A 72,089-nucleotide genomic window follows, 5' to 3' on the forward strand; every position below is an offset into this window, starting at 1 on the left:
TGAGCGCAAGCTGCCATGAGCAATTGTGGAGCCTGTTTGTGGCGTAGTAAGAAAATAATAAGCAGTCCCATGTTCTTCCCTGGGTATGGTATTGAGGCGGACGTCCACTGCTGCAACCCATGAGGTGAGACAGTCCACATAGCTCTGGAATCTGTCGATGCCTGCGTGGATGAATTTAGTCTCAGTTGCAAGAGCAGATATGGACATCGCCATGCCCTCCAGCCATTGCTCCCAGCATAGATTTCCTGAAGTATCCGCTCCATGGTGGAGTCTTGCAAAGTTGCCATCATGGGATTAGGTAGTTCCAGACCTGAGCGGGTGACACCCTGTGTATCCGAGATGGGGCTGCCCTGGATTAGAGCTTCTGTAAAAAGAAGTTGTCTTGCGAGACTTCCTCTCACCTTGCCAGAAGGCATCTGCCTTTCAGCTGTGACAATCCTCGAGCGTGTAAGCGCTCCCCGCAGCTGGTGTCTTCAATGTAGGGTCCTGTAGGCATAGGTACATGTGAAACAGGCAAAAGAAAGAGCACAGATGCGGTGATAACTTCAGCCATTATATTTGGTTGGGTCTGGTATTGGTTCGATCGGGTGGAGAGAGATGGCAGGTGTGTCAAAAAGGGCTGAGGGAGTACACTGTGGGTGCAGGAAGTTCAAGGAAAGGCCTCCATCTGAAGGTTTCCAGCTAGCCCTACTCTGCCCCAGGAAGGCCTTTGTCGAGTAGGGCTGCTTAAGGGTGTCAGGTGACAACTTCAGGAGGGCCCTTGGCTGTGTTCTGTGTCTTTCTTGTGCTTTCTGTTCGATGGGGAGGCTGTCACCTTTGCCATGTGCGCATGTTGTTGGTGTTCAGTCCACCAGCAGTAGTGGCAGCCAGGAACATGAGCGCATTCTGTGTGGGGATCAGTTTTGGAAGATAATAGTGGTTCGCACAAGGGAGAAAGGAGACATAGGTAGCATGTCACTACAGGTAGGCCCCTGAAAACGTGAGCTAGCACTGTGGTGGTTGGTCCTTCCCAGATTCTTTCGTCTAGAGGGTCACTAATAAGCCCACTTGCACAAGGGCCGGTGTGTAGTGTACTTGTTCACGAACCCTTACCTGTGGGCAGACTCCGTGGCTCAAGGGAAGGTAGAACAATGTTGAGGCCGTAGCCCAGTCCACTATGTAAGTGAAGGAGGGGCACTCACCCGGCAGACCCTCCAGATGCGAATGGGCTCCCTATAGCAGAGGTCCTCATCAGCTTTCTGTCCCAACAGCCATCTCTGGATCCGTGGTGGCACCGTATAGGCCCACTGTGGTAAGTCGCGGAGAGCGTCCTTAAGGCAAATGTCCCCAACTCAGGTGAACCTCGCACGCTAACATCAGGCAGCTCCTGTTTGCACTGCTGCGATACCATGCAGCAGCTTGTCTGGCAGGGGCCACTGCTGGTGCAGGGTTCTGTTAGTCTTGGAGGCCTTGTTCCTAGGGAGGGAAAGCAGGGTCTCACCCAGTGTCTTGAAGGCCCCCACTTACGCCGGTTTTATGTAATGGGGAGGATGTCAACACCAGTCACCGTGCAGCCATTCAGGGCATGTAGGCCCTTCTCAACCCGCCAGTTTGTTCGCCCATAGGCCATGGTCATCTGTCATAGCTCAGGCCTTGTCTGTCTTTGCTGGGGTAAGATCCAGAACGGAGCACTGTGCATTACTGCGTCACTTGGGAGAATATAGGGCCCAGTCCGGAGTTGCTGGTTACAGCACAGCAGGAAGCCTGGGTCTTTGAGACATGTCACTCAGCTTGGCAGTCTAACCTCTTGGGTCCAGGCCTCTTCCGTCAGCCACTCGGCCCAGCTCGGCTGTTAGTGGGGAAGTTTTGGTGTAGGGGCCATACACGGCATGGGAGCAGCTGTGATGTTACCCCCGGTTCCTCTGCTACATGGAACCAGAATGCAGATTTGTATATGTTTCCTGTTGAGCTCCAGTCACCGTCTGGGGCTCCTCATGGCACGGAACTCCGAGATTAAGTGGCCATCTTTTTACGTGGCCAGACCACACCCTTGTAATGACATTTTAATAGATTATTTTTTATAAATGATCTTTTCTGACATATTTGTCCTTGTAATGTATGCCCAGAGCACTTAAAACACAATTTCTTGATGATGATAAGTGGAGACTTCATTTTAATACTTCTTTGAGGTATTGTGCAACAGGCATACAGCGGGTTAAATTTTACATGTAGAATCATATGTCATAAGTTAAAGCCTCAATATTGTGCTATGTACGTCATTGAGATTAATTCCAAATTTACTGAACGTTTTCGTGATGGTGAGAAGAACCGGGTGCCATAAGCTACAACTACAAGTCGAATGACAGTGGATGATGAGGAAGAAGAGGGTGACATCTTTACGCAAAGCAGCCCTGTCCCCACCTGTGCACAAGCAGATTCACCCATCTCTGTGATTTTCACAATGGTACAAGAGTCGGATTGAGATGAAGACACCACGACATACAGTGACTGCCCCACCGAAAAGCAAATTGAGTCCATCACCAACATCTACCCCTCGAAAGATGCCTGTGTCACTGGCCACAAAGAAGAAGAAAATCTAGGCTACTAGTACGAGCATGTATAGGCATGAGGGGCCCTATGAGCGGATTGACCCAACCTCCTCTCTTTTTATTTTATATGAGGAGTGGGATTCTTAGAATTTGTGGTAGCCATCTGCCCGAAATGGAAGGTACCAAGTCAGACCTACATTGCTAGGGTTTCTGTGGATCACAGACATCACATCAACACTCGACCCACAAAATTATCGGCATACAAATATCGATAACATAAAAATCGATATACTATACTTATTTAAAAAAATATACAGATATCGATACAAAAATATCGTCAAACATTAACATTGAAATCACTAATATAGATTAAAAAATAGTTGTAACTAATATCATAAACATTAAATGAACATAAAAAATGACAGAAATATAAATAACAAAAATATAGACCACACAATTATCTCCCCAAAAAAATATTGATACCTTTAAAATATTTCAAACATAATACATAACACAAAAATATAAACAATATCACAAACACACACAACAAATAAAATAAATAGTATAAAACTTAAATAAATGACAATTAAAACAATATCTTTAGCATAAGTCCACCAAATTAATGAATCTTTACAAACAGAATATATAAAATAAATCATTATTTTTATACATTCAATTTAATATAAATGATAAATTATATATTATTATACTTTCAAATAAAGAAAGTTTAACTGAACACTAATTAGCATTTCCCATATAAGGAAGCAACTGCTAAAAAAATTTAAAACATCAGTAACAACCAATGAATAACACCTACAACTGAAATAAACCCAATAGGATTTCAAAACAATTAAACAAACACTATATAAACTAAAGCAAATTTACCATTATTTCATTCCATAACAACAAAACCAAGAATAAGGGGAATCTCTGCGGATTGCTTCTACAACATTGGTCTTCCGCACTGAAAACTCTAATTTTAACTTCAGAATGCAAGTAAAATATCAATATAAAGTTACAACTGTATAAAATATTCATAAAGCACTTTTTACAATAATTAAATATTTTATGTCATATATTTTTTTAATTATATCTCCTCTACATAAACTCCAAAAGACAATCAACTAACTACAAAACACCCAAAAGCCACTTTGCAAAAAACTAATTATTAATCACAATTAAACTAAAATAACATCTAAAAATCCCAACCCAAAGCTCCCACTAACCACACGAACCCCAAAAATACAGAAAATGCTGATAACCGAATGTATTAAAATTAATCTTTGTGTTGAGCAGAAATAAAAGGAAACACTAAAGCCAAGCACCAACAGAAACATCTCATCATCAAAAATGGGTCAACATATTCAAGCATGTAAGTATAATTTTGCATATGGAAATCTGCATTACAATTAAAACAATTACAATACATTTAATATTTTTATATACATTTCTCAGAGCATTTTAAACATCAGAATGATTGAAGGTGCGACATTAAATACTTTTGAGAAAGGAAAACGTTTAATATGCTATATAAGGTATGTCTACACCCAAGAAAAACAGACTGGCAACAAAATACATTGAAAATGCAGCAAATATTATACCAATGCATGTTATCAGAGGGCGACAACAAAATAAACAACTGTATTAAATGTTAAGGAACATAACTACCCCCTAACATAGCTGAAAAAGAAATGAGAGACGCTTTAGAAACCTGCTACTGAAATACTAAAAGACATACTCCCCTGAGTTCCAGAGTATGTAACTTGCCAACTACCCTCTGTCTCAACGTTAAAAAGGCTAATAGCTAAAGCAAGAAATCAACTATGACCACCCCACCTATCTCCAAAACTTTTAGTAAAATTCAAATACCACCTGAACTCACTGTAACTCATAATGAAGAGCAATTTTTTCTTTATGAAAAACATGTTCTCCTCAAGCCTTGTATTCTCAGGCGAAAATCACATGATATTTCACACCAGAGAAACCTTCCAAACTTTTTCAAAACTTGCTAGGCTAAGTTTGTGACTGATCTGCATTTCTTACTGTGTTTAAAAAAAATTAGGTTAAGGTACATTATGAAGCCCTTATTTCTCACGCTGGATGCAAAACATAATATATAGATGTCTCATAACTTGAGGTCAAACAGAGAATTTCTTTTTGATTTTCTGATTTGGGAGTTTTGCCCAAAATCACAAACCTTGTGAAAATCATACTAAAATCTGCCATCTGCACCACTGTCCAACATTTTTAGGAGAAATTTAGGTAGATGCAAAAAATATGTCAGTTGCTTTTGTGGGACCAAAGCCTACATGTAGATATTGCCTTCAAGGAGAAAACTTTTACCTGCTTCACGGCCACATAATAGCAAACACACTAACGAAAAGATGAGGTGGCCATGTGCATTAGCCAATTACCTGTAAGCTTATGATAAATACTCGACTTCTTATATGCTCAGCCTAGTGACCTGTCACAGTCTCAAGCCAGTCGCAAGTTTGACAAGCACTATCCTGAAGTTGAAGAGTTAACCATTTCAGAAAGTATAGGGGCTAAAAGTTTATATAGGGCTGAGGGCTTTTCAGTAAGGCTCAGACCTTAACAGAGGTCACAAGTCTACAGTAGCAAAGGAAGATAGGTTTCCTTACAGTAAATAAAAATTATATTATTTTCTTTATACAGCGCCCCCTTCTGAGGTAAGCGCCTCTTCCACAGGTCAGTGCCCAGTGTGGCCACACCGGTCGCACTACCCTAGAGCCACGGAACTTCACATTCATGGTGTCTCTCAGAAGCGTTAGCAGTCTCCTAGTGATATGCCCCTGTACTCCAGCTGGGACAGTCAGCGGGTGCCACTTTGGTGCTTTCCATCGGTGTAGGAGGTTTGCAGCGGGTCACACATCCAACTCCAAAGTGCTGTCACATCGATCGCCAGATCCTCCCACCACAAAGGCCACTTTTGAATAACCCTGGGCGAAGTACTATGCTATGCTCATGTAATGTGCAAAATGTGTGCTACTTCGCACTACGCAAATTGCACGTAGCACAGTGAAAACATGAGTAGGGGTCATTTTTTGCTTGGTCGCGGTCCTCAATGTGAGGTTGGCGACAGGGAGCGAGCAAAAAGACACCCCGGTGATATTTGTTTCTCGTTCGCGATCCGCAAAATCAAGTTGCCGATCGCGAGCATGGAAAATAAACCTCCTGGCGAGATTCTCAACGTGGGGAGGTCAGGTTTCTCATTGCAGGTGGTCGCTTGTGTTCGTGACTGCTCGCAATGAGAAACTACCAGTCCGCGTTGAGAAAGCTGCAGCTCGAGTAGAAATCGACTCAATCTGCAGAAAACAACCGGTTTCACTGTGCAAGATGTGGTTTGCACTGTCTGCACAGTGCGGATAAGCATCCAGCACTGTGCAATCATTGTGAACAACATTTTGCACAGTGCACTATGCAGTTCGCGTAGCTACGAGTGGCTTGTGTAGTGCGAAGTGCACTTCGTGTAGCGCCGCGTAGCGCTACTTTGCAAATTACGCCCAGGGTTACTTTTGAACCTGTCCGCTACAGTTGCTCACCTGTATCTGGAGAGCGCTTGATGCCCTTTCCTATCAACAGAGCTGCATGTGAGGATTCTAGCAGCCAGGGATCGGGAAGGGGGAGAATATAAATTTGGGACACAAGCTATGTTGTGCGCAGCCTTCCCAGTGTCTCCGTCGTGGTCCTCGACACTTCAGAAAGCTCTGGAACTGCAATTACCTGCAGGAAGTCGCCGATTATTGGTCTGAAAGTTTGCAGACGTGGTGTCTAGAGGAGAGGTAAAAATATGCCTGTTATGTGTTTTCATGGGTTTTTTTTGTTTTCATTATCTGATGCAGCAATGCTGGGTTGGAGTAAGTACCTTATGAGCACTCATGGGGCATTATTGACTTTTCCCCAACTCTGTTGTCCTTTCTGATACAAGAGTCAGACTGACTCTCCCCCAACCCAACTGGCTTTTCACATGTGGTCCTGATTTGGCTAACTGCCTATCTGTACTAAACTTGCGGGGACATGCCAAAGAATCTGAGACAGTCCTACCATCCTTTCTCAAACAAATATGTCTAATAACTAATATACACTTCACTTGTCTTCAATAGATGTCCCTCGCCTGTGACCAACTATTTCTCTGTCTCGCCAGCCTGTCAATGATAACATGGCATAAACTCCGCTTTAAGTCTGTTCGACTTTCAGAGATGACCCTTACAAGCAACTGCAGTGCTGCTACTTTTTCCATGTCATTTATAACCAGAAGACGCAGCCTTCTTGTACTTGACGTTTGAAGTGTTTTCTTGATGTGCATGCGATCGAATATCTGCATGTGAAGTTCCTGAATTGCTCTCGACAATGGGCTACTGACCTGATATGTGATTGGCTTCCCTCCCGCACCCACACCTACCAAAAATAGCACACACTAAGGTTTGACTCTCGACAATGGGCTACTGACCTTATATGTGATTGGCTTCCCTCCTGCACCCACACCTACGAAAAATAGCACACACTAAAATAAACAGGCATTTGCAATGCAATAGGTCTCGCATTTATGCGAGTTTTAGCTACTGGCATGGTAAATGACAATGCCTTTAATTTATGTTTTGGTTTTTAAAACATAAATTAAACATAAATAAAAAGGCATTCCCCTAGATTCATCAAAGTCCCGTTTTGCGAGTCCTTAATAGCGATTATTAAGGAATCGCTATTAAGGACTTGCAAAACGGGATTCATGTAGGAATCCCCAAATAAATTGCGATTCCTACACATTCCTTATTTGCAATTAGCAAATTGCTAATTGCAAATAAGGAATAACTCCCCATTCATTCCTATGGGCCTAAAGGCCCACTGCTCAAACTTTGCCTTCAGACAGACAGTGGTAGACTTAACATTCCCAGTTTTGAACTCTATTAATTGGCCTCACAACTCCAATGGGTATCTTGCCAGTTTGTGGGCACAAATCTTGCTGACACCACCACATTACTTCCCTTTCGGGACCATAAGAGTTTATTGCATTTATTCCACCCACTAAAGGCCCATAGGAATGAATGGGGAGTTATTCCTTATTTGCGATTAGCAATTTGCTAATCGCAAATAAGGGTTGCGATTTCAAGGGTGCTAGGGTTGTCCAAAGGACACCCTGTAGCACCCCTGAAATGTAATCTACATTGGTGTTGCGCACACACATGTCCAAAGGACATGTGTGTTTGCAACATGCAACTTAGAAAAATGCAATCAAATGCATTTTTCTAAGTTTTCGCTATTTACCACGAGGTTTGACGATAAATAGCGGCCCGAAATTATGATATCGCAATTTAAAAATGGTTAATGAATTGCATTTAAGGAATCTCAAATAGAGATTCCTTAAATGTAATTCGTCGCAATTTAGCGAACTCGCAATTACTGATTTTTGCATTTGGGATGATGAATCCCAAATGCAAAAATTGCGCTCGCAAAGGGCCAGATTCTCAGAATCTGGCCCTTTGCGAGCCGATTTTTCAATCATGAATCTACCTGATTGTCATTTACAATGCCAATAGTTTAAAGCCTTATTATATTGCAAATGTCTGTTTTTTGAGGTGCTACGCCGATACAGCCTCGGAGTCCACTTCCTCCAACTTATCAAATTCTTGCACACCAACCGGACAGCCAGGGTATGGATTGGTTGCCACAAATCAGGCCCTCTTATCATACAAAGAGGAACTTGCCAGGGTTGCCCATTATCTCCTCTTCTATTCTCTATGGCACTTGAACCCCTGGCACAGAACCGGAGTGCCCATGGCCACTACTGGGGGATCTATGTGTGGAGGCCGGATAACCTTTCACATAAACATGAAGCTCAATGCTTCTTCACAATCTTATGATTTCTCCAATAATGTAAAGAGAAACGGTCTTTTTATAAATACATGTCAGTATTTATTTGTTGATTATTCTCATTCCTTATTGCATCTCATAAGGGTCGATCAATTATCCTTTGATTTCCAAATATTGACGTTACTCATCTGCCCAATGCATTTCGGGTCGATAAGAGAGACCCTTCGTCAGGGGCTTCGAGTTGGAAATGAAGGTTCGCGTGATGTGTTTACAAACGCCCAGGGCATGGGCAGATGAGTAACGTCAATAATTGGAAATCAAAGGATAATTGATCGACCCTAATGAAATGCAATAAGGAATGAGAATAATCAACAAATAAATACTGACATGTATATATAAAAAGTCCGTTTGGCTTCACATTATTGGAGAAATCATAAGATTGTGAAGAAGCATTGAGCGTCACGTTTATGTGAAAGGTTATCCGGCCTCCACACATAGATTCTTTAAATTCAAGACACGACAAGGCATCGTGTGACAAACATCTATGCCACCTACTTGAAATTCAGAACAACTGTTTAAACTATTGTTGAAACAAGTGCATAGGGATTCAAAACTTTTTTCATTTGATATACACTACTGGGGGATCCCATTAAGAAATGTTAGGAACTCAGTTTCGCTCTATGTGGAAAACATGCTTCTCCACCTCGGAGACATTAGGGAAACTCACCCCATCATCACAAAATCTCCCTACTGACTTTGCAGCCATCTCTGGCCTTTTGGTTACATGGACCAAATTACACCTCTTCCCCTTTACTACACATACCCTGAACCCCAATATATGTTGAACAGCACTGCACTGGAATGGCAGACTGCAACATCCCACTACTTTAGGCTTCACATATACCACTCACCGCAAGCCCTATTGGAGGGCAACCTAGGTCATGCAGTCTCTGCATTACATGCAGTGATGTCCTTCAGAAGTCTCTGCCGCTATCAGTGGCAGGGCTGTTAGAATAGAGAAATTCATGTTTATGTATTGTTCTATGTAAGTTAGCATTTGCAGCACCATTTTCCATTTGGGCGCCATTTTGAGCCATAATCAAAACGAACTCTTTGTGGATTCTGAGAAAAGGCCTCTGTTAAGTTTCTCTTCCCCGAGATTGAGTTTTGCTTCACTAACGAATAGACTGTTCTTATTAGCGCATTCCTTTGCACTTGATAGAGACCTTTTCCCACTTACCTTGTAGCGGGCATGGGCAGAACGACATGGAGTAGTAGATAGTGTGTGCCCGGCCCTAGGATCAAAACGTATCCTTTGTACTCCTTTGTTCAGCTACATCTGCTTGCAAAATTCCATTGTGGGCGTGTCTTTATTGCTTCTGACATGTACGTAATGTATCTTTATGCTTAACAATGTCAGTCCCTCTGCAGCAATCCTAGCGACTGGGCAGACTGGGCTCCACTCTGAGTATACCTGAAAAGAATAGATATTGGGTTGTATTCTCTACTGTCTGACTGACTCTTCATTTGATATGGAAGGCTGAGTAGTGGTCTTGTGTGACACGGGTGACCCAAATCGCGTCACTTCCTTCAGGACGTGTGGCCGTTATTAAAATGATGGTTCTGCTGCGACTGCTCTACTTTGTCAACCTTCTCCTTTTCATACACTAGCCTTATTCTGCTTCCTGGAACACCTGATGAGTGACCTTATCTGAAATAGCAAACATCGTAGGATAGCACTGCTCAAACTTTGCCTTCGGACAGACAGTGGTAGACTTAATATTCCCAGTTTTGAACTCTATTAATTGGCCTCACAACTCCAATGGGTATCTTGCCGGTTTGTCGGCACGAATCTTGTTGACACCACCATATTACTTCCCTTTTGGGACCAAGGGGGTTTATTGCAATTATTCCACCCACTCAATAAGGTTCCAATACCAACCAATCCTCTTCTTAACATTGTGCACAGATGCTATCACGGGGCACTATTCCGTACCTACTCCATCACACCAATGGCCCCTGCATTGCCCCCTCTTGTCTTGTCAAATGGTCAAGTATAAACTAACCCTAAGGAGCTGAGTCCATGGCATGCGGTGGGCTTGCACAGCGTACATGACCTATAAAGCGACAGCTGTCTCCTTTCTATAGGTGACTTGACTGCTGGTACAAACTCCTGATAGGCCAGTTTTGATTATATACCTCAATCATTGACATTGTGACTCAATCCTAGGTTGAAGTTCAGGAGGAACCTCAGCAACACTTGGTCCCGCAATACTTGCACGTACTAGGAAAGGGCAGACCCAGTGGATCACTGTTGCCTTGTGCTCACACATTGTATTACCCAATGCTACATTGCGTGGTCACTGGGGCACAGATCTTGGACATGCCTGTACAGACTGCAACTGAAAGCTCATAGTGTCATATCCTTCCTTGGTCTGTTGTACCACATGCTTCAAAATTATCCAACTTTATATCCTACATTATGCTTGCCTGACCCCTAGTAAGATCAACTGATATTTTCTCCGCATGAATTTAGATATTTAGATACAGATATGGGTCATATGCTCTGGTCCTGCTCTTCCTTGGCAGTATACTTACATGTTGTCAAGACACACCTAACCCACTGTACTGGATCTGTGCTCATCTATATCTGTGAGATCTGTCTCGTAGGGCTTTATCGGCGCAGCACAGAGTACAGGAAGATGGCGTGATTCGCCAATCTGGCCCACCTCCTGGCGAAGTGCATGACCACATGGAATTGGAATGCAGCAACACCACCCCCAGCTCCCGCATGGGTCCTTTTTATGCTGTCTCGGGTGCAGGTGGGGAGTGCATTACTACACAGGGAGGACGTAAGGGGGCTCTGCAAATATCTCATTGCGAGGCTGTTGGATGCCTGTTTGGACAAAATACGAGAGGGGACTCCAATTACAATGTCCATCTCTTGATTTTCAATGCAGACCGTGCCCCTTGCCCCCTCCTTCCCTCATATTACACCCTCCTACAACGTCTACCCCCCATCTACTGCTTCCTCCAGGATTTCATGACACTTGTTTGTGTTGCACCATCCTCAACGCCTGAACCGGGTGCATTCACTGCTTGTTCTTCCAGGTTTATTGTTTAAAAGTGTTCCCTTTACTGACATTCATTCATAATATCTCGTCTTGTAGGGTTACAATGAACAACTACAAGAGTGCAAGGTTTAATTTCCACCATGATTGTTAAACCCGCTGTTTCTCTTTATGTTGTTCATGGACAGGTGGTTCACATGTTTGTAAGGCAGTATTACATGTTGGTTTGCTTGTAGGCAATGCAGCTTATAAGTAAACACGTTTTATACACGAACTGTATCACTTTGTACCTGCCCTGACTATATCCGTTTTAGTTGGGAAAAGAAAATGCTAATGTTTTGTTATAATAGGGTAGGCATCACTTTGGAAGCAACCACAGTCAGAAGCGGTTGTAAGCTAGGGACGGTCGGATTCCTTTTCAGATCCAAACCCTCTCCCAAGTATTTAACTGAGATTACTCTCTCTAATTTCACACCTTCCTCAAACCATGGGCCTTTCCTGATGAGTTTCCTGCCGAATATCACCGTTTTTGTTGTCTCTTGGTTGATCCTAATTGAATTAATGATGCAATATTCTACCAGGAAATCAAAAGTGTTTTGCAGGCCTACTTGGGTGTAGTCCAGAATAACCATGTCATCAGCATATGGTAATATTAAGATTTTATGGTCAGCTAAGCAAAGGGGATATGCTCTGATGTTAATCATGCTGCTTTCCAGACAAACCATCAATAGTAGGGGATCAAGAATGCATCCTTGTTTAAAGCCTTTATCTGTGTAGATTTTTTTCCAGAGTTGACCAGTTAGATGTCAGTTTAATTTATACCCATGTCTCGCTATATATGGACTCCTAGGGACAGATTTACAAGCCCCTTGCCCCACTTTTCCGTCACTTTTAACATGGGAAAAGTGACTCAAAAGTAGCGCAAGGGGCTTGTAAATCTGCCCCCAAGTCTCTAAGTAGTCCTGATGGGATTCCCCAGTCATTCAACTTGGCCCACAGCCTTGCTCTTGGAACATTGTCAAAGGTGTTGATAAAATAAAAGCGGCATATAATGGCGTGGCCTTGGCCTTCTATCAGACATGAGATTGTTAGCAAATTGTTCTCTATGTGGAAATTCCTTTGAAATCCCATATGAAACCACAGGATCAGTTGTTGTGTGCTTGCCCGTGGCTCAAGAACTCCATTTAGGACAAGGGCATATCCTTTACCCTCTTCACCCAGTAGTAGTATTTCTCTTAAGATACTTGCCACTTTACTGCTGCCCTTCTTATATATTAGGCCGAAAATAGACCAACCCAAGCTGTTGGGGACTGAACCTGTGCGAAAACAGTTGACATATACAGGAGTCCATATCTAGGCCCACAGAGAGACATCTGCTCGAAAGAGGTCAACGGGTACACTTTTGGGGTCAGGGGCACTCAACCCTTTAAGGCTGGCTAACTTGGACTTTTTTACACTGGGCCATTGCAAATGCCATCTGGAGTCTTAGTTTCACTCACTAGGTGGGCTCTCTTTTCTGGAGTCCCATTCTTGTATCCCTGGTTTTGTTAGCCATCCTACTTGAAGCGGCCATCAATGAAACTGAACCTGGGGTGCCCATTTTCCACTGGAGCACTTGATTTCCTGACCTTGCCTGGTTGCGCTCCTTTCTTAATGGTCCTGAGCCCAAGATCAACAAGCGGGTGTCGTTTAATGTAGTTATTCTAAGTAACTTCCCCGCTACGGTGGAATGATTTTGCAATTTCTTATATTTGCTCTCTTTCCCATGTAAGGCTGTTAGCATGACCGAAGAATTTACTGGAGTCTTTTATTTTCACAGCTGCATGCAATTTCCCCAAGTAAATTAATCTTTCTTTAGCTGCACCATTCTAATTAATTTCCTATATGTGTGTCTGAGTAGTTTGAGCTTTTGTCTCAGGACCCTGCTCGGACCTCTATTCATTCTATTAGAACACAACGATTTGTTCAGTTCCTTTTTTTCCCTCAGTTTTGTGTAGCGCGAACAAGACCCAATATAGGGTAACAGAGTGCTTCACAGTAAAGAGTAAAACAAATTCAAGACAGTATAGTAGGGTCCTAGACAGAATGAAATGATGTACATATGAATAACAGATAGTTACAATACGATAAAGATATGTTAAGAAGACATAGTACTTCAGTTCCGGACATTATTACAGATTTCAGCACAGTCCAATCTTATTTGTTAGGCAGTCTACACAAGGAATCATGGAGATGAGTTTAGGATAGCGGGCTAGGTGAGAAATAAATAGAGATGTACAAGATGTTAGAACTTCCTCAAGAAACAGTGATTGAAGGAGTGTGGTGAGTCATTCACGAGAGGGGCAAGTCGAAAGGAGATCAGTTGAAAGTTTCATGGGTCAAGGTGGGTGGGGGATGCTAAGGATTTAAAGGAGAAATTTAGTCTTCAGAAAGGTTTTGGTTTCAGTTTTGAATGTTGAGGTAGAAGAGATTCTTCTGATGCTCGGGGGAGAGAGTGACAAATTCTTAGTGCAGCTCCGGAGAATGCTCAATCCAATGTTTTTTCTTGCTGAAGCAGGAAGATTGCAAGAACAGATTGCCGGAGCTCCTGCTGAGTCTGTTTACACCTGATAGCGTACGTTTCTGGGCTAGGTATTGGGGTGTCTTGTAGTGTGAGGCTTTATGAGTGATGTAGGCCATCTTTAGCTCTATTCTCACTTCATAGGGCAGCCAGTTGAGTGCTTTCAGGTGTGGCGAGATGTGGTCAAAATTTCTAGAACCTGTTAAGAGTCCTGCGGCTGCGTGGAGGCAAGCTCTTACAGGGGCTGTGGAGATCTTGTGAAGCCCCGATAGAGTTGTACATCCATATTCCAGCTTCGCGAGAACTAGCACTTGAACTGCAGTTTTGAGGTCCGGGGTCTCGATAAATGGTTTCATTTTTCTGAGACAGCTGAGGTGAGCATGATAATGTGTGTTTGCATGTTTAGGTTCTTATTGAGCGTTATTCCAAGTGATTTGGTGGAGTCTATTAGGATTGGGGTACAGTTTAGAGCAGTAATCATTTATGTCCAGTCCAAAAACGTTGCAGATTTGTTTTGGGGGGGAATCAGAAGGAATTCAGTTTTTGGTGAGTTTAGCTTAAAGTGGCTGGTGGTTAGCCAGTGTATTGTCTTTTCAAGAGCATGATTTATCAACTTGAGCTCTTCAAGGGAGGTGACCTTGATGTACAACTGTGTGTCATCTGCGTACATATGGAAGGAGATATTCGACTGTTGTAGTAAAATGGTTAGGGGTTCGATGTAGAGGTTGAATAGCGCAAACTATAAGGTAGAGCCTTGTGGTACTCCTTAAAGATTAGGAGATGAAGGGGATAGATTCTTGTTCACCATAAACCTTTGCATCCTGTTTCCCAAGAAGGATTTGAACCATTGAAGGACTGTGCCAGATAGTCCCATCCTGTTTTCAAGCCTCTCACGAATATTGCAATGATTAACCATATTGAAGGCGGATGAGAGGGTCAAGCAACACTAGCAGGCAAGGTTCATTCCTGTCAAGTGCATGTAAGGAGTCGTCTACAATGTGTAGAATAGCTGTTTTGGTTCTGTGTCCAGGTCTGCATCCACATTGGCAGTCGTCCAGAAGCTTGACATTTGTGATGTGTTGTTTTAATTGCTGTTGAACACATTTTTCAAGGACCTTCACTAGCATGGGAATGTTGGTTATTGGTCGGAGGTTATTTGGGTCACATGGGTTATCTGAAGGTTTTTTCAGTATAGGGATTACTTGACCAATTTTTAGGCAATTCAGGATAGATACTTGCGAAAGCAAAGCATTGATGATTTTGGTAATGATGTGGTAGATAGGAGCTATGCAATTAGAGAAGAGGGTCAGTGAAGTAGTTGTTGGGTTTGATAGTCGATAAAGTTTTTGAAATATCATTGAGATCGCTGAGCATTATTTTTAGGTGATAGCAAGGTGGGTTGGATTAGATCATCAGCTTGATGTTTCTGTTGAGTAGCTGAATTGAATGCGACCATCTGAAGCTCATTCTGTAATGCGTTGGCAGTGAAAAAAAAACAGAATTCTTCACTGCTTAGCTGCAATTTTAAGGTCAAGAGAGCAGATATAACCAGTTTGTGTGATTGTTGTTTTAGGATGTCGAATAGTTTCTTCGGTCTGTTTTTAGCATTGTCAAGTTCTGAGCGAAATAAATCTTTTTTAGATTTTAGAATCCGTTTGTTGTAGGAGTTTCTGGATTTTCTTAGCAGGTTGAAATGAGGGGTGGAGGGATGTTGTCTCCATATCTGTCCTTTTAGTCTCCGTTTGCGCCTATCTTCGTTAAGGGCTTCATTGAACCACAGGGTTTTGTCTTGTTTCGGAATTCTTTTGAGTTTACGTGGGCCTTGGTGGCCAACTAGTTTGGCCATCGTGGAGTTGTAATGGTCCATGAGTTCACGGACATTGTATAATCTGTTGGGACGAAGGAGTTATTTCTCGCAGTAGGTAGCTAGAATAGCCTAGTTCCGATTTTTTGTGTCTCTGATCCACTGTCGGGCATCAGTTTGTGTGTGGAGGGTGTTCTTTTTGTGGTGGAAATTTGGAAGGTGATAATATGTTGGACTGACCAATCGCACAGGATGATCGAGATGGAGTCAACAAGATTTTCTTTGGAGATGATCCAATACAGAGTAGTATCTTTGGAGTGAGTTGGTAGTGAGCAGGCTTGAATCAGGCAATGGTCTGCTAGGAAGATTTTGACAGCATGGACCTGTTTATGAAGTGGGTAGGCCCAGGGAAGATTGTAGCCCCCTAGGAATATGTTCTTGGAGTGAGGGGTACAGTTTGTAGTAATGATTTACATTAATGTCTCGCTATATACTGACCAAGTCTCTAAGTAGGCCTGATGGAATTCCCCAGTCATTCAACTTGGCCCACAGCCTTGTTCTTTGAACATTGTCAAAGGCGTTGGTAAAATAAAAGCTGCATATAATGGCATGGCCTTGGCCTTCTATCAGGCATGACGCTGCTAGCAAATTGTTCTCAATGTGGAAATTCTTTTGAAACCCCGTTTGAAACCACAGGGATCTGTTTTTTTGTGCTTGCTCGTGCCTCAAGAACTTCATTGAGGAGTAGGGCATATCCTTTACCCTCTTCACCCAGGAGTGCTATTATTCTTAAATTACTTGCCACTTTTCTGCAGGCCTTCGTATATTTTAGGCCCAGAATAGACCAACCCAAGCTGTTGGGGACTGAACCTGTGCAAAAACAGTTGACATATGCAGGAGTCAATATTTAGGCCCACAGAGAGATGTCTGCTCTAAAGAGGTCCATGGGTACACCTTTGGGGTCAGGGGCACTCGACCCTTTTAGGCTGGCTAGCATTTGTTGTACTTTTTCACACTGGGCCATCACAAATGCCACTTAGAGTCTTAGTTTCACTCACGAGGTGTGCCCTCTTTTCTGGAGTCCCATTCTTGAATCCCTGGTTTTGTGAGCCATCCTACTTGAAGCGGCCATCAATGAAACTGACCCTGGGGTGCCCATTTACCCCTGGGGCACTTGATGTCCTGACCTTGGCTGTTCCTTCACCTTTCCTAATGGTACTGAGCCCAAGTGTCATTTTATATAGTTGTTCTAAGTAACTTCCCCACTACGGAGGAGTGATGTTGCAATTTCTTTTATTTTCTCTCTTTGCCATGTAATGTTCTTAGCATGACCAAAGAATTTACTGGAGTCTTTTTTTTTCACAGCTGCATGGAATTTTCCCCAAGTAAATTCATCTTTCTTTAGTTGCACCATTTTCATTCATTTTCTATATGTACGTCTGAGTAGTTTGAGCATTTGTTTTAGGACCACGCTCAGACCTCTATTCATTCTATTAGAACACATCGATTTGTTTAGTTCCTTTTTTTTCTTCTTTTTTTTCTGAGTTTTGTATAGCGCGAACAAGACCCAATATAGGGTAAAAGACCGCTTCACAGTAAAGAGTAAAAGAAATTCAAGACAGTATAGTAGGGTCCTAGACAGAATGAAATTATGTACATATGAATAACTAATAGGTACAATACAATAAAGATATGTTAAGAAGACATAGTACTTCAGTTCCAGGCATTATTGCAAATTTCAGCACAGTCCAATCTTATTTGTTAGGCAGTCTACACAAGGAGTCATGGAGATGAGTTTAGGATAGCGGGCTAGGTAAGAAATGAATAGAGATGTACAAAATGTTAGAACTTCCTCAAGAAACAACAGTCATTGAAGGCGTGTAGTGAGTCATTCAAGAGAGGGGCTAGTCGAAAGGAGATCAGTTGAAAGTTTAATGAGTCAAGGTGGGTGCGGAGTGCTAAGGATTTAAAGGAGAAATGTGGTCTTCAGAAAGGTTTTAGTTTCAGTTTTGAATTTTGAGGTAGAAGAGATTCTTCTGATGCTCGGGGGAGAGAGTGCCAAATTCTTAGTGCAGCTCCGGAGAATGGTCTATCAAATGTTTTTTCTTGCTGAAGCAGGAAGGTTGCAAGAACAGATTGCCGGAGCTCCTGCTGAGTCTGTTTACACCAGATAGCGTACTTTTTTGGGCTAGGTTTTGGGGTGTCTTGTAGTGTGAGGCTTTATGAGTGATGTAGGCCATCTTTAGCTCTATTCTCGCTTCATAGGGCAGCCAGTTGAGTGCTTTTTAGGTGTGTCGAGATGTGGTCAAATTTTCCAGAACCTGTTAAGAGTCTTGCGGCTGCGTGGAGGCAAGCTTTTACAGGGGCTGTGGAGATCTTGGGAAATCCATATTCCAGCCTCTGGAAAATTAGCGCTTGAACTGCAGTTTTGAGGTCCGGAGTCTCGATGAATTGTTTCATTTTTCTGAGACAGCTGAGGTGAGCATTATAATGTGTGTTTGCATGTTTAGGTTCTTATTGAGCGCGATTCCAAGTGATTTGGTGGAGTCTACAAGGAATGTAGTACAGTTTAGAGCAGTAATCATCTTGGTCCAGTCCAACAACGTCGTAGATTTTTTTTGGTCAGTTTTTTTCAGAGTTTAGCTTAAAGTGACTGGTAGTTAGCCAGTGTATTGTCTTTTCAAGAGCATGATTCATCAACTTGATGTCTTCAAGGGTGGTGACCTTGATGTACAACTGTGTGTCATCTGCGTACATATGGAAGGAGATATTCCACTGTTGTAGTAAAATGATTAAGTGTTCAATGTAGAGGTTGAATAGTGGAAGGGGTAAGGTAGAGCCTTGTGGTACTCCTAAAACATTAGGAGATGAAGGAGATAGATTATTGTTCACCATAAACCTTTGTGTCCTGTTTCCCAAGAAGGATTTGAACCATTGAAGGACTATGGCAGATAGTCCCATCCTGTTTTCTAGCCACTCAAGAATTTTGCAATGAATAACCTGTCAGAATCGGTCCGCTTTGGGCCGATGTCCGCGCAATGCATGGGGTTCTGAGGCCTTGAAGGATCAAACTACAATCCCCAGAGGGCCATGGGTGAAATAGCGCGAGAGGTTACCGCGCAAATCCGGAAACATAAACCACACGAACGGCACAAACGGAGCCGATAATTCTGGTGAGCCGGAGTGAAGGGCTGTTGTGCATTTCTAGAAGAAACCGTGAGTAAGGATTAGCAGTGTGTTTCCGGCGGGGAACATACGACGCCAGAGACACGTTTGTACTGTTGCTGGATCTTTGTAAAGATTCCGGGAGAGATGGACACGGCTGTGTTTGTCAGTTTCATTTCTCAGTGATCTTTTTCCGGAGGCTAAGTGTTTGTGTTCCGAGGGTTTGGGAAGCGCGGCTGCGCTTCCATTTGTTGGATGTTCCTTGGATACAGAACGCAATCACTTACAGAGTTTGGAAGTTTACTGAACTATTTGGGACTCACAGGTTTTGGTGAGAGATTCAAGACTGTGATAACGGACTAGTACTTGGCACTTCACCTTTATTTCAATATTGATACCTTTTGGTGTGCTGAACTGAAACAGTTGAAAGGTGCAGTTAACCTTCAGCTCGATATAGTTTTACATGTTTCTTTTTTCCACAACTTGCTTGTGTTTTCTTTTCATACTGCAGGAGAGGAAACAGGGGGGTACCTTGTAACGAAAGAGTGGATCAAGACAATCTCTGGTCAAGTATTGGTATGTGAGGTGGGATAAGCAACCTATGGTTTATGGTACATTTGTGGTGTAATACATGTACCTTTGTGTTCTTTCCTTACCAGATTATTGCCACTGATAGGACCTTCCCTCTCCCTCCTGCATATAAAGATTTAGAATTTTCCTTTACAGGTAGGCTTGAGTATCAGTGGTGGGAAGGGAATCCTATTGACTTCTCTAGAGTACAGTTTTGTCATAGAGTAGATAGGGAGGGGTGTGAAACTAAATCCTGTGTTCTTTATCGTTTCAGATCTCCCTCCCCGCTGTCCCCTTCCTTTCCCGCAATTGCGGAACCCTCCTATTGGTCTGTGATTTATGCTGGGTCACGGGTGGGTTGCGTGATCGTGGGTTTGGTACTTTCAACACAGCTCAGAGGAGAAGCGTGTCGGATCTTGACATAACCATATCGATGAGGGGTTGAGCAACACTAGCAGGCAAGGTCATTCCGGTCAAGTGCGAGTAGGGCGTCATCTACAATGTGTAGAATAGCCGTTTTGGTTCTGTGTCCAGGTCTGCATCTAGATTGTCTCAATTTCTGCCTATCTTCGTTAAGGGCTTCATTGAACCACAGGGTTTTGTCTTTTTTCAGAATTCTTTTGAGTTTAGGTGAGCCTAGGTGGTCAATTAATTTGGTCATCGTGGAGTTGTAATGGTTTGTGAGTTCATGGACATTGGATAATCTGTTGTGACGAAGGAGTTTGTTCTTGCAATAGGTTGCTAGATTATCCCAGTTCTGATTTTTAGTGTCTCTGATCCACTGTCGGGCATCAGTTGGTGTGTAGAGGGTGTTCTTTTTGTGGTGGAAATTTGGAAGGTGATAATGTGATGGTCAGACCAATCACACAGGATGATCGAGATGGAGTCAACAAGATTTTCTTTGGAGATGGTCCAGAGTAGCACCTTTGGAGTGAGTTGGTAGCAAGCGGGCTTGAATCAGGCAATTGTCTGCTAGGAGGATTTTGACAGCAGGGACCTGTTTATGAAGTGGGTCATCCCAGTGAAGATTGTAGTCCCTTAGGAATATGTCCTTGGAATGAGGGGTAGAGTTTGTAGTAATGATTTCTATTAATTGGTCACTAAATGAGGCTTTTTGACCTGGTTGGTGTTAGAAGGTATGAAGTTTTTAGGGATGTTTATCTGAACATTTTATGGCGAGACCAAGGTATTCTAAGGATTCAAGAGGTTCAGCATGAAACTTCGAGATAGGGATGTTGGATCGGTGAATAACAGTGATACCTCCACCCATTTTATGTAGTCTGTCTGGTCTTATAATGTTGTAGTCAGGAGGGACAAGGATGTCTAGGCATGGCGAGGATGATTCGGTAAGCCATGATTGCGTTAGGATGGTTATGTCTACTTTATGGTTCAGGATGACGCCTGCGATGTCAGAGGCGTGTTTCATGGCAGAGCAGCAGTTGAGTAGGTGGCAGGAGATCTGAGTCGATATGTTTCCGAGAGTAGTGTCATTGGTATCAAGGGTCAAGTAAACTCTTTGTAGGTTGTTTGTGTTTATCTTACTGTTATTTGGTTGAGAATTTCTTTTCGGATTAACTGGGACTGGGAGAATGGACAACTCATCCTTTTTAGTGAGGGGACAATTAATAGACTCGTAGGATAATATGGTTTGGATTTCAGAGTCAGTTAAGGAGTTGGAGTGTTTGCGTGAATGGTATGTCCGTTTTGACAGAGGAAGGGGGACGGAGTGAGTGGTGCAGTGGGCTGCAGTTAAAGATAGTTGAAGGCTTCAAATTTAGAGAGAGACTGTTCAGCAAGTAGTAGTATATTTTTGAATTCTAATATAACAGGTTCCGGTGTGTCATGTCCATCTGAGTTCTGAGTGTGTCTAGTTCTGAGTGGAATGTGGGTGAAGGAAGGAGCAGCATGCAAGGAAGGCTGGAGTTCAGAATGCTGGGAAGTTTGGAGAATGGGTTTACAGTAGGATAGGTTTGTGTGGTAGGTATGGGGAAGGTCCTAGATGAATAGGATAGAGGGGTTTTGTTACAATTTGCTACCAGGATCTCATTATTGAGTGCACTACGGGAGGTCAAGAGAGGGTTGGGGGGAGCCAGTATTAGCGATGGGGGCTGGGGGCTGGGGGCATGGTAAGGGATAGATGAGGGTCATAAGAATTGTACCAAAGGCAATGGGTTGCCATTGATTTTTTGGGGGGTTCTGGACAGGAGTGTGGGTGGCTGAGATAGCAGAGAGATAGAGGGTATTGATTGGTCCAAATGGACTACAGGTAGTGTGTTGGTGAGGGCATTATCTCCAATATGAGGGGGATGTTGAAGGATGTGAGCTTTTCCGGTGGAGAAATATGTGTAGAATAGTTCTAAGTCTTTGTTGACTGCTTGGATAAGAACGGTTCAATTTTTGTAGAAGGTTATGTTTAGGCTGGCTGTTAGGTGTTGTGAGGGTGCTGTAGTAATCTGGGTTCCATAAGGGATATTTTCTTATCTTGGATAAATAGTAGCTTAGAAAATGTGGTTCACCATTTAGGCATTTACAGTTCTTCAGTTTCCTTGCCTCCAACTCCCAATCAAAAAGCTGTTCATGCTTCTGCATTCCCCCCCTTTTGGTATTCCAAGCTGGTTCTTGAAGGGTTGCTATCATGTTTGCTCATCCTTTTTTGGAGTTTTGTGTAGCTGAAAGATATATATTATCCTATTAACCTGTTCTGGAACCCTCCCTTTATTGTTACTTGTGTCTCGAGCAGTCCATTGCCATGCAATTTGTTTCAGCGGAATCATATCCTTTCCTGTCATTTGCAATCTTGGGCAGCTGGGTAGACTGTAGATGCTGGTGCACAATAATACTGCATGATCACTTGATACTCATCAAGAAAAAGTGGGCCCCTTATTGGGGGAATTCCCCTGGTCACAGCGCTGTCCCCTCCTGGGGTTGTAGGGTTTTCAAAAAATGAATAAAGTTATAACCAAAAAAACTTGCTCCAGAATATTTTTTATTTCATTCTATTGTTTCTTCTTTATTTCTTATTTCCATGTGTTTTTTCAATATTTACATTCAAAACATAATCACAATCTCCAGCTTTAACTCCCAGCTTACAATCCAATGCATTTCGGCTAACTAGTAGCCTTCATCAGGCAACTGGGGTTTGGGAGAGTATCAAGCCGTCAGCTGGAAAAACACATGCCCGCCCCTATGGTGCCCTTTGCGCCAATAAGGGCCTTCTTTTTAGATGTTGCCACGTCATGTGTTTACCCATTACCATTACTCATTACCACCCAGTCCATGGTATAAGGCTTCGCTGGGAATCATGGTGGACTTAGCTCCAAGGCCATCGGTATAATTGTTAACAGTTATTAATTGTGGCCGCACAATACCCTTCTCCCCATCCACTGACCTCCATTGTATGAGAGCCAGAGACATTACCATAGAAATTAAAACAACTGGTCCTCTCTTGACCAGGCTTCGGTGTGGTATACTCCCTTGTTCACTGTGTACCATCATGTGCAGTTCCATGTGGGGGTTGAATAAGCCCTTGGTTAACCCCCCTTGCTTTCCAAGTCCACATTTAGAGGTTGACTGATGACCACGTGCGGTACCAAGAAAATATGAACCGGATAGAGAGGGTCATTGGGCGGGGATATGGTGGAGTCTTGTGACAGATGCTGTGTCGCCATGCTGCTGTCCACACTCGAGTAGGTGCCCATGGACCGCTTAGGCCAACAGTATATCAGAGAGCCCAAAAGGTTTTCCAATGCTTTTGGATATGAGGACATGGGGTAAAACATATGAGCAGATGTACCTGCACCTTCTTAAATGTGAATGCCAGATGTGCACTGGTAGTTGTCCAAATTTATCCTCCAACCCAGCTTTTTCAACACTGTTGAGGTAGGAGCACCCTACTAGGAATGACATACTCACGCCCCACCAGACTGGATAGTGCTTATTCGTGTGCGGCCCATAACCCTAGTTTTGCTAAAGGTATACCTGTGTGCTGAACAGATGCCATTGATTTTTTTTTTTAAATGTTATGCACACACAGAATTTGGACATTATTTACATCTCCAATAACGGATACAAACAAATTAGCAATGCAAATCAAACAAAAAAGAAAGAAAGAGGACGATTATACATCCCAGAAGGGAAAAGAAAATTATGAAAATGCATAATTTAAGAAAATTGAAATCTAAATCTATACAGTCACTGCTAGCCAATTAGTGATCGGGACCACATTTTTTAGCCACAATTTTGTTTCTTTGGTCCGTTCCTTTTGTAAACAGAAAGTTCTAAATTGCAACCGGTTGGCCCTTGTCCCTGCGATGGGCATTCTAAACAAAGCACCTTGCACTTTATGCTCATTTGTACGTTGTTCCAGAATGTAAGGATCACATATCTAAAACCAATATTTCTTAAGTATGGTATTCTTACTGTGGAGGATGCAATGTGTTTATTATATAACATGGACTGCCCCTATATATGTTTTTATGCTGCGAGTTTTATCTGTAAATCTATGGCTTCTAGGAAAAGTATGATCTTTTAAACATTACTGTTAATTTACCTGTATTTTATCTTGTTGCATTTTGCTATGTGCTTTTATGGTCATTAATTGTTATGAACCGAATAAAGCTTCATGAAATGAAAAGGAAAATGTATAACCCAAGAAGCCTTGATCTCCAGCTGATAAAAGTAGGAGCATCAGTACTAATCCAATGAGAGGTTATACATAATCTCGTGAAGGACATTGAGATAAAAACAAAACTGGTTTCTGCCCTTTCACAAAGTGTTCCTACCGCCTCCCCCTCAACCCCCAGGATTACTAGCTCAGGAGTAAGTGTAACAGGTGTTGATAGAATTAGGTTTAAAAAGTTGTCATAGCAGCATTTTGATTATGCTAATTGACCTCAGATTCCCCTGACCCATTTGTAGTCTAGGACCAAGAAAACTCTGAATTTGTAGAAATGTAAAGAATGTTAGGGAGGCCAAATTCCTCCTGTAAAGATGTGAATGACAGATATTAATTGTGGCCACACAATACCCTTCTCTCCATCCACTGACCTCCATTGTATGAGAGCCAGAGAAATTGCCGTAGAAATTAAAACTACTGTTCCTCTCTTGACCAGGCTTCTGCGTGGTAACTCCCTTGTTCACTGTGTACCATTATGTGCAGTTCCATATGGAGGTTTACTAAGCCCTTGGTTAACCCCCCTTGCTTGGCAAGCCCACATTTGGAGGTTCACTGATAAACATGGGCGGTACCAAGAGAAATATGAACCCGATAGAGTGGAGTCTTGTGACAGATGCTGTGTCACCATGCTGGTGTCCACACCCGAGTAATAGCCCATGGACCGCTTAGGCCAAAAGTATATCAGAGACCCCAAAAGGTTTTCTAATGCTTTTGGATATGAGGACATGGGGTAAAACATATGAGCACCTTCTTAAATGTGAATGCCAGATGTGCACTGGTATTTGTCCGAATTTATCCTCCAACTCAGCTTTTTCAACACCGTTAAGGTAACAGCACCCTTCTAGGAATGACACACTCGCGCCCCACCTGACTGGATAGCGCTTTTTCGTGTGTGGCCCATAACACTAGTTTTGCTAAAGGTATACCAGTGTACTGAACAGATGCCATTGCTATTGGATTGTGATAACCTGTAGTGAATCATACCAACCAATGTACCTGACCTTCACTGAAAATGCACATGTGTTCTGGTGGTTGTCAGCATATGTGCTCCAACCCCATCTGTCTCAACACTATTGAGGCCACTGCACACTTTTTAGATGACAACTAACGCAACCCACCTGGCTGAGAGGCAGCAGGTTGTATTGGCCTACTCCCTGGGACCCATAGCCCACACTCATCCTTACAGTATTCTACTTCATGTCAGCCTTGCCTACAAGCCCATCACATCTGACTGCATATTTTAGTTCCTGTGTCGTCCAGCTGATGTTCCCACCCTACGTGAGTAGCCCAGTGATAATCTGCTGCTCTTGTATACCAGGAGGCAGACCAGCGATAGAAAAGCTTCTGGACTTGCCTGACTCAAATACAACTGGCAGCAGCATGCTGCCCTGCAGCTTGGTGAAGAGGATGTTTGCCAAACGTACCCCTGTCCCTGTTTTCAGCATTTTGTCTTTATGGAGACTCCTGTTTGTGTAAAGTGTGTCAATGTCCTGGCCAGGCATACCCAATAGCCTGTTCAACCTTGCAGACTATCCTACAATGATGTGTCAAGATTCAACTATCCAATGAGCTAGAAATATGTGACCTTAAGCAAGGGAATTCTCGTGTGCATGCAGAGAACCCCTCCTTTCTCCCTGTAATTTTGCCTGTTCAGTTTTTCTGTAGTTTTTACTCCCCAGACTTACCAGGCTGCTTACTGCTAACCATGTGAGCAGCTTCTGGCGTTACTGATGGAACTCTCCGCGTTGCCACTTGGACTTATACAGCGCCACCTTCATGTGCTACTTTGTAAGCAATGAATTACCTAACATATGTCTCTTCGCCGTGGGAAGATACAATAAACCGCATTGGTCATGAGAACCCTTTTAAGCCCAAAATATTAACATAGACATACCTCTAAGAGAGAATGGCTCTACCCAGCCATAAACCCAGGGATACACAAGCATTAAACCCACAGGTATGAGGTATGTTAACCTTCCCCAACATTTGGGGGCATATTACCAACAACTAGCGATAATTTTTGTCTCTAACTTGTTTAGAGACAAAAATTATCGCCGCACATCGGCGATTTTTATCGCAGATAAACCTTGCTATTAACAAGGTTTATCGCAAATGCGATAAAAAACGGCCGAAATGCATGAATATCGCTGAAAAGTCAGCGATATTCATGCATTATCGAGCAAATGCTCTTAGCCATGTTATCCACCTCCCATTGGATAACATGGCTAAGAACTGCTCAGGGCAGGTGTTAGCTTTTGGAGATATTCGCGCTTAGCGCGAATATCTCCAAAAGTTGGTAATAGGAGATAGCGATGTTAGGGACTGTTTCCAGTCGCTAACATCTTGGCACGCCCACTTTGCATGTCATTAGTGATAAATATCACTGACATGCAAAGCAAGGCCCAAGATGGTCGCTATCTCCTATTAGCTGTCACTAACTGGTGTTAGCGACAGCTTGGTAATAGGGAGATAATTTTATCTCCGCTTTCTTGGCTTTTAAAGCCAAAAAAGCGGAGATAAACCCCCTTGATAATATGCCCCTTGGTTCTCCCGGCTCCTCAAGTGGGAGCCTGTTGCCTGGAGGCACAATCCCTTCTCAATTATATCAGTTGCCTGCTTTGTTGTATCTTTAATCAAGAATAAAGAAAGAATACCAGAATTGGCTTTCTCAGACTTTTGTGTGATTGATTACATAAAAAGTGTGTTATTTTTTAATCGCGAATCAGGAGTATTTCTGCAAAGATTTGCAGTGGAACTTGTGGCAGCCGGGTACCGGGTGAATGACCTCCTCATCTGAAGATTAACAAAAGGAAATAATCTTGGAGCATGCTGATTCGTATCCATCTTTCTTCTTTATTCTCTTTGGCCATAGTTCTCCACATTGTGCCTTTAGATGACCCTGCAGACCATGCGCATAATTACCATTGTTAGGGCATCTTAGGTGCTGACATTCATTAAATCTCTAATGGGGTACATCCTGCATAATCCCTGTAGTTCCATTATATTTACTTCCTGAATCAAACTCGCCTCCAAATGTAAAGTAACATTTCATCAGAGAATTGCTATTCATCTGGGGGTTTTGTATTGTAAGACTTCCTCTTGAACACAATTGAACATTGGGGATTCTGAGTATCTTATAAAACCTGATGTTAATAGAGAAAAATATTTAATGCAGTAATAATCCTGTCAGTATTTCTCAATAGTAGGTAAACATTTTGTAATATGACTTCGTTTTTTATAGATAAATATTTTGAAATATAATTTCAAAACAATTACTATTAAGGTAATATTATTGTTGCTTATACATTTATTTGAATTTTCTATTTGCTTTGGATGCTAAGAAAAAAATACCTACTTCTTCATTTCAAAGTTGCTGGCACTAACCTGACAACTGTAAGTAATCTGGTACGGTTTTCTTCAGTAACTCCTTAACAGCAAAATAATAGTTATTCTAACAATTTGTATGTTTGAGGGAACACAGAATCTATAAATATTTTGCAGAACATATGTAAAGAATCAAAATTGGCTAATATTATGTTCGTTCTTTGGTTACAAATGTATTGATTGATGAAAGACACAAATAAAAAGTCAAATCAAAGATAGGAAAATAAAGTAAGTCATCAGACTTCAGACCAGGAACCCAGGGGCATATGCACAAGGAAATAGTGCAGCGCTGCACTGCAGCTAATTTTGCAGTGTCTCACTGCTTCATGTCCAAAACACAGGGATGAGCTGTACTTACAAGAATACAGCGCCTTCCTGTGTTTTCCCTAGCACAGGCACTAAAAGTGGCTGCCTAGTGCCACAACAGACACAGTTGCACCTTAGTGCAAAGGTTCCTGCATTGCAAGGATGATTGTTTATGTGCAGGTAGGTGTCCCTTTGTGCACATTAACAATCAATAATGGTGATTTGCTAATTCTATGTGTGCTTCTGCATTTTGCAGCATACATAGAGGTAGCAAATAGCCATTATTTAATTATTGCTTTTGCGCATGAAGGGACACCTTCCTGCACATAAATAATCATTAATGGTGTTTTGCTCTTTCTCTGAGTGCTGCAGAGAGCAGCGTACATAGAAAAAAGAAACACTGAGGAGAAATAGAAATATTTCTCCTCGTTGTGCCAATGTAGTGCCTGCTTTTGCATGGCGTTAGTTTTTGGCACTGCCTCAGATTTACACATCCTTGTAAATCTGGGACAGCGTCAAAAATCAATGAGTGTTGAGGTGGATCACCAACAGCAAAGCCCAGTGCATGCTCCTTTCACGCAGACACATGTGTGAAAGGGTACCATCTTTACGAAGCATCGTTAAGCCATGCAAAGTGTCTTAAAGCTGCTCTGTAAATATGGTACAGGGCATTATGCCACAGGAACGTTAAAAAGATCGATGTTCCATGGCGCACTCCCCTTGTACATATGCCCAACACTTTGTCGTCAGATTAATTCATTACTTGAATACAAGAAATGCAGTAACATGAAGCGTTTTTATTTAAAATGTGCTGTATATATGTCAGACAGAGCTTCGTCTTGATCACCTGGAGGGGAATATATGAGTCAGATTTTATGCTTACTGATTCTAAAATAACAAATTTGAGATACAGCATTATTCTATGTTATGCAGTTGGACCACGTCCTGACCAGTGGGAAGGGGATGTTCACATGCTGACACTAAAGCAGACCAAGCTGAGGTTTTGCACCAACTTCCACATATGTCACTGAACATTTTCTCATTTGTACCTTACATTGTACATTTACAGACCTACTGGGGCGTTTAGACTATGCAGGGCAGCCAGCCATCCTATCAGGTCAGAGGATGCCATGGCTTCAGCTCACCTCCTAGAGGATTGAGGAGAGATCCCTGTCTTGCTGAATGGGTTTTTTTAGACCTTGAGAGCAACAGACGGAGCACTGGTTGCCCTGAATGTTGAAGAGTTTGCCAACGTGGCACTGTAATTATAGCACTCCCTATGCACACTCTTCTGTCTTCCAAAGCATAACCTTGTCCTTGAAAAACTCAGGGAGTTTTCTGTGTGCAAGAAGCTCATTTGTGATCGTCTTACTCAGCATCGCCATGCCTCGCTTTACAGTCCTGTTAAGGAATTCTAGCAAACAGAGGACTCAGGGGGGCCTGAGAAAAGTGTTGATTAAAAAATATAGGGAAAATAACTCTTGTACAAAAATGTCAATGTAATGTTGATGTACCATACACGAAATAAACCCTGCACACATGCACCACTCTGGTTTAAACACACTAAATAACTAAGCAATACAAACTGTACATGTTCAATGTTCCATTGCAGATCCTGTGTTCATGGTAGTATTACCAAGAAACCTAGAAAGTACAATATACATCACCCCATCACCTTTGTAAATGTAACCTTTTGCATACTAATTTCACAGAAGCATTGCTCATGGTGTTGAACAAGATTATAATTTTTCATCTGACTTTTTCATAATGAATAATTAACTAGAGAATGGAGCATAGCATTATCAACCTTAGTCAATATTGTACAGTGAGGCCTGATGCTACACAGTAGAGGCCCATGTTTGTAGGGTTTCCTATGTCTCCGTAGAGATACTGTATACAATACCATAAACTTAAGACATTTAGGGACTTATTTATGAGAGCACTGCAATAGGTTTGCACCGTGTGAAGTGGTACATGCATAACACAGGGCTCTCATACAGATTTATGAAGTGACGAAAAGCCACCCTGCGTGGTTTTGAGTGTCCTCATAAATCATGAGTGAGGCAAAACAGTGCAAATCGCTGCATCACCTTACTCCGCAGCCAGGATATGTTTCAAGGGCATTGTGGTGGGTTGTCCCTGCAACACACCCATGGAATTTGACGCTGTCCCAGATTTACAAAGTGATGTAAATCTGGTGAAGTGTCAACTCCGTATTCCTACTGAGGTGAGGCATAACGAGAAATATGCACTTAAGTGAATGAACCACTCCTCCCTATGCCACCAGCCCGACCGCACCCTAACCCAGCCTGCAGCAACAAAAATAAAATGATAATAACGTTATTATCATTTTTATTTTACCCTTTTCCACTGCTCTGAGAGCAGTGAGCAAAGCTCCTACGTTTCAGCGTAGCCACGGGCTGCTCCTACGCTTTAGCATGGGAGGTGCCACTGGCAGATAGAAAGGACAGGAATGCACCTTTTTGCTTAAATACGGTGCACTCATGCCCTTTTACTTTGGCTTAGGGCAGCACAGCAAGATATCTTGCTGCACTGTCCAATACCAAAAAGCCATAAATGAGGCCATGATTGTTAAAAAAATTGCCAGTTTATAGTAAATACTTGTCAATCACAAAAGTTCATATACATTGTGAGCAAGTAGATGCTTATCTGTGTTATCAATTATTTTTATTTAGTGTTAATGTGCAATCCTTGCTGAACTGAGAGAAACAGTTTGAAAATAGAGAAAAATAGTTTTGTCTAAAATATACAAGATACAGTAATGGTTTAGCTGAGCTATTGGGACTGACTACTTGATTGTTTAAAATAATGGTAAGAAAGATCAAAGGTGTCTGACTGAAATGTAAAACCGTAGTGTTCTTTTTAGTATAAATAGCTGAAATTCAACATCCTGCACTTTGGACGTTAGCTCTGTAACTAAGGATTTGACAAATAATGTAGTCAATCGAAGATGTCTGTTTCAAATGTACCGAGATGCCATAACCCATCATGTTCCCCTTGATCATGAATTTAGAGGACAAAGCCTGCCTCTTGAAAATTCTTGAACATATAACTATCTATGGCGAAGTCCTCTGTCCTGTCTTTGCGTGTGCGTAGTTCTGCACCCAAACTGGAGTTAAAACTGAGCCCCAGACTCTGGGTTTGGCACTCTGGTAGACAAATAAAGCATACCGCAAACAACAACCAACATTTGGGATACAGATTCTTTCTTCAAATCAATTTTCAACAATATGCAGAACTAAGCCCACATAAACCAGTCCGAACATCCTTTCTCTTGTGCTTGAACCATTGAATAAGATATTATATTCAAAGCATGGCAGATGTGTTCTGGGGTTAGGAAGTGATCATATTTAATGAAGGAGAACGGCCATGTTGATAAGAGAAATAAGAGACACATTTTATGCTGCATGGCTACTTTTGCAAGATGCTCAGATGGGCAGCCTTCTTTTCTGACGGAAAAAAATACAGATTCACAACATTTTTTTGAGGTAAGAGAAAGGTTTGCCTTCCATACTTTCTAATGATTTTGCCCAGAATATGGTTATAAATAAATAGGTGTGATGTCTCCAAGCTTGTTTTTTCTCGTTTCCTTAGACTTTTCTCTGAGTGTATATAAATAATAAGTAAATAGATTTCTCTTTGGCAGGAAAATATTCACCAATTGGATAAAGAGTACAAAATAACTTTGCATCCCATGAGCCAAGTGAGGTCACTCTAAAAGAAACCCTCCATAACCGTGAATTTGGTGGAGTGGGTACAACGATGATTTACGTTGATGTTGAAACTTCGTCAACATCCTCATGACACCTCTTCCCTGGTCTTTCCTGGAGGCAGCAAATAATGTGAAATATACTCTGTCACAATTAAACAAATTTGATCGATACATCGTCAATAAATTTGCCTAACCACTGACGTACAGGGGAGCATATCATAGAACACTACAGATACATAAAACATCGCAACATTACGCAGCAAAGGAGCATAGGTACAAAAATAACTAGCAAGGCTCAAGGGAGCTATGCATGGTGGAGCTTGAAGTCATGCGTTGTGAGTTTTTTCAGAAGGTAAATTTTAACCTTCTTTTTCTGTGCGATGCGGCATGCACTAATCACTGCTATTTTTTCCACTGCTTTATGCACATGCCAAAACTGCACCCTCCACTAATCCTTATGTTGTACAGCATAAGAGGCAAGTAAAGTGCCCAAGTGGTCCGCAATCATGAACCATCCACAAGCAAGTCCCCATCTTCATCTGGAAGAGCAGTGGCATGACAAAATTGGAAGGGGCCCCCATACTCCAGAGTCTTCAAACTTTTGTAGGTTGAGCCCCCCCAGCTCAATTTATTTTGCTGTTGAGCCCCCCAACACCTGACAGGAATTTCTGGAATCTGGTACACTACATAATTGACCGTCGCACGCATATCCTGGGCCATATCCAGCATATAATGTTCAACATAATAAGAGTGTTCAGTTAAGTGCAGGTTTGTGAGTGGTTGTGCCGAAGTGACAGATTATTACATAGCTCAAACCACCATTTTCCTAGATAAAATGTGCGCAACTTGTTTGTACTAGGATGGTTTGTTTTACACATGACATTGATTGATAACACCACCAACTTAAATGTGACCGGTGTTCCTGTTTTTCGCCACAGACTGTCAATCTGTGGATGGATTTTTGCTTCTGCCATCCTCAGGTTGTGCTCCACATCCAGGGGCAGATTTACAAGGAGGTGCCGCAGCGTGGCACCGCAAGCCCTTTGGTTGCGCCAACTGTGGTACTCTCAGAGCACAGGAATGTGACATATTTACAAGAATATGACACATCTCTGTGCTACCCCCGCGCTGGCGCACAAACTGCAGCCATGCGCTGGCGTAGGCATCCTTGCACCATGGTGCAAGGATGCCTGCATCATGAGGAGATTGTTTTTGTGCAGGAAGGGGCACCTTCCTGCACATAAACAATCACTACAGGCATTTCACTCTTTCAATTCATGCTGTAGAATGCAGCACACATTGAAAGAGGGAAAAACGAGGAAAAGTGAAAACATTTCTCCTCGTTGCGCCTCGCTAAGCCACCTCTAGGGTGGCGTAGCATTCATACAATTTCCAGATTTACGATTCCTTGTAAATCTAGAGATGTGTCTTGTTCCATGGGTGTTGCGTAGGAACACCCACAGCAAAACCCATGGAACAACCCTTCAACACAAAGTGCTGTGTGTGAAGGGGCCCTATTTACAAGGAGAGGAAAAGTCACGCAGAGTGGCTTTTCCCGTCCTTGTAAATATGGAGGAGCACCCTGCGCCACCAGAACATCACGAAAATAAACGCACTGGTGGTGCAGGGCGCTTGTAAATCGGCCCCCTAGTCTTTATTACTACAAGTGCTGAGAACCCAATCTATAAATAGGACGAGCTGAAAGGCAAGGCTGAGTTTCAGGGTGAACAGTGCAAGTGCATTGTGAGTGCAAAGTGATCACTGAGTGCAGGGTAAGTGGGTGAATGGTGTGAATGCATGGGGATCAGTGTGAGTGCAGCGTGAAAGTGAAGGGCAAGAATGAGAAGCGAGTTGTCTGAATGCAAGGTGCATTCCCAGACACTTGAAGCAACTCAGAATGTTATCGAGGGCAGCGTAGGGTTTCAAATGTGTTAAACTATTGCTAATATGGGAGTAATCAGAGATCAGGGTGTAGGAAATAAATAAAATGGTGATCCTGCAACAAACTCCCAGTCTTGTGATTAAGGTTGCCAGCTCATTATTTTGATGTCAAAGGCGTACAAAAATAAGCAATCGCCTAAAGTTGTTTTGTTAGTACTTGTCCATGCATACTTTGAACAGCAAATATAAGCTAAAATAACTTTTACTTGTGTTCTAGGGCTGCTTGGATAACCTATGGCTGATAATAAAAAGGAACATGCTTCTTTATTTATAGACAAACAATTTGCAGTCTGTTTAAAAGAAGACATGGCTTGCTGGCTGGCATTTTGCGTGCCTTCCTGTGTAGTTTTTTTTCCCACCTACTCAGTGTTTAGTCAAAAACTTAACAAGTAATAAGAGATTTTAGCTTGCTTACTGCAGTGGCAACACAGCAGCGCCGCAAAATATCACTTGTGAGAAGTCCACATACAATTTTTTACAGTGTTTTTTGTAGTTTAGCAACTATATAAAAATAGTCTCATTAAAACAAACATAAAACATAAAAAGTATACCACAGTGCTTGCTTGACATTCCAAGGGCATTCTGTATAAACTTTAATATTACTTTTTGTACAGTGATAAAACTACGCACCATTTTAATTAACTACTCTCGATTTTTAGTGTTGCATTTTTAACCAGCTTTAAAAGTGTAGACTCCTTCGGATTCACTCCTTTCTTAAAACTCTCAGATTTTCCTTCATTCTTTGCATTTGCTACTGTTATTTTAAAACAATTCATACAGGGAGTGCAATTATAAATGAAAAACAATCTTTTCATTGTTTCATTCAATGCATACATGTCACCATTAAACACAAGATTTGACACTTGCAACAGAAGAAGTACCCTGAATTGTTTAGTACCTGCAAACAATAAATGAAACGTTGTCTCCGTTATGGGAAGCGCTAACCCTCCCAGGAGGGGGTTAAGTCATAGAGCTGAAATGCTTCTGCTGCAGTGAGAGGCAGGATGTCTCCTCTACTATAATATCAAAGGAACAGGCCTGTCTGTTCGTTTACCTTCGGATTTAGCAGAGGAGACTTCCTGCCTCCTCACTGCAGCTGAAGCTGAATGAATTGACCCCCTCCTGGGACGGCAAACACAATAAAAGCAGGGCACTTCGTGCCCCGTGGATTTCCCCTCCCTCTTCCCTTGACTTGCGACAGGGAACAAAGGTAAAATTAAAGTGGGGGACGCGCCACACAGTATGCCCCACAGTCTGCCCCACAGTCTGCCGGGAGCATCCGACTGGGTCTGGCCTCCTGACTGGGTCAGGAGTCCAGACCCAGTCAGGAGCTCTCGGCAGTCGCCCTTGCACAGTGCTAGAGGGACCCGTGGAACTCGGGCCACCATACCGCAGAGGCTGTGGAGGTTATTGTTACAGTACTGGGGAAGAGGCATATCCTGCCTATTGGATCGTACCTTGGTGGGGCGGTCAGTGGCTAATCTGCAATCATAAAATGCATCCTCGTCCGACAGTGGGTCCTGAACAATAGGCAACCATGTGGCAAGATACAAAGTAGTAAATCTTGTTCTGACAATGTGTATGGCTAACAAAATCAGTTCATATTTCGCAGCATATTTAAAGGCAACTGGTTTTCTAAAACAATATTCTCAGACTGGCTATAGCTGCTTCAGCCATACCAGACAGATAGATCAGCAAAGCAGTGGCAACTTGGCCCAATGTGGCAGAATATTAAGCTAGTAGGCTGGAGAAGACACTATGGGGCATATTATCAAGGGGGTTTATCTCTGCTTTTTTGGCTTTAAAAGCCAAGAAAGCGGAGATAAAATTATCTCCCTATTACCTAGCTGTCGCTAACACCAGTTAGCGACAGCTAGTAGGAGATAGCGACCATCTCGGGCCCCACTTTGCATGTCAGTGATATTTATCACTAATGACATGCAAAGTGGGTGTGCCAAGATGTTAGCGACTGAAAACAGTCGCTAACATCGGTATCTCCTATTACCAAGTTTTGGAGATATTCGCGCTAAGCGCGAATATCTACAAAAGCTAACACCTGCCCTGAGCAATTCTTAGCCATGTTATCCAATGGGAGGTGGATAACATGGCTAAGAGCATTAGATCGGTAATGCATGAATATCGCGGACTTTTCAGCGATATTCATGCATTGCGGCGATTTTGATCGCATTTGCGATAAACCTTGGTAATACCAAGGTTTATTTGCGGTAAAAATCGCCCCAGCTCTGCGGCAAATTTTTGTCTCTAACCAAGCAATAGCGATAATTATCGCTATTGCGTGGTAATATGCCCCTATGTTTTGGGAGTTTTGAATCAAAACTGACAATTGGCATCTTTCTTATATTACAGAAAAGATGGAATTCCTCTGCATAATCTAGAAGTCAGAAAGGCGGGGGGACACACATTTCTCTATAGTAGTAATGTCCTTTTTCACCCTGCCCAGGCCATGGGACAGGGTCTATCACTTATTTGTGAGTCAAAGGCTTTAACGGACGGACTTTCAATAAAAAAACATAGGAGTCCAGTGGTGACAATATTATGGCATGCTACGAAAGGCCCGAAGATTTTTCTGTGCTGTGGAAAATGTGAAATAGATGGAACTTTGGGGCATATTATCAAGAAAGGGCCTTACATTATCGCTGCTTTTATCGGCAGGAAACTGCCGATAAAGCAGCGATAATGGGCTTGATAATATGCTCTACGAATTCCAATCGAAGCACATGTTAGATGTGAAGACATGTCACATGGGCTTCGATTGGAATTCATAGAGCATACTATCAAGCCCATTATCGCAGCTTTATCGGCAGTTTCCTACCGATAAAAGCGGAGATAATGGAATGCCCTTTCTTGATAATATGCCCCAAATTGTTCAGTAGCAATTTCCGAGTACATTCAGATGGAGCATGGCCCATCTATGTTACAGCGGGTGCACATTACTGCAATTTCTTTGGAGCAACCTTATAGACCCTAATTGCTAAGTGACAAGGAAGAGCCAAAGTGTCTTGTTTGTACGCTTCAATAAAGCCAAAGCAAGCAGGAAATGTTCTATGTCTGTATTAATGTGGATGTTTCTGGCAATATGAGGGTATCTAAATCTCTTTATAATGCCTGAGAAAAAATTCATGGACTCTCTGTGTATCCACGAGCCAAGCAGGCCCATGTATAGCATTTATTTCTGTGATGAAAGGCAAGAAGATACTGACAATTGCGGTGCAACCGTGAAAAAGGCAGAACTAAAATTAAGTACTGTGGGATATTTATCAGTAACTGGGATGCTAGAAAATATAGTTGTAAGGTTGGCACTACTGGAATTGAGGGCGCTACAATTTTGTAAAACTCTCCCAAATATTATATGAAACAAAATACTTTTTTACGGGGTGTATCGAGTTGTTACAGGGGCTACCTATAACGCCCTTCAATTCACCTTGCTGTAAGGGATTTCTGATAACTGCCTTTATTCCTAACTTCCCATCGTTTGAAATGTTATACTGTGGAACTTGGGGTAGGTCTAGGACATTATATTATTTACATGGGAAGATAATGAATGATATGACCTACTTTATTGGGATGTTGAGTCCATACTTAAAATAGAACAAAATGAAAAAACTGCTGCACATCCGAGGGAACTACTTATGTGCATGTTTGGAATGTTTATAATAATATGCCCCTGTCTTTGCTCTCCAGAAAGGCACCATCTGATATGCATTTGACTTTACATTGTAATTAACATAACAGATCTCTCCCTATCAAAGTAATGGGGCATGTATGACTCAAGAGAAAGAGATGCTGTGCTGTTCGTGGACCTATTACTATTTCTAACCCTGGGCAGAACACTATGCTATGCTCGCAGAGTGTGTGTAGTTTGAGCAACTACGTGCTACGCGAATTACACGTAGCACAGTGCAAAAACACGTAGCATTGCGTAGCGGCCATTTTTTGCTCGCTCACGGTCCTCAACATCAAGTTGGCGACTGAGAACAAGCAAAATCACCATCCCGGCAAGACTTTTTCCTCGTTCGCGATCAGCAACATCAAGTTGCCGATCGCGTGTGTTGAAAATAAACCTCCCAGTGAGGTTCCCAACGCGGGTGTGTCAGGTTTCTCATTGCCAGTGGTGGCCTATTCTCACGACCGCTCGCAATGAGAAACTACCAGTCTCTGCTGAGAAAGTTGCCGCTCGAGTACAAATCTACTCGAGCTGCAGAAAACAACTGCTTGCACTTTGCAAGATACCGTTTGCAATGATAGCACAGTGCGGAAAAGTATCCGGCACTGTGCAATCAGTGCAAACAGCATTTTCCCTACCGCACTATGCAGTTCGCGTAGCTTGCGAAGGGCACTTGGCGTAGCTACGCGTAGCACCACTACGCAAACTACGCCCAGGGTAAATTATTTCTTGGGGGTTTGTAAGTCATTATCTAACTCTCCTGTAAATTTAACACTCCTGATGCCTTCAGTGGAGGTAATGTTGCTCCTGTATATATCAATAAAGGTACCGGTTGCCAATTACTAGCACAGTGACCTAGGGGCCAATCTGATAAATGTGTAGAGCAGGAGATTGTAGGCAGTCGTCTCTTCTCAAGCAGCCCTAGGATGTCTTATTGGGCAGACGATATGTTGGTTGCGTAGTAACCACCTGTAGTCTCTGGGTCACGGATCCAATATTCTTGGACTTTAATGGAGGTTCGGGTCGGACAATGGCCCGGGGCCCGGCCTGAGATTGTGCTGTTGAAAGAGTGTAAGCATGAACAACATATGGAGGGTAGGAAGCAGTCACCGGAACCGGTCACCTGTAAAATAAGACATTCATTCTGGCATTGCATTGGTTGATGACATTGAAAATAATTATTTACTTACAGCCCCCTCTTCCCTTTCTGCGGCAACACTCTCTTCCTCTCAAAGGCATGCCACTGTCTGTATGTTGTGAACCACACCCTTGGTAATATTGAGTACGTGTGACCAACAACTTCTCCCCTTTTGTAGCTTGGGTTCTTGGTAATCTGCACAATGTGTTGCAGGTTCTAAGCTTGTGTCTGTAGGTTCCTGTTGCCAACAAACAAAGGCTTTCAGAAATGTATTCTAATATTGGAACGTAGTCCTTGCACAAAAGAGGTAACGAAGGCTGGCAAGCCCACACCCAACCTATTTTTCATACCAATATGCTATTGATACATTTGTAATAAGCCCTCAGAATATGCATGGACGGTCTTTTCTTTATTTTAGGTTGTAGGTATTATTTCAAACCAGCCTGTTCTTTCCCCTAGGACATTCTTTCTGACATAGTGTGTGACCTTCTGCAATTGTCGGCGTTTCTCTTTGGTTCTTCTTTATATAGGGTTTAGGTACAATGAAAATAAACAATATATCTAAATCTTTCCATAGGAGTCCCCCCACCTCCTTCACTGCAAGCCTGGGGCTTCTCTATCAACTCAGGAAAGTCCCTAGTAAAAGACAGCAGATCTGGCCCTGGCCATAGAACAAGCATACAACTCGTCCTCCTCAGCAGGGACTTCCCTCAAGGGCATGAAGGTGGCAAACAGGATGGCCACCTGAGGATGGACCTGCTGACCTCGCTCATGCGGAGGGGGGTATTGTGTGCTGCTAATGAATCTACTTGTGTTTGAAGTATTTTTGCTATCAAGTTCTTCATGTATCATTTCCTGTCCTGTACCTGGGAAATAACCTGTTCCTTGTGAGATAATAATCTAGACATGACCCAAGTGTGTAAAGCTGATCACAGTACTTTTCTGGCATATTTTGGTCCACTTGTTTGAAGGTAGTGCTCATAGGAATCATTAAAAAAGGAAGATGCTTCACTAGCAGAGTCTGTGGCCATATTCAATATTTTAGCCAGATGATCTCTAGAGCCCAGCTACGATAGATGAAAAACGTCAAATCACTTATCTATCAACTTGTTTACGAGCTCCCAAAATTCTTCTTTATTGTGGCGGGCAAGCGCCTTCTTCTTTATGGTAATGTCAACATAATTTTGATAAAGCAGTGAGGCTGTTTGTTCATCTTGGGCATCTTTCAACCAGACCCTTGGCTTTCTCTAATATGAAGGACAACATTTATTTACAAGGTATATTGTAAAAATCAGCATCTATCTCTTTATCTACTAATTTAGAATAAACCTTTTTCCCATTGTTTTTTTTTTCATCCCCACATATATAGGTGGACTATTCAGACGTCTCAGGAAAATATCCTCAATCAAGGAGTCAACCTCATGCCTCTACTCCGGTGCCGGTGCACAAGAGACCGGGATAGAGGGATAAATGTCTGTAGATTCCATTACCTCCTTTCTCCAGTTTTCTGCGTGGTTTTAACCTTTAGCCTGGATGCCAGGGTCATTTCATGTTTCCAGCGAGAATAACTCCTTGTGTACTTTGCCTTTTACATAAGTAGTCATGCTAAATTCCTTGCAGCTAAATCCCACTCTTAAATGCTTCTCACCTATTTCTTTCCTTCTAACATTTTTTTTAAATAACCTAGTCACAAAAATGGTATCTTGCAAAGAAAGCCACAGTTTTTCAATTCTGCCAATTATTTATCCATAAGCATGTGCTCATTGCTTCTTTGAATGGCAATCTGATGAGCCAGTGGCACTGGTCTGCTCTCGACTATCATTTTAGTGTTTTGAGAACCTCATTTACTCGAACTGCTTTGACTGTCCCTGAATCTAGATCAGACAATTAAATTTGCATCGCTATAAATACAGAGCAGAAAAGTCCTTGGAACTAATTTCCAGGGATCGAACTATGCGAGGGGTCGGGAAACAAAGTCATAGCAGAGGAAGAGAGCCACGGATGTAAAGTAAAGAATAGAGCACAGTGATGATCAAAAGAATGACTTTGACAAGTACTACTGTTTGTAGGAAAAAACAGTCTTGGCAGCTTGAGGCTCATTTGTTAGGATGAGTGCTGTACCAAACCACTTTCACTTCCTTTTTTCAAATATATGGCTTAAATGGTCTCATACAATTTCAGGTCCTTGTGCTGCTCTACTTAAGCACAGCCTCTTGATAACCATACAGCCCTCCATGGAGCAACACCATGATAGTGAGATAATCTGCAATATGATGCAGTTAACCAAGAGCCCAAATCAGAGTAAGGGGCGAGATCGGATGAGAAAACTTTGCCAAATGGAATTCATATATAAAATGTAATTAAAAATCATATCCCAAACTTGAATGTCCAGTTAAATGAAAGTCACAAGGACTCTGAATAAACATTGAAGTATCCGATGAATTGTTCACCCACTTCAGGGTATGATTGGGTTGGAAAATTAAGAACAAGTGGTAATAAATCAGAGGGAAATAAGCAATTTGATGAATACCTCGATGATAAAACACCCAATCCTAATAACATCTGCAGATGCCCTAATTAGAGAGGAACTGTGACATAAATAAAATTAAGTCTATTAAAGAATATGAAAAATATCATTCAAAAAGTCACCACCCTATGTATCAAAAAATGTCCGCAATGGACAATGAAAAAAGGCCTGCAGCCAACCTGCATGCTGGACACAAGTGCACACTACTGAAAATGATATACATTCCATTATACATGAAAATATAAAGTTCAATACATTTCTCTCAAAATTGTTTAATCTTATTTATTTGAATGTTTTAATCATGAAAATCATTTGTGATCATAAATACTGTTACATACAAATCAATATGAAGTTGATACTGTCAAAATTCTAACAAATAGTGCTAAAACAATGTCATTGCATCATAAAATGATCAAATGCAAAAAAACATAGCCCAATGCATTTAGGGAACAATGTCCCTTCTTCAGGGGTGTTTCTGTAAAACAAAAGTTAACACTACATTACTATACATTGTACATAAAAAGGATCAATGGCCAATCTTCCCTCCAAAAAGTCTTCATCTAATATTTACATAGAGACCATATTTACAGTGTAACCCCATAGTTTGCATGTGAAGAAAAATCAGGAAAAAAAAACAGAAAACTGAAAAAGAGACAAATAGGGATACAGTCATCTAGCTGAAATACAGCAATACACAATCAAAAACTCACTTTGTGAAATGGTGTGTAATTTCTTAAGTAAAGAGTCAAACACTGTCCCTCACTACTGATATCAGCTGCAAAAACAAATTCTAGAATTTACCTGTGACAATAGTCAAACTTAAAAACAAAGTCATACCTCGTAACCAAAATTCCATGGAGCTTAAGGCAACTCTTCAGTTAATGACATGGACACTTCCATAATTATCCTTGGATGACGAATGATGTTTCCCTCAAAGAAAGCAGCTAATTTCCAGCCTGTCATTAAGCCCTTGTGGCTTTAAAGTGTCTAACGGTTTCATCCAAAATATCTCCCCTTGTAACAAACGTTGATTTGTGTTCAATCCAGAATATTCCATGATCATCTCGACAATCTGGAATTTGATATGTGCAATAGTATGATGACACTCATTCCAATGCGGTGCCAAGCAAATGTAGTGCTTTTATTATGTATTCTGCTTTTATGTTCAGAAGTACGAATTTTTAATTTCTGTTCCTTCTTGCCAATATTAAGCATACCGCAAGGGCACTTAATTGCGTAAATTACGTTGCATGAGTTGTAATTACCTTTGAAAGGCAACTTAATGGTTTCACCTGTGTGTGGATGTGAAATGATACTTCCCACAGTAACGTTATTATAATGTACGCAGTTCTGACATTTGCGCATTCCTGCGATGTTCTTTTTTGCAGTGGTTGTAGTAGTCTACAATTCCTTGATGTTTCTAGACCTTGTAAAGGCAAATAAAGGCTTGGATGCAAAAACAATTGGAAGTCTGGTTCTTGCTGAAGAAGCTCCAATCTCCTTGTGATTGCCTTGTGAATCTTAAATACATTTTTTGAGAATTATTGAAACAAACACCATGTGTTTGGTTTCTGACTTCTGTTTCTTCTTTAGTAGATCCCCACGTGATTGTGATAATGCTTTATATGCTTGGCCAGCCAGAAGTTCTTTAGGGTATCCTCGGTTTTCATATTTCATCTGTAAATCTGAAATGGTGATTTGACATTGTGTGCTGTCGCCGAACTCGTAGGAACTGAGAATATGGGAGGTTTTTCAATGAGGTGGGAGGATGAAAACTCTGGAAAAACAATGCACTGTTACGGTCAGTCAGTTTTTGGTACAAACTGGTACGCAAACCATCTTGTACAATTTCTACCCAGACATCTAAAAATGAAACAGCTTTCTTACTTACAGTGTAAGTGAATAGGATCCGGGGATTTTTGGAATTCAGGGAACTGATATTCTCCACAAGTTTTAATTCTGATCCGGTCCAAATTATAAACGTGTCTATATAACGACAGAAAAAAAGGAGATGATCTGTCCATTATGGTTGTTCAAATATGTGGTCTGCCTAAAATTTTTCCATAAACGTATTGGCATATGAAGGGGCTCCCGAAACCCCATAGAAGAACCACTCAGCTGTAAATAAAAATTGTTATTCCATGTGAAATAGCTGTGGTGGAGACAAAAATGTAAAGGTTCTAGCAAGACGATTTTATTGGTGCCAATGGAATTGTGTTTTATTAAAGACCACTCAATAGCCTCCAGTCCTTCTGAGTGCGCTATGGATGTTTATAGTGCAACAACATCTATCGTACATTATACATAATCCTGTGGAGAGGTCAAGGTCACTTTCTCCATCTCCGTGATGAAATCTGAAGTATCTTGTATATAAGTGTGTCATGATTCCACAAATAGTTGGAGAAATAGGTTGATGAATCTACTGGCAGGTTCAAACACTGACCCACATCCCGACACAATCGGTCAGAATGGTGGGTTGTGTAAGTTTTTGTGGACTTTCGGGAGCATGTAAATTTTGGGTCTAGGAGGATATGCTGTAGTCAAATATTTAGCAGGGTTTTCGTCAATCCATTCCATGTTCAAAGCTTTATCAATGATTTGCTGTAATAAATTAGAGATGTCCGCTGTAGGATCCTTGTCCAGTAACATGTACGTGGTAGTGTCCTCCAAATGCTCTCCCACTTTTCTCTCATAAAATTGAGTATCCATCATGACAAGGGTCCCTCCTTTGTTCGCCTTCTGGACAGTTATCTCATGATTTGAAGGCAATTGTGCTAAAGTACTCTTTTCCGCTCTGCTGAAATTACTATCTGTGTGACTTGTTGTTGCCTTGTAATTTAACTTTTTCAGATCCATAGTGACAAGTGACTCGAACATGTCCAAAGTTTTATGGGACAATCGGGCTTCAAAGGTGCTTTTAGGCTTGAACACACTAGACTTACCTTCCTTGGGATCTTGTGATGGCACAATGTTTTCAAAAAAAGTCTTCATCTTAAGACTCTTATAAACTTATAAAATGCAATTTCATTTTCCAAGGAAAAACCTGTGCATGTGGGAACGAAAGAAATCCCTTTGTTCAGAATGGCCATTTCATGAGTTGTGAGTGCTCGAGACGATATGTTAATCATGAGGTCTTGCCCTGGCTCCTTAGACCTTTCTTCCCTTTGTCTTTTTCTTTGTCCTCGCCTTGTGTTTTGCTTCCTCTTTCTGAACTCACATCTGGTGGTTGACCCATGTCCGGTGCCTGGGACAAAAAAGAAACTGACTGAGTAGTTGACCCAGCTATCTCTATGGTCCTGTCATCAATTATTGCTCGTGTTCGCTGTACTGGAATATTTGCTAAATCTGTATCCTTATCCTCTACAATGCTTTCTTCAGAAGATGTGCTGGGCCTGCGTATAAGGCGACGCTGAGCATACATCTATGCCCAGGTATATGTCTTGTTCAATTTGTAATCAATTGTATCATGCTTAAATTCGTGTAACTTGGTCACTTGCAGCTCTTTTCAATACACGTCCAATTTGCTGTTTAGATCATTAAAAAACTGTTTACATTCATCTTCCGGCATTCTGCTGGACAGATCCATACGAATACTGGCTATTTCTTCATCTAATCCGTGGATAATCTTCGCAAGCTCTTCTACCAAAAGTTAAACCAAATCCAATTAGCATTTATTGAGTATTTGAAAAAATTTCTCCATAAACTTTGAATCGTGCTATAGACGATATAGCATGGGTTTGATTGCCAAAAGTAACCCTCGTGGAATCCGCTTCACCTGGTGGTATTGAATTAAGGTTGAAGCATGGAGTCTCTGGTTTAATTCTTGTCTCGTAATACATTCAAAATGCTTGAGTTGGTGGCTGATTGATCCACTAAGTACATTGAATTCCTTTGCCTCTTGAATTAATCCATAAATTTCAGAACCTTGTCCGGAGTGTAAGTCTTGGTAGTGGCTCTATTGTCAGCTATTGTTGAAATTGAATCAAAAGACATTTTTCCTGGATGCAATAGTATAGTGGTGGGTAAGAACTAGTGAACTAATAGAATGATGTAGACTATGCAACCCATTTTATTATTTTATACCCTAATATTTGAATATTTGCTGATCTGTGTGCTGCACCTGACTGTGCATACCTCCCACACCAATTTAACGGAAAAAAGTCCTGCAGTCAACGTGCCTGCTGGACACAAGTGCACACTACTGAAAATGATATACAGTCTGTTATACATGAAAGTATAAAGGTCAACACATTTCTCTCAAAATTGTTTAACCCGACCGCTGCGCTAAACGTTCCACGCTGGTGCGGAATGTTCTATTGTGCGGGCGGGGCCATGACGTACAACGGACTTGCGCAGCACTACCGAGGTAGTGCAGGCGACGTCCGCTGAACATGGCCAGCAGTCAAGGGGTTAATCTTATTTCTTTGAATTTAAATCATGAAAATCTTTGTGATCAGAAATACAGTTACATACAAATCAATATGCAGTTGATACTGTCAAAATTCTAACAAACAGTGCTAAAACAGTGTAATTGCATCATAAAAAGATCAAATACAAAAAAAATAGCCTAATGCATTTCGGGACCGATGTCCCTTCTTTAACACCTTGCGTGCGGTGCAGATTTACCCCCGGTGCTGGGCCCAAATGTAACTGGGTGTGGTCATGACGAGCTGAGCTCGTCATGAGCACACGAGCACCGTGCCTCATGACGAGCTCAGCTCGTCATGAGCATCGAAGGGGTTAAGGGTGTTTTGGTAAAACAAAAGTAAATGGTAAACTACTATACATTGTACATAAAAAGGATCAATGGCCAATCTTCCCTCCAAAAAGTCTTCTTCATGAAGCTTTTTTACTGTGTAATGAACTAGCGATAAATACAGTATCTTTAATGGGTGCAGGCTGAGGTTGTTTATATAAAATCATTTACATTTGAAGCTCAAAAATGACTGGTTCCACGTATACATATAGATGGAACCAGTCATTTTATATATATGTTTATATATATCCAACATCCGCTTCCAGACTGTACCTTCCAAGGGAAAAATGGACATGGACCACAAAATCAGTACTTGCTTAGTTTATTTGACTTGAGATATCCGCCATTACGCGTTTCGGCCGTCCTCGGCCTTGATTACATTACAACGCTGCCTATGCAGACCATCTAATTTAATTGAGTAGTGCATATAATGAATTAATGAATATGGAAAACAGACTTTGTGAAATTTGGTGTTTGAGTCTTTAGGATACATATCAGAAATGTATATAAATATATGTTTTTGTTAAATTTTTTATTATGTCTAGATATTCAGTCACAATTCTTAGTGCAACATAATGCAATACATAAATACATGAATACATAAATGTATGATTTCATCATTGCATAATGTCTGTTTTTGCACACTCTAAGAGATGGTAAAAGCCAAAGTCAAAATGTCATTACGGTATGATACCTATAATCAAACTTTATCCATGAAAATCCATTAAAATCCATTATATATATATATATATATATATATAAAGTAAGACAAAACAAAGGGTTGCTGGATAATGTTTGCGCAATAACAACTAATATAGTATTCTTCAAGTCAAATGGCTCGAGGGAACAGGGGAAAGCGGCCACCTATGTCCCCAAGGGGAATCCTCTGGGGAGACAGAGGATTCAGTGACAAAAGTCAAGTAGTTCCCGAGTACAAACAGGTTTCTTATGATCTCAAGAGAAAATATGTCCACTATTAAATCAATATTCTTTCAAAAGTCCAATGAGTTAATTATTTTTATTTTCTTTTTCTTTTCTCGTCATACATCTGAGAATTCTTCATCATAGTCTTAGTCTTCAAAGTTCATCAAATTCATATAAAACGTAGCCAAATAGAAAAACCAACGCCAACACGTGTTTCGTCATGGGGCACAGTCACCCAAATGACTTCTTCAGGGCTACAATGAAGGTGAAAAAATACAAGGTATAAGCAATGCTCTTTAATTCTCAACCACACCATCACCAATCAGTGGGCACTCCACCTAAAAGCCAAAGTTTAAAGATAAAAAAAAATCGAAAGTTGTGCATAGTGGGAAAAGTCACAAGAGGACTACTAGTGTGATTTAAACTAGAAAGAACACAGAAAGTGCCAAGTAGGAAACTGTGTTGAAAATAAGAAAAGTCTGGGATTTCAGTTCCATGGGCTGGAGGCTGTATGTAGTGACCCACGGGGTGGAGATAGAGAACAGAAACTGAGACGATGTGAAGCTAGATGGATTCTCAAACTTCATGTGGTGGAATGCGGAATTAATGTTGATCAAGAACTACATTATTTCCTCTAATCGATTGAATCTTAAACTGTGATCCAATATTAGCTGAAACTTAGAAAACTTGATTAGAATGTTCTTTATAAACAAGGTTTTATGAACTGTATTATCCTGTAAAGGGTGAGGAATGGAACTAATGCTGATCAATTGTTACTTCAACACCTTATCTGTATATTGTAAATAGCTGAGCGTTATAATTCATAATGTGCCACATAATCTTTCCAAATGTAAATAATTTTGAGAGTGATTTAAAATAGAGACCCTGATTGTATTTGAAAATTAATGTGCAAATTGAGGCTTTGATTTGACTATATGTTTCGTTTATACTCTGATATACACTCTCTTCCCCTTGATGCATTTTCTCCCTTACCTGCCTTTCCCCACTCTTCCTTTTCTGCAATGTCTATGGTTTATGACTATGTGATCCACTGTATATATGCTAGTGGTCCTTTCTTTATGTTCATTGCTTAGTCCGACAGCTACCCCCTTTTTTCAGGTTAAGAATCTGGAATTACATGCATGACCGGTGGTTCCTTTTATGCCTTTGGGTTGGACTTATGCCAGTAATTTAATGAATACTGGTACGACCAAAGTAATTCAATGAATACTGGTACGACCAAGATAATAATAATTTGGTGTAACCAGTTGGGAATCTGGAATCACGTGTATGCCGGTGGTTCCTTTTATGCCTTTGGGTTGAACTTATGCTAGTAATTTAATGAATACTGATACAACTAGAATAATATAATTTGTTGTAATCAGTACGTTTTTAACGCGATTTTACTACTCTAAGATGGCGGCCGTTTATGAGACGACCACGGTCCTATGTCGATTTCAATTAAACGTTGTGGCGCGAACGTGTACTTAAACGCCGTGTAAGATCAACACGGCTGATAACGAATACGGAACCCACCTGACGGTGTTAGGGAGTACTCTCCTAGGTAGGTCTCTTATGTTGGTGTGTGTGAGTTGGCTTACTATATGTGTGGCGTGAATACTTGACGACCTTTGCTTGTGGGGCTATTCATAATGTCGAATTGTGCCGCATCGTGACACTGATATATAGCATTGTAATGTTTTCCTTGACTCACATGTTTGTGAACCCAACAATATACATTACATTTGGAGCCCGTAGATACCATCCAATAGTAATTTGATCACGGTACCCATGAGATGTTTTTGGGTTGACTTGTGATACCGCGCTTGTGTATGCGGCTCGTAGTGTCGGACTTGTGCCGCACTGTGACACCGATATAGTCCATCATACTGTTCTAATTTTGACTTACATTTAGCGCGTATTCGACGCTAAGAACTTGTCGACTCCCACTTAAAACAGCGATTTTTGTATGCAATATCGGACTTATGCTGCATTGTGGCCCATATATATATAATTGTTCCGGCCTATTTCGGTTTACATGTTCGTATCTTTAATATCATTCGATGTATCTGTTGGAACATGTAAATTTATTGATATTGGGGTGCTTCGAGTGTTAATACTAACGAATTGGGTTAAAGGTCAGCCATATCTTGGTTGCCTTAGAATGCTTTCCAATAAATCAGTCTGCCCAACAATGGTGTTAATTTAAACCATTACATATATCACTTTGAATTTGTTTATCCATGCGACTCTATATAATATGTAGATCACAAATAAATCTATTTAGAACCGTGGCGATTGCTTGTCAAATATGATATGTGTTTTTACATGTTATAGTGAACCTTACAAAATACACTGGTCAACATCTCTATTGCAGAAAACCACCTATATATCATTCTACAAGAAGAACTCTATGATAAGGAATGGATAGAGGTAACTCTTTGTAACTTACCTAATAGTGACAGCTTTCATTTAATTAATCCGTTGATAATAAAAAAAAATTAATAAATTAATATGTTGTCCTCATGATAAATTAGGGTATTGCGACTATGTGTACGGATAGCCTAGTAGGATATGGCTGAAGGAGTTTTAATTAACATGTTTTTGAAAATGTGGGTTCTAATCAACTCTCTGTCTCAGATTCAGTTCAAATTCCTTACTTGAGAACCTACTGATCTCTGGAATTGGCGCATATATTTTGAGACGTTTTACCTTTATGGTGAGTTTACTGTTTGACTTTGTTCTGAATACGGTTGTAGGAAACTTGGACTTATTTTTTGTGGCTTTCTGGTCATTATTAAACCATTGGTACATAAGGTTCCTCCTTCTACTTGGGAGATACACCAAATGTTGGTTTTCCTTAAAACTTGGCCTTCATTCAATGCACCCTAACATTATTTTTTTTCTTTTTCCTTTCTTTCCTCGCTCCTCTTATGTTTGTCTTTTATGAATTTTGATAATCAGATTACACTTGGCACTTTCTTTGTTCTTTCTAGTGTAAATCACACTAGTATTCCTCTTGTGACTTTTCCTACTATGCACAACTTTCGTTTTTTTTTGGTCTTTAAACTTTGGCTTTTTGCCCACTGATTGGTTATGGTGTGGTTGAGAATTAAAGAGCATTGCTTATACCTTGTATTTTTTCACTTTCATTGTAGCCCTGAAGAAGTCATTTGGGTGACTGTGCTCCATGACGAAACACGTGTTGGCATTGGTTTTTCTATTTGGCTACGTTTTATATGAATTTGATGAACTTTGAAGACTAAGACTATGATGAAGAATTCTCAGATGTATGACGAGAAAAGAAAAAGAAAATAAATAGAATTAACTCATTGGACTTTCGAAAGAATATTGATTTAATAGTGGACATCTTTTCTCTTGAGACCATAAGAAACCTGTTTGTGCTCGGGAACTACTTGTCTTTTATATATATAAAGTGTAAAATGTGTTATACCACCCATATAATCCTAAAATTAATTATAAAGTGACTTAGTGCTGTGTGTAAATTTTGATTTGTAATATTTATGTAGGCAGCAGCTTAATTTTTCCTGATAGGGAAATTTCATCAATATTTGTATTCATCATAGGATTTTTTCATAGGTTTTGGTAACATCGTCCTCAAGGCTATATAAAGGATGTGTGTATAAATTGTTCTTTTACCAATGAACATCATCACATTTTCTTTACAGTGTTTTCATGATTGTAGCACCTACCAATATGTTTATTCTGTATATAATAGTTATGTTATAATATGTTAATAATTTCCTATAGATCGCACGTTCACCGGGAGGTTTCATGGCGCTATCTTAAATGAATGCCGGAACCAGGTAGGGACTATACGTGTGCCTGTGCCTGTGTGAATAACCATGTCTTGAGCATCTTCCTGAAGCTGAAGAGGTTATTGCAGGATCGAATCTCTAATGGGAGGGAAATCCATAGTCTGGGGACCAGAGTTGCAAACCTGCGTCCGCTCTGGCGATGTAGCTTAAAGGAAGGAGTGGCCAGGAGTTGAAGATTAGCTGAGCGGAGGTTGCAGGCAGGGATATACCTAGGTATAAGGGATGTGATGAACTTAGGGTTGCGTCCGTGTAGGGACTTAAAGATGATACAGTCCATCTTAAATGCAGTGCGTTAAGGGATGGGGAGCCAGTGAAGTTTTTTTAGAAGTGTTTTGGCAGACTGCCACCTTAGTTGCCGATGGATTAGCCTGGCCGCCTGGTTCTGAACCAATTGGAGGCGTTTGCAGAGGTCTAGTGGAAGGCCCAGGTATATAGCGTTGGCATAATCCAGATGTAATAGTACCAAGGCTATCACATCTGGAGTTCCAAGCCCCTTGCCACACAGATATAAGTACATTTATTGACGAGGACCTGAAGCCCCATTGGGATCTTGGAAATGAGAAGGGAGTAGTCCGCAAATGAAAGAATCGGTACCTTACTACCTTTTTGCAGATGGGAGTAAATTCTGCAATTTTTCACGACGTCTACCACATCATTTATGTAAGGAGCAAGGACACATCCCTGGCGTACCCCTCGTCTGTATGGGGATGGGGATATGCCTGGTTAACTCTCTGCATGCCTACACGTACCTGAGCAAAGTTACAGCTATGTAACTGGGACATGAATATATTAAATTATCTGGGACCCCCATCAAATTTAAAACAGACCACAAACTTGCACGGGGATGAGATAAAAGGCAGCTCTAAAATCAATGAATGCCACATAAAGATTCTACTGTTATAGTAGAGTATATGTCCAGTGTAGGTTGGTAAGTCTGAAAATGTTATCTATAGTGCTCATCTTAGAGCGAAACCCTGCTTGTAGATCTGACATGATATTATTGGTGTATATCCTGTGATGTAATTTATCTAGGATTTGTTTGGCAAAACATTTTTGGGCATTATTGAAAAAGCTAATTGGCCTAAAATTTGATGATACACATGCACCACCCTTCTTGTATTTGGTGATAATCTCGGCCCCTTTCCAGGAATCAGGTATCTCCCCCCCTTCTTGCAATAGCATTAGAAAGGAGATTAAAATAAAGTGAACAAATCTGGGGTTCTGCTTTATAAAGATCCCCTGGAATTTTATCATGTCCTAGTGCCTTAGCTGTTTTTAGTGCAGAGATGGCATTCATGGTATCTTCTGGGCTAAAAGTGACAGCTGGGCCATCAAGTTGTAAAATATCATGGGAGGACGAGCCCCTCAATGGTATTGTAATACTATAAGAGCCCTGTGGCATGCCTACCGTAGGCTGATAGAGATCAAAAAAATGAGACACCCACCTATCAGCTGAATAAAATGAAATAAAATGTTGGTGGTTCTTAGTATTCTCTGCTCTGTTTGTGTCACTGTGAGATAGAATAGGTTGTTATCATTTTTTTTTGCTGTGCGCAACATATGCTCCTAGATTCTGTCATTCCTCAATTCATTTAGCACTTGCGCCTCGTTGCTGTGCGCAGTACAGCTCGTGCCTTTGTTGGGGTGCACAGCACTGCTCACGCAGTGCAAGACATTTTCTATGTGAAAAAACAGGGATAAGACCCTAACCTACGAATCGCACACACTCATGCGTGTCTGTTTCTTTCCGAGCTAAACCATTGGCCTTTGTGGCGACTTATGCTAAAAGACTGCACGCAATTGGCCAGAGGCGGGCGCATTGCTCCGTCCATGGGCTATTGGTATCTAATACATGTTTGCTGTACGTAATAGACTCCAATAGCACATGAGGTTTCAACTATCGTGCCCAGACACGAGCTTGATGATTGAAACCACATGTATGACTGCGCACCACTGTTGAAAGAGGGTTCCTATGTTGAAATGCTGATCCTTATGCGTAAGTTGAGTTTGAAGACCTATATTGGTTTTAAGTATGGAGAAAAAAAACCCACAACCGCTCACCCTGGTATTCCCGCTGCAACTGTCAACCTCACAGAAGCACGAGATCTCCAGAACGATTGGCATATGCAAATGACAACAGCGCTCGAGAACAGGCGCGCGAAATAGACAAACTTTCGCTAAAGGAATAAGCAATATAAACAATAATCCCTTTGGACTCTGTTTATTATATGCACACCACACACATACTGCCACCAATCGTCACTCACTTAGCCAGCACCGATTCAAAACTCAGAACGTAATATAAGAAAATCAGAAATCTTTATTTTTGCTAAAAAAACTCAAATATGTTAAAAGAACTTATCTCAGTAGGAGATAAGACACATTACATAAAAAACACTTTAAAAACATACAATTTCACAAATGCGGGAGAATTTAGAGACGTATTCTCTACACATCAAGACAACACCCTATTGTACACTCTAAACAATCAAAAAAAGATATGCACTGTGGATACTATTACATCACATTCAGTGTGTACATATGGGAACTTTTTCTTATATCCTCACCAGATGTTTTATTCCAATTTCCTAACTGAACCCCCTCAATATTTCCTTAAACCCTGAAGCATTTCCTTAAACACAGAAGTGACACGTTTCGGTGCTATCTGATACTTTCCCACCTTCTTCAGGCTAACAGATAATAATCACAAATCTCCCCATGATTTATCTAAAAAATGGCATAGTAGAAAGAATAAATTAAATTTACAAACTGATCTTATCATCAACATATATCCATTGCATAACATAATGTCCAATAGCTTTGACATTTAACATAGTATTTCATATACAATGGCAACACAATCTAGTTTCTTTACGTATTTTTGTAAAAAAAGACCATGAGTTTCCACACTATATCCTTTGTTGTAAAACCGGTGCTGTTCATACTTGTCAGTTCACATAATTCATTCACATTCTGCCACAACATTCAATCATTATTCATCCACCTAATGCAAATACCCACCCTTTTGTTGGTGAGTTCGAGGAGGAATCAATCTCTCCCAGGATTGAAACTTGATGGCTGTATTAAGTACATCAGCAAAAAAGACTCGGCATAGGGGCCCAAAACGCCCTCCCTGAAATAACATAAAAATATGTAAGCTAACACGAACATCTCAATGAGTGTCTAATACAAGGCTAATACCCTTCATTTGTGCTGCAATAAATCCTTTCAGTGTAGAGTCAGCTGTCCTGCCTTATTCTATAAGATCATCTGCTTTATTTTGGCCTCTGGATATGAACTTACAAAATTGAAAAAATATAAAAACAATTCTACCTAGTATATATAGGTCCTTGGATCCCGTCTGTTAATAATTTGAACCGATGCCCATTTGAACCAAAACTCAGGGGCCACCGCCTCCTTGAATATGCTGGGAACAGACAACATAAAGGCATAGTCTTAATCTTCAATCCCCTTGCCTAAAGGTTTCCCAAAAAGTGTCTCTATATATTTCTTGAAGTACCTGTTTCATGAGTCCAGGTTATTCAAATCACAGGAGCTCTAATTGCCACACCGTCCAGGATGATTTTAAAAAATCGGGTGGCCTAACTTGCACCTATATTGAAAGAAACACATTATATCAGGCACCTGCCATGTGCCATCCCCATTCTTCATGCTTCTTAAGTAGTTCTAAGAAGTATACCGGAGGAGATATCAGCGTGCTTAAAATTTTACGTGTGCCCTGATTTTAAACTCTTAACTTTTAACCGGGTATTTTATATGTTAAAAGAGGGCTTCATGCTAATATTTATGATTCCTCCCTCTCTTTTTGTGTTGCAAATTATAGAAAAACGCCCCAGTTTGTATTGCATGCCCCGGCACATGCACGTGTCATTTAAATGCACCTCTGACCCCTGACCCTGATTAAGGGCCGTTCGCTCCACACACTGCGTGGACCCCCGTGAGTGTGCCCAAGGTCCCCCGCTACTGTCACGAGTTCGCCGCTGCCCGCAGCAGAGGATTATTGGTTTGTTATTGTGCTGTGCCTGTTTATTATGGTTGTAATTTTCTGCTGCCCGTTATTTTGCGTTGTTCTGCCCCCTCGCCTCCGTCTTCCCGCTCTTCCCCCGCTCCCCGCCGCTTCTTCCCTGCGGCCCTGCCCCTTTGTTTTCTGTAACCCTCCCCATTCGCCGCCCCGCTCCCGCCTCCCAGCTGCTCCTCCCTCCCACTTGGCCATTTATGGGGGAGACCACGCAGTGGTGAGCTGTGACCCCTGACCTGATTCAGGGCCGGTCGCTCCACACACTGCGCGGACCCCTGTGAGTGTGCCCAAGGTCCCCCGTTACGCCCTTGAGTTCGCCGCTGCCCGCAGCAGAGGATTCTGGGTCCGGTAGTCATTTCCTGTACTGCCCGTGATTCGCTGCTGCTCCTGCAGCTGAGGATTATTGGTTTGTGATTGTGCTGTGCCTGTTTATTATTGTTGTACTTTTTCTGCTGCCCCTGACTGTTATTTTGAGTTGTTCTGCCCCCTCGCCTCCATCTTCACGGTCCCCGCCCCTGCTCCCCTGCGGCCTGAACCTTTGTTTTCTGTAACCCTCCCCATTCGCCGGCCCGGCTCCCGCCTCCCAGCTGCTCCTCCCTCCCACTTCGCCATTTATGGGGGAGACCACGCATACGCGCAGCGTTCATGCGCAGCGGGCGTGCCGATTGTGCGCCGAAGGTGCGCCAAAGGCAAGCCCGTCTGTGCCCGTCCATGCCTGGACCGCGCCCAGTGCCAGGACTCCTGGCCGCCGACGACGCCAGATCACATGACAGACCTACGACGCCGCCACCCTCCACGCACTCAACGCCAGCCGAAACCCGGACTGCTACGGAGCCACCCCAAAACACTCCCACGGACCCTTCACCTGCCGAGCCTGCAAATTCACCTGCCTCCGGACCTGCACCGCCCGACAAGCCGAGCACCAACAACAATCACCTCAAGTGCATCCTGCTCAACACCCACTCCGTCCACAGACACACCGTCGAACTCTGGAACCTGCTCGACACAACGTCACTGGACGTTGCCTTCCTCACAGAAACCTGGATGAACGCCTCCTCAGCGCCTGACATCGCCATAGCCATCCCGAATGGATACAAGATCACCCGGAAAGACTGCGTCAACCAGACTGGAGGAGCCATCGCCATCATACACAAGAACACCATCCGCCTCACGACCAACCCCGATGACACCTTCACCGTCACCAAACACCTCCACTTTCAGATACACACCGACCCCAAGACCACACTCAGAGGCACCCTCATCTACAGACCCCCGGGACCACGCACCCAATTCAGCGAAGACATCGCTGACTTTATCAGCCCTCACGCCCTCCCCTCCGCCGACTACATCCTCCTAGGGGACCTCAACTTCCACCTGGAGAACAACAAGGACCGCAACACCGCCACCCTGCTGGATAACCTCGCTAACCTCGGACTCAAGCAAAAGGTGAACACCCCCACCCACTACGCCGGCCACACGCTTGACCCCGTCTTCTCCTCCAGCAAGCACATCTCCTTCAGCCACGCCATTGGACTCCATTGGACTGAAAACAGCTGCATCCACTTCAGCTTCAGAAAAACCACAACATACCAACACCCGCAACAGGGTCCTCACAGGAGCTGGAACAAGATCACCGCTGAGCAGCTCACCACATCCCTCCACCAGAACCCTCCCGCCAGCACAACGGACCTCAACGAAGCAGCCAGCAACCTCACACAGTGGCTCACCAACTGCGCAGATGACCTTGCACCACTGAAGGACCCTCCCAGCAAACCCGGCAGCAAGAAAGCCCCCTGGTTCACCGACGAACTCAAGGCCTCCAAGAAGAACTGCTGCACTCTCGAGAAAGCCTGGCACCAGGACCAGACCACGGACAACATGACGGCCCTCAAGCGTGCCACCCGCAACCACCACCAGCTGATCTTCACCACCAAGAAGACAGCATTCAAAGAACGACTGGACAACAGCGCTCACAACAGCAAGGAACTCTTCAGCATCGCCAAAGAGCTCTCCAACCCCAGCGCCGGAAACAACAACATCACTCCCTCGCAAGACCTCTGTTACTCACTCGCCTCGTTCTTCCAAGATCGCCGATATACACAGCAGCTTCGGAGCACCAACCACGTACCCAACCTCCGAACCAGTGCCCCCTACTACCACCCTCCGCGCCTGGACCCCGATCAGCACCGAAGACAGCACCCCCACAATCAACACCATCCACTCCGGATCACCAACCGACCCCTGCCCCCACCACATCTTCAACAAGGCCGACTCCATCATCGCACCTCAACTCCGGGACATCATCAACACCTCCTTCAACACCGCCACCTTCCTGGAGACCTGGAAGCACGCCGAGCTCAGCACCCTCCTGAAGAATCCAACAGCGGACCCCACTGACCTCAAGAACTACCGCCCCATCTCGCTCCTCCCTTTTCCTGCCAAAGTCATCGAAAAGACAGTCAACAGACAGCTTGCTGCCTTCCTCGAGACGAACAGATCCCTCGACCCTTCGCAGTCCGGCTTCCGAGCCAACCACAGCACCGAGACGGCCCTCATCGCAGATCCCTGCTCAACAACGGGGAAACAGCGGCCCTCATCCTCCTGGACCTCTCTGCAGTGTTCGACACTGTCTGCCACCACACCCTAGTACAGCGCCTCAGCAACATCGGATCCGAGAGAAGGCACTGAAGTGGATCATCCCGTTCCTTGCCGGAAGAAACCAGAGAGTCCGCCTTCCCCCGTTCAGGTCCGAGGCCACCAAAGTCATCTGCGGCGTACCACAAGGGTCATCACTCAGCCCAACCCTCTTCAACGTCTACATGACCCTCTCACAGCCATCGCACACAAACACAACATAAACATCATCTCCTACGCCGAGGACACCCAGCTGATCCTCTCCCTTACCAACGACCCCGCCACCGCCAGAACCAGCCTACACGAAGGGATGAAAGACGTTGCCGAATGGATAAAGAACAGCCGCCTGAAACTGAAATCAGACAAGACGGAAGTCCTCATCCTGGGATCATCGCCCTCCGCCTGGGACGACTCCTGGTGGCTCCCTGCCCTGGGCACCACCCCAAAACCAATGGACCATGCACGCAACCTGGGCTTCATCCTGGACTCCTCCCTCTCGATGACCAGACAAGTCAACGCCGTCTCGTCATCATGCTTCAACACCCTGCGCATGCTCCGTAAGATCTTCCGATGGATCCCCACTGAAACCAGGAAGATGGTCACCCAGGCACTCGTCACCAGCCGACTGGACTACGGAAACACCCTCTACGCCGGAACCACAGCCAAACTTCAGAAAATACTCCAGGGCATCCAGAACGCCTCCGCACAACTCGTCCTGGACGTCCCCCGACACAGCCACATCTCCGGCCATCTGAGAGACCTGCATTGGCTCCCCGTCAGCAAGAGGATCACGTTCAGGCTCCTCACCCACGCACACAAGGCACTCCACGACCTGGGCCATAAGTACCTCAACAACCGCCTGACCTTCTACGCACCCACCCGCCAGCTACGGTCGACCAGCCTCACCCTCGCCGCCGTACCACGCATCTGCAAAGCCACCACTGGGGGAAGATCCTTCTCCTACCTGGCATCCAAGACATGGAACTCCCTCCCGATCCACCTCCGGCTGAGCCAGGATCATCTCTCCTTCAGGAAGCTCCTCAAGTCCTGGCTCTTCGAGCAGTAGCGGACCCCTCCCCCCCCAGCGCCTTGAGACACTCCCGGGTGAGTAGCGCGCTATACAAATGCCTTGATTGATTGATTGAATACAGGACTGTGGCGTCCCTGGAGCCCGAGCTCGCAGTTTAAACCGTCAGATCAACTCAGTATAGCTTCTGTGGTGCAAAAAAATATTTTAAAATCCCATTAGAATGCCAAAGTGACTTGCATCGATCCTTTAAATGTAAAAATAGCTGAGTCTCTCCCCCTCCTAACCGATTATGTATAATAATTGGCCGCGGGCTGCAATATAATAACTCACTGCCCTCAAGCCCCCTTCTTATTATTCATGTCTCTGCTTACCAGGTCTCTCACGTCTCCTGGCCTGCTATTAATGTTCTTCAAACCGCAAGTGATAGATGACCGGCAGACCCTCCCCTCTGCTTTTAAGTACACCTCTCACGTAATTTCACCAGCTTCATCAATCGCAATAGAGAGCAGATTCGCTAGCTTGCCGAGTGACGCCATCTTAAAGAGTGTTATTTAGAACAAATCCCCGGCATCATTTATACATTGCATCTTAAGGCCGAGGAAATGAAAGCCTGTTTTATTTACGCTTTATTGCTTACAGTAACAGTCTTCATCTTTATTATGGCAATGTCCTGTTTGTGCTCTGATGCATCGGGCAATCTATAATTATTCTCATCACCACATTGCCCATCCACACTGAGAGGATTATTTTAATTGCCTAATTGCTCCTTACATATTTCTGATTTCCTCACAGGTTTGTGAGTAGCCTGTCACTCATGTCTAGTAGTAGGCCGCACTCAACTAATTTAAAAAAAGCAATTGGAATTGCATTCAATGTCTGGTATGCATGGCCTGCAGTCAGGAATAATTGGCTCATCATGTATTGGAAAAAAACGTATTCTTGATTATAAGTCCTACAAATTGGCGGCTCAGTCAACAATGGCCTATATATTCATACTCATAACATTGTATTTATTGTTATCCCTATACATGACCTATTTTTATAGCCAGATGATTATAAATAGCCACATTTTTTCTATTCTTCTCCTTGAGTTCAAAATGTCATTGCACTCCAATTATAGATCATCCTGTTCTTATGTCCATACATAGTCACTCCCAACAGGCAAAATTAATGTTATTCAGGTTAGAAGTTTCTCCCATTCCTCACGTGTATTTAATCTCTCTCTGATCATGTTGAGGATGGAGATGTACCATTGCTCCCTTGCTTACCCTTTGTCCTCCATATTACCTACTCCTTTGTTCAAAATAACTTTATCTAAGATAAACCAGCAAAAATCTGTTTCTTTATGACCCTGTTCTAAAGAGTGTGATACTAGGGGGGCATTGATTTTCCTCATCTTGATGGCAGTTCTATGCACGTGGAGGCGTATCCTTAACTCCTAACTTTTTGACATTTACAAAACGGTTACAAAAAAATTTACTTCAACTGCTGTAACCCTGTAAGTGCTTCCTGAGCGGCACCACGTTGCCTACTTGCAACTATTCTCTGACCCTGCTCTGACCCTCGAAGCAGGGTCAGAGAATATTTACAATTAGGCAATGAGGCTCCTGTCACAAAACTTAATCCTCAGCTGGAAGCACTTACAGACATAAATAAAGCAGGTGCCCGAGTTGAAGCTCAAATTCAGTAACGCATTATAATCAGCCCAAGAATCAAGTGAGCAAAGTCGATGCTAGGCAGGTGTGCTTTCTCCCCAAATCTAAAGTCTACGAATAGCTGTAATCCGTGATGGAGGTCTAGGCATCCACGAGTTTCTCAAGCGCAATCCCCCTGTACTTCCAGTGACCAGGAGGCTGCTTTCTCCTCATCTGCGGCTCTGATCGGTCGCTGACCCTTTATAAACAAAAGGCATGTGAACTTGCACAGAAGCCCAGCCCCAAACACACTAGGGTATGCAACCTCTTCCCGCCCTTTCCTCCACTGTGATGGACAGCTCACTCGAGGGACCTAGGCGCCTATGGATGCGGTGGCAAAGTTACAGACACAAGTGGTGACTGGACAACTCTTCTGGGCCTTTATGCAGCTGTAGTGTAGGAAAAGCACGATACATTTACCCAACGAGGTAGCACTTACTGCTTTCTCCTCATCTGCTGCTCTGATCGGTCTCTGACCCTTTATAAACAAGAAGCATGTGTGAACTCGCACAGAAGCCAAGCCCCAAACGCACTAGGCTATGCAACCTCTTCCTGCCCTTTCCCCCACTGTGATAGACAGCTCACTCAAGGGACCTCGGCGCCTATGGGTGCGGTGGCAAAGTTACAGACACATGTGGTGACTGGACAACTCTTCTGAGCCTTTACACAGCTGTAGTGTAGGAAAAGCACAATACATTTACCCAACTAGGTGGCACTTACTGATTAACCAGTAGAAAGTACTCCAGTTAAGTATAGTGCAATTGCAAAAAAATCCGCAATTTTGCGGGGAAATCCGCAAATTTGCGTATTTTTTTGCGAATTTGCGAACTGCGAATTCCCCAAATTCACCCATACATAATATATATATATATATATATATATATATATATATATATATATATATATATATATATACATTCACTGAAAAAAACATAGGTTTCAGGGGTGTCATAGTTAGATGGACATTTCACTCATACAAAACCATTGAAATTCTTCCATTATAGTTAGTTGTACTAACTGTAACTCTTGCGCCCGCAATCCACTGGTGATGATGTCACATACTACATCATTCATGACATGGTCAGTTACATCACTGATGACATCACTGATGCCATCTCAAATGACATCACTGATGAAATCATCCAGTGAATGTAGTTTGCTTCGATATTTAAATAAGTATTATGAATATGAATGTATAAGTGGCTGGATGGAGGATTTAGTAGCAGTGTAATTGCCTGTCTAAGTGACTAATTTAAAGTGCCTCACTAAATATATGGTATAGTGATTACACTGTCTGCATATCTGTATCACTCTATCTCTTGTTGTGTAAACTACTACATACGTTGGTTACTAGCTATGTGAAAATCTATATTAGTTATTAAATACTTAAGTGAGTAATTGTATGGGATAGTGAATGTGTGTGTGATTGGGTGGGAGGTGTGTGACAGTCCAAAGATGTGTAAATAGTTGATTTAATAGGTATATGAGGTTAAGACTGTATGTGTAAACAGTTGTTTGGGTGAGTGAATCTCTTTATGGGTGTGGTGATGAGTAAATATAGTTCTCAATGATACATGTCCAACAAAGTAGAAATATAAAAGGCAGTGTATGAGACAGTTGCTGTATATAAATGCGTATACAAAAGACTCAGTGATTGTATGAGTAACTGTATCGAAAACTGTATACTTGTAATAGTGATTTTATAACACACTAAGTATGAGTTACTATCTATATGAATAAATAAAGTGGTTTGTATAAATATGTAGCTTAGTAAATATAAATATGATCAATTGTTTTCATAAGTGAGTAGGATGACTGCATAAGTGAATAGGATGTGTGCTGGTGTGTAATGTTGATGTAGGTGTATAAGTATATTTAATAGTGTTCTATTGATCTTTGTTAGCATGTATGAGTTAATATATAGGTAAGTGTTTAGATGTGTGGGTAGATGTAGGAATCACTGAGTGGGTTTTTAGAAACTTGTATTGGTGTGTCAATGGTTGCAAATATGGTAGTCCACATTTTATAATGAGTGTTGAAAGGTTACACTAGTGTATGATGAGATGTGTCAGATTGTCACATGGATGATGTCATCAGTGATGTCATTTCAGATGGCATCAGTGATGTCAACAGTTTTGTCACTGACCATGTCATGAATGATGTAATATGTGACATCATCACCAATGGATTGCGGGGGAATTTCAATGGTTTTGCATGAGTGAAATGTCCACCTAACTATAACGCCTCTGAAACCTATGGTTTTTTTCAGTGAATTTCTAAGGTTTTTTAAATGCTAATTGCTAACTGTAACATATGCAAAACCTATTACTTTTTCAGTGAATTTCAAATGTTTTTTAAATGCTAATTCCTAACTATAACACATGCCAAACCTTTGTTTTTTTTGTGAATTTCAAAAGTTTTTTAAATGATAATTTTTAATTATATATATATATTTTTTTTTGTAAAATATTTTTTAACTACATTTTTTTAATCTTTTTGTTTTTAGATATGTTATTTTTAAACTTTCATTACACATTTTTTAATAATTTATTTTACAGAAATTTCTTTTTTTCATTATTTTATGTTGTTTATATTATACTTAAATTATTTTTATTATTGTTTTCCTTTTGTTTTGGAGTTGCGCACCCTACAAGCACCCTGCTTGTTTACTGCACAAAATGTGTCCGCCATTTCAGTGTCGCTGTCTTGGATCCGCGTAGGGTGTGCGACCTATACCACTTTTCCAACGCAGTTGCTACGCAACTTGTGCACGACTTCTGGTGCATACGCGAGATGTATGTATTGCGCGACGTGACGGACGCGCAGTAGCCCATGACGTCACTTGCATATCGGACGCAGTGGATGAGCAACTCCCCGCAATTTTTTTAATGTTGAAAACTTATTTATATATATTTAATATAAATATTAAGACAAGAAATTATTTAAATATTGTTTAACTTTCTTAAAAGTACATCACTTTTTAATGCAGTTTCGCGAAGTCCCGCTGAAAAGGAGCACGGTACAAGCACGGTGCATGCTGAGTGCTCGCATCCTAGGTGCACCCCATGTCACTTCAAAAACAAAGATTTGATTGGTTCATTACAGTTCCTATTGAAACTATTGAAGTACCCCACCCATTTTAATCACTCTTCTCAGAACTGTTCCTAGGGAAACAGCTCCGCATATGATCTTCTGTTTGTTTCTTGTTGAAGAAGATATACACTTCATTCAACTATGGCTGCCCATCAACCTGCTTCTTCTGATTCAGAACACTCTTCAGAGCAGGAATTTGTTGCTGAAGTCCCCCAAAAGAAAGGTACAGCAGTATTGTATGGAAATTTTTTACATATCCACCTGGATTGAAGAAGGTAAATGCGACCAAAGTCACCTGTTGCATTTGCATGGCTGTGCTTTCAAGGGAAGACCCCACAATGAAATATTCTTGCCGAACTGCAAGCATGTAGAAGCACTTACAAAGCAGACATCCAATCAACTATGACAGGGAGGAGTTAAGAAGATTGATGGAGACTCCTGGAAAGGGGCAACCACTCGGTCCCCCCGAACGTATGGTTGGGTGCTCCGATCCTCCCGGGAAACCATTTTGGGCGGGGGGCGTGTCTCGGCTGGTATGCCCGAAGCGGCGTAGCCGGGGCGCGCCTTTTCCCGCCCAGGAGGAGTTGTCCTAGACACCTACACCGATGGCCATGCCCAGTAGGCGTACCGGAGGAAGGTACACGCCCTCCCGAAGAAGAATAAATAGAGCGGGAATCTGAAGAAGCGTCCTCTTGTTCCTGTGCTTGGAAGGCTGCACCCACTCGTTGATCGTGAGCCCTCGACAGAACAAGGAGCAATTTTGAGAACTTGTAATTCTTGTGTTTCTCTTTCAGTGGTTTTACAGCGAAGGATCCAGGACTGTGTTGATCGACTCGGAGTGAATAATCGAAGCCATGTCCGGCAAGAAGGCAGGAAAGGGTTCCGAGACAGACAAGATGCTTCGCATGTTGGTGAACAGAATGACGAGAATGGAACGAAGCATGGGACAAGTTCCAGCGCTTGGTCGTGATTTGGCAGGCGTCAAAAAGCAACTGGCCGCATTGAACAAGCCTGGTAACCCGAAGAAGGTAATAGGCCCGGCATTGCCGGGAGTCGTCCCTGAGGGTAGAGGGAAACGGGTCAAGAGGAGGGCGGTTACAGGGGAGGTTCCTGTCCCTGAGGTGCCCCCGGTCACCCCTGCCATACCAGCTGATGACCCAGTACCAACCCCAGACGCGGGTCAACCGATTCCGGTTGTGATTACGCCCGCTAATGATGAGGATATGCCTCCTGAATTGGCCACCCAGTTGGCCGCATGGCTCAATAAGAAGGCAGGGGGTGCTACGGCGCCCAGCGACACGGCCGAGGAGGCCAAATTACTAATTCAGCAGTTGCGGCAGTCGCAAGATGCCGCGAAGGCGAATCTCCCTCTTGTTTCCCCACAGGTGACCCCGGAAGGACCGGCAGCTGGTCTCGAGAAAACGGCGGGAAAAACGACTGAACTGGGTAAGCTCGCTTTGCCAGTGGCGGGGGAGGGCTCATTGCCCTCAAGGCGGGAGAGGGTGGTTCAACATATCCCGATGGCCACGAAAGAATTGATATGGGCACACAAGTATGTCAATATGTTTTCGTTGTTGACTGACCATCGCGAGATGGAATATGCTAAAACGCAGAAAGTTTTGTGGCACCCGAGCGTCTGGCGCGCCAAGATGGCGGAGTTCAGGGTGGAAGAGACGATAACGAATTGGGCAAAGGCCTTTGCAATGTTTACTGCGATTATTGGTGCACGTAAGCCCGAGGTATTAACTGAACTTGTTGTATAATGGATTTTTATGAAATGTATGAGGGGGACGAATGGAAAGGTTACGACATGAAATTTCGTAAAGCGAAAGAGTATGATTCCTCTCTGACATGGGATTGCCTCGATTCTATTTCTTGGCATAAACAGCTCCTGCCTGGGGCGGCAGGGACATCCTCGCCAGGTGGGAATGGGTCGGGGGTTTCCCGCCAAAAACCCGTGGTGCCCTTTCGAGCAAGCACCGGTAGTGATCACCAGCCGAAAACCGGCGGGAATGGTGGAAAGCGGGGGGTCTGTTGGGGCTTCAATAGAGGCAACTGTAACAGACCACAAGGTACATGTAGGTTTAAGCATGCGTGTGCGGGTTGTGGGAATTCCTCACACCCGGAGAGTTCATGCAGATCGAAAAATAGCGGGTCGGGAGGTAAAGGAGGGTCCAAGCACGACTGAGGTGGATCGTTGTATACAACTGCCTACTCCCGTTGATCTCATGGCTATGACTCCTTGGTTAAACAAATACCCTGATTATGTCTCTGCTGGGGTGTTGAGGAAGGGATTCTTATATGGCTTCCACATTCCGACAGGGGATTTTCGTGGGGAACCTTTTTGTAAAAACCAACTATCAGCGCAACAGAATGCTAGTGTGGTGGAGAGAAAACTTGCTAAGGAAGTAAGCCTAGGCCGAGTGGCTGGGCCTTTTCAGCGCCCGCCAGTGGCAGCTTTCATCTGTTCCCCATTGGGGGTGATCCCCAAGAAGGACCCGGGGGAGTTTAGGCTGATCCATAATTTGTCGGCTCCAAGGGGTCTCTCGGTAAACGATGCTATTGGCCCAGAAGTGTGTTCGGTGCGGTACGCATCATTCGATGATCCCGTCACCATGTTAAATCGCCTGGGCCCCGGGGCGCTGATGGCGAAATCGGATATCGAATCAGCGTTCCGGTTGCTCCCGGTACACCCACAGGATCAGCGTTTGCTAGGATTTGCATTCCAAGGGAGTTACTACATGGATAAATGCATGCTGATGGGTTGCTCCATTTCTTGTGCTTATTTCGAAAAATTCAGCTGTTTTTTAGAGTGGGCATTTACCGAGGCTACAGGGCATAGGCATGTTATGCATTATCTAGACGACTTTCTGTTCTTGGGAGCAGCCGGCGACTCGAAATGTGCACAGGCGCTACGGGACTTTTGCATCCTCATGCGGGAGTTCGGAGTGCCATTGGCATCAGGTAAGACGGTGGGACCATCTACTTCACTCGAGTTTCTGGGAATTGAGCTCGATTCTGTGGAGGGATGTTTCCGTTTGCCAGTAGGAAAGGTAGCTAAATTTAGGGCTTCCCTAGAACTTTGCCTTAGTAAGGAGAAAGTGACCCTGCACTAGTTACAGCAAACAGTGGGTCAGCTTAACTTTGCCTTGAGAGTGATACCAATGGCCCGCCCCTTTTCACGCTCTATTGCACAAGCTATGGTTGGTCTCAAGGAAGGACACCACCGCACGAGACTGTCGGCAGAGGTTCGCCAGGATATGCGCATTTGGTTGGCATTTCTGGCGGACTTCAACGGTCGAGTAGTGTGGAACAAGCCGCCAGCGTCTTCGGACGAGCTAGGCTTGTGGACTGACTCAGCGGGGAGCGTGGGATTTGGCGCCATCTTTGGTAATCGATGGTCGGCGCAAACTTGGCCGACGTGGTGGCACTCCAGTGGTCTCACAGGTAACATAGGGTTCCTTGAGCTATTCCCTATTTTTGTGGCTCTGATGGCATGGCCGGATGAGTTCAGAGACCGCTCTGTGGTATTTTGGTCAAATCATATGACTGTCGTCGAATGCATTAACAATCAGGCAGCACGCTGCAAATGGTTCTTGAGATTGTTGAAGGAAGTTGTGCTGCTTTGCATTAGACTGAATGTACAGTTCAGGGCGAAACATGTGCCAGGTGTACTGAATCATGCGGCTGATGCACTCTCTTGTTCACATATGCAGGCGTTCAGGGGTTATCTACCTACAGCGGACCTAGCGGCGGCACCATTCCCCGAAGCACTCTGGCTAATCGGTGCCCCGGATTACAAGACCTCGTGGCAGCAAGCTTAGCCCCCAGGACGAGGAAGGCATACGAAGGAGCGTTTCGTTCCTATTGTGCATTTTTAGGTCCGACAGGGAATCAGAACTGGGGTCAGGAGGATTCCTTCCTAGGGTTCCTGGTAGCAATGCACAGGGAAGGCCGATCAGCGGCATCGGCCAATAGACACAGGGCGGCCATCTCATTCATGGCGCAGGTACATGGCATTAAAGACCCAACAGGTTCCTTTTTGGCGAAAAAGGCCCTTTGCGGCTGGCAGCGCCTCGAGGGTTGCAGGCAAGACACGAGGCGCCCGATTGGCTTAGAAAAATTGTCCCTACTCATGGCGAGACTAGTCACGACATGCTCCTCCCAATTCGAGGCAGTTCTGTTCCGGGCAGCGTTCGCATTAGCATTCCATGGGGCTATGCGTGTGAGCGAACTGGTCGCAAGGAATAAGAATGATGTGGAGGGAGGCTTGTGCAGGGATCACATCTTAATTAGGGGTGATTTGATGGTAGTCTCGATAGCTAGGTCCAAGACTGACCAGGGAGCTATGGGAAGCAGTGTGGTTGTCCAGCGCGTACGAGGGTCCCCCAAGTGCCCGATAATGTGTATAGAGGAATACTTGGCACTGAGGGCGGAGACATGGGGGGGGAGTTTGCTGAGGCACATCGACGGCACCCCACTGACGAGGTTTCAGTTCCAGAGGGTGCTTGCACTGACAATCGCTGCGGCGGGCATGGACCCGTGCGATTTTGGGACCCATTCCTTTAGGATAGGGGCTGCTACAGAGGCTACAGCCAGGGGTCAGAGTGCAGAGGAAGTGAAACAGTTGGGACGATGGTCCTCAAATTGCTTCAAAAGGTATGTGCGATTGCATATGTTGTGAAGTCAAGTGACATGCACTCACGCTTCTTGTCTTCTGTTTGATTTACAGTTTCGCGAGCATTTCATGCGGGGCGGAATTTGCAGTCGACCCAGTACCAGGGGACCAGCGGTCATGGATCACCGTCTGAGGAGAGAGTGGTTTGGGTCGTGGGCCACTCATACGTGAGGCGGGCCGGGGATGTATTCAAAGCAGGTGACGCGACTCGCGCAGCTGGGGAATACGGGTACAGAGTGGTCTTCCACGGAAGGGGTGGGCTCTATATTGACCAATTCGAATCTTTTGTCGAGGGTCTCTTAGCGCGGCAGAGGTCACCGCCATCTGTAGTCATAGTACACCTGGGGGGCAATGACTTGGTGACACTGGGTAGACGGGTATTACTCGAGCAAGTTTTGTCTACCGTTAGCTGGTTGGCAAAAAGAATCCCGGGGTGCACGATTGCCTGGTCCCACCTGATTCCCAGGAAGGTATGGCGGGGGGGCCTTTCAGTGTCAGCACTGAACCCTTCGGTGAAGAAGGATAACAACAAAATTGGTAGATTGTTTCGCTCTGCGCAGTTGCATTGCATTCCACATGGGTGTATTCGGGGCGATCACATGTATCTGAATGATGGGGTTCACCTGTCCCGGGAGGGGAATGTTTTACTCATAGGGGACTTCATAGCTTGGCTAAGGTGTTTGAGGACGCATGACCTTTAGGAAGAGTTTGGGGGGGCCGGATAGCCGGTCAACTATCCGGCCTGTGGCGGTAAGGTCATGATCGGTGAGCAGTAATTTCAAGGTCCCTAGAGGGGGGCGCCACCCACTATGGATGGGAGCGCCCGGGGGGAGGCAGCCATTGGCCCCTTCCACTGGGAGGCGGCACCCACTAAGGATGGGTCGCCTAAGGGGAGACGGCCGTAGGCCCCTTCCAGGGGAGGAGGCGGCTATATGCCCCTCCTACGAATTTCCCGGGGCCCGGTTATCCGGGACGGCGGATATGATAGAGAGTGTGGGGATGGGGGGGGAGTCCACGCTGTCCTTCCTACAGATACCTCACACGGGAGCTCGGATGACCTTTAAGATGGCGTCGAGCGGAAAGGGGGGCCCCCAACAAGACAAGGGAAATTAGAGTTGGCAAGGAGGTTACAGTCCTCTGCGCGGCCGCCACTCACACCGTGAGGGCGAGAGTTTTTGGTAGTAGGGATCTGACACCGGTTAAGACCTTGCCGTTGGCCCGTAATGCTAGGATGTACAATTTTAATTTAGAATGTATGCATTTGCAGGATGTTGGACTCGGCTAGGAAACCTTTGTATTAGAGTTTTGTTAAGGTTAGCCAAAGAACATGTCTTCATCGAAATGTATAAATGAAAATTGTACATGATTATGAAACTTTTATTTAATGTTTTAAATTTTGTTTCATATTTTAATAAATACGTCCGGGAGGGTGACTCCCTCCCGCCTTCCAAAAGTGCAGAACTGTGTCCGACTTCCCATCCTTGGGGATTGTGTTGGGAGGGGGTGACGGGCATCCCGGCCATATGGAAAGGGGCGACCACTCGGTCCCCCCGAACGTATGGTTGGGTGCTCCGATACTCCCGGGAAACCATTTTGGGCGGGGGCGTGTCTCGGCTGGTATGCCCGAAGCGGCGTAGCCGGGGCGCGCCTTTTCCCGCCCAGGAGGGGTTGTCCTAGACACCTACACCGATGGCCACACCCAGTAGGCATACCGGAGGAGGGTACACGCCCTCCCGAAGACGAATAAATAGAGCGGGAATCCGAAGAAGCGTCCTCTTGTTCCTGTGCTTGGAAGGCTGCACCCACTCGTTGATCGTGAGCCCTCGACGGAACAAGGAGCAATTTTGACCCACCCACCAGCCCCTTATAGCAATGTTTGGTTTTGCAATAAAGTTTTTGCTCTGATAGGCCTTTTTCCTCCGTAAAGAAGTAAATGAATGTCTAGATTGAAGATGTGACTTCGGTCTGTATGATACTGTTTTTTCTTTTTAGGAGTAAACAGGGGTTGATACAGTTAGACATGCTGATATTTTCTTCCTTAGTAGGTGAACAAATGTTGTATTTATTTTGGTCGGGCGGTAAGGTCATGATCGGTGAGCAGTAATTTCAAGGTCCCTAGAGGGGGGCGCCACCCACTATGGATGGGAGCGCCCGGGGGGAGGTGGCCATTGGCCCCTCCCACTGGGAGGCGGCACCCACTAAGGATGGGTCGCCTAAGGGGAGACGGCCATAGGCCCCTTCCAGGGGAGGAGGCGGCTATATGCCACTCCTACGAATTTCCCGGGGCCCGGTTATCCGCGACGGCGGATAAGATAGAGAGTGTGGGGATGGGGGGGGAGTCCACGCTGTCCTTCCTACAGATACCTCACACGGGAGCTCGGACGACCTTTAAGATGGCGTCGAGCGGAAAGGGGGGCCCCCAACAAGACAAGGGAAATTAGAGTTGGCAAGGAGGGTACAGTCCTCTGCGCGGCCGCCACTCACACCGTGAGGGCGAGAGTTTTTGGTAGTAGGGATCTGACACCGGTTAAGACCTTGCCGTTGGCCCGTAATGCTAGGATGTACAATTTTAATTTAGAATGTATGCATTTGCAGGATGTTAGACTCGGCTAGGAAACCTTTGTATTAGAGTTTTTTAAGGTTAGCCAAAGAACATGTCTCCATCGAAATGTATAAATGAAAATTGTACATGATTATGAAACTTTTATTTAATGTTTTAAATTTTGTTTCATATTTTAATAAATACGGCCGGGAGGGTGACTCCCTCCCGCCTTCCAAAAGTGCAGAACTGCGTCCGACTTCCCATCCTTGGGGATTGTGTTGGGAGAGGGTGACGGGCATCCCGGCCATATTCTGATTCGTCGGCAGTCCGTAGTACCAGTGGAGCAACACCAGGAAGCTCTACATCACAGCCTGAAATCTGTCCCCAATTTGGGAACGTAAGAATGTCATGCATAAAATGCGAACGGATGATTGTGTATGGGGAGCAGTCAGTGGATCTGGTGTGTCGAGCTGTTGACCACCACCAGTGTTAGTTTTCTTTTCTCCTCTCCTCCCAGTTGTTAGTTCTCTTTTCCCAGTTCACATGTTTTCCCCTGTTTTAAAGAAACAGAAAAAAAATACAAAATCGTTCAGAAAATCCCACCGCCCAAAATAAACAACAAAAAGAAAGAAAAAGTTATTTTCAGAACTACCTACTCTGGATAAAGAAAGAGCTAAACTAGTATGCTAGTGTGTGAAAGTTTAGATGAAAGTATGTGTAGTACATAATTGACTGTAAAAATACTTTTGTGATGTATGGTGAATGCATAAGTGCAACATTATAAGGAAGTGCTGCAGAATGACACTGTAAACTGTTTAACTACACCATGCTGTGGTACTTCCAAAGCACAGGCATGCAACATATGAATATAAATATATTGCAGGTCTGTGCTTCACTTTGCACAGCTGCTTAAACTGCAGCTATTTGGTGACACAGGCACCCTTACACCAGGGTGCAAGAATGTCTGTGTAATGCGGAGATTGTTTTTGTGCATGAAGGGACAACGTCCTGCACAAAAACAATCAGTAAAGGCATTTTTCTCCTTCAATATATGCTGTGCATTGTAGAATATATTGAAAGTGAAAAAATGAGAAGTGAAAACAGTTTTCCTTGTGCTTTGCTACACGAATAGGAGGATGGTGCTGCATTCACAAACATGTCCAGTTTATGATTTATGATAAATCTGGAGATGTGTCTTGCTCTATGAGCGTTCTCTGCAAACACACAAAGCAAAACCTATAGAACGCCTTTTCAACGCAAAGTGCTGTGTATGTTGAGATTATTTTTACATTTACATTGAAAAGAAAAGGTATACAAAATGTCTTTTCCTCACCTTATAAATAATAAAAAGAGTTAATGGCTAGGCCAATTATTATTATAGGAGTACATTTCTGTACTGATAACAGAGAACAAGATACATTTACAACTACGTATGTTTTAGGGAACTGATAGGACATATTTATATAATACTGAAGGGAAGGGATGCGGCCTAATATGACATGTGCAAAAACACTCAGTGATGTGGTTTAAGTTAAAGAGTTTCATTTCTTTTAATTCTGAAATTACCAACACCCTGCAAAACAACCATATCAGTCCATTCTGCACTATACCATGTATCTTGAAGACAGGTGTTCTTAAGCTGTCCCCTGTTTCACACTTGTCTGCATTGGAATTTTGTGGCACAAATCTAGTCCCTCCATCTTCCTTTTCTTCAACTGTGTTTCAATGGACTGTGTGGAAACACAGTCCATTGTGCATTTTAAGACTTACTAAAACTTACCTCAACAGTAATACACGTAAAAAACAGTACACATTTTATTCACTTTTTTTAATAATATAAATTGTGGTAAATTCCATTTCTTAGAATTAAGATCTGTAAAGGAAAAGGAAAAATAGTTATAACAGATGGACATTACACTGCCTATCTCAAAAGTGAGAAAGGCT

This window comes from Lissotriton vulgaris, chromosome 4_1 (assembly GCF_964263255.1).
Source record: "Lissotriton vulgaris chromosome 4_1, aLisVul1.2, whole genome shotgun sequence".
NCBI lineage: Eukaryota > Metazoa > Chordata > Amphibia > Caudata > Salamandridae > Lissotriton > Lissotriton vulgaris.